This window comes from Mirounga angustirostris, unplaced genomic scaffold, assembly GCF_029215605.1.
Source record: "Mirounga angustirostris isolate CCGP_5_RB_7025 unplaced genomic scaffold, mMirAng1.0.hap1 SCAF_5, whole genome shotgun sequence".
In the NCBI taxonomy this organism is placed as follows: Eukaryota; Metazoa; Chordata; class Mammalia; order Carnivora; family Phocidae; genus Mirounga; species Mirounga angustirostris.
In genome coordinates this window covers 28,606,337-28,678,425 of record NW_026991713.1, presented here as the reverse complement: position 1 = coordinate 28,678,425, position 72,089 = coordinate 28,606,337, and the positions used below count along the sequence as shown (strand labels likewise).

The window sequence follows — 72,089 nt, the reverse complement described above, 5'->3', positions numbered from 1 at the left end:
TTAACACTGTATACCATTCCTCCCTTCCACCCTGACACTAAATCCCCTTTACCATGCTCTACCTTTATTATTCCCATAGCATTTATTATCTTCTCACTTGTCACCTAATGTATTTTATCATTATTATTCATTTTTTGTCATCCCCCCATCAGAATGTAAACTCCATGAGGGTAGTGATTATGACTTTGTTCACTGATTTATTCCAAGGTGTAGTCCCAATACATACTGACCAAATACATGACTGAATGGGCTTAAACTGCATTAACCCTTTATTCAAGTCAATAGTTTAGGCTTATTCCATATAGAAAAAGAACCCAAAAGGGTTAATTGAGTGTCTATCTTTATTTTCCAGCACACTGACTATTATTTATCTAGGTCTCATCTATGTTAGAAAACATTCTTGCCAAACAAAATTTATTTTGAGCATATTTAATATTCTGATTTTTTTCTGCATTTTAATGAAACCCAACTGTTAAATAAAACTAAACAGTGATATAATAGGCATAACAGTGACTAGTTCAGAGCCAACTTTGGGTTTCTGAACAATTGCCCAGCATTCAAGTATATTAAAAAGTTTTGAGCTGAAACTCAAATATATGCTTCATTATTTTATTATGATACCTACCATGGTTGAAACTTGAGTTTTTCTAGCAGAACACTGCTCCATAAGAGAATTTTATCTTTGATCACAGAATGGCAGATATCTTTATCTGAAGAACAGAAATTTCTAAAATCTTATGATCCTACATTTAAATTTATTTTTTTTTTAAAGTGCTAGCCAATAAATAATCTCTACTTTAGGGGAATCTTCCTTTTACAGACACTAATGCATATATGAAAGAGATAAGTTCTCCTTGGTATTTTTTTTTTCCTGATCTAAGTCTTTCTTCCTAAATGTTATTAATTGATACCTGTTACCAGTAATAGCCTCTTACTTGGAAAATAGTCACCTGTTCTCATGGATGATGACTGTCCCAGTCTGTTCAGGCTGCTATAACAAAAATACCATAAACTGGGTGGCTTATAAACATTTATGTCTCACAGTTTTAGAGGTTGGGGGTCCAAGATCATGGCACCTACACATTTTGGTGTCTGGTCCAAGCTGGCTTCCTCACTGATGGCCATCTTCTTTCTAGTACCATCACCTCAGGAATTAGAACTTCAACATATGGATTTTGAGGCATTGAGGGGACACAATGTTCAGTCTATAGCAGTGATTATTTGGCACTTTTTTTTTTATTAAGTTGATAGCAAAATTTAATGAAGTGGTTATTTGGCAATGTTTTGTTCTGCAGAGCTTAATTCCTTGAAGATGTTAATTTTGTTTTGTTTTAAATTTTTCAGAATTCTTGCTTCATTTATATCTGTTTACCATATGTTGAGAAAGAATAATGCTGAAATCTCAAATGTTGTAACTTTAAACTGTTTATATAACTTGATTATCTATAGACCAGGCCATATATTTTCCTTCCGTCAGGCTCTCTGACAGCCCTCTGTGTTCCCTATGATATTCTACATCTCTCAGAAATCCCTCACCTGAATTCATCCAAACTTTACAAAATTAGAAAATATTCGTTGTCTATGACAGCCCTCTATTTAATTCTTACCCTCTTTAATCAACCAAAATTTTTCTTATTCCTCATATAATTTATCCATTCCTTTACTCAATCATTTCAATACATTTTTTTAGCCCCTAATATAAACCAGGCACTGTTCTAGAGAAAGGAAATATAGCGGTGAACAATATAAACAAATTCCCTGCTCTTATGGAATTTGCTAGATGTGGCCTCTTTCTCCAATAAACCATGCCTCCCTATATTCCCATTCTTGTATAGTTCTTCTCCTAAAATCTTGGTTTTTCGGTGACCTGCTTTAATCATAAAATGCAGGGAAGTCATGGTATGCAAGTGTTGGTCTGAAGGTTAAAAAGGATGGGAGATTCTGCCATTGCACTCTGGGGAAAGCTACTTGCAATGTTAAGCCATAACTACCATGAATCCATCATGCTGTGAGAAAGACAACCTAGTTACATAAAGAGTCCATGTGAGTGAGGCCATCTTGGAAGTGGATATTCAGTTGGTGTCACCCAAATGAGCCACCCTAGCTGGTGTCACCTTGAGCAGAGACAAGCCCCACTGGCCCTGGCTCAAACTGCAGAACTGTGATCAAATAAACAAAGTAATTGATGTTTTAAGCCACTAATATTGGGATAGATTGTTATATAACAATAGATAACCAAAACACAAGATCTTTTCAGATAAGGGTTGTTTGTAAGAAGTTAAAACTCATCAAACATCCCCACCCCCACTGTCTTATTATGTATTTATAGATTTGGAGAAGAAAATGAATTTAACAGTAATCATACAATCAATGATGATATAATACAAAAATATCAAGTTCCATTGTATTTTATATATATAAAAACATACACACACATGCACACACATTTATTCTTTCATTTATTCAAGATTTTTTAAAATAATAATTGAATGATAAATATTTGTAGTGTTCAGCCACTATGTTTTGAGTAATTTGTTACGCTGCAATAAATAACTAATTCAGGAGCTCTACTTCAGACTATCATGATAAATCTTGTTTGTTTTTGTTTGTTTGTTTGTTTTTGGTACACTAGCACTTTTTAGAGTTGACATCATTGTAACAGTTGAACAGCTATGGTAGAAGTAGTCCATTGCTATTGCTATTTTTCTTTCTAGGTTGGTTGTAATTTTGTCTTTGTGGTAAAAGTAGATGACATCCAAGTGTCTATTTAGAAAGAGAAAGGTCATGGAAGATACAGGATGCATTCAGCACACTACACTGACCTAACATATACTTTTATAGCCTTGTGTGTAAAACAAGATTGGTAAGAGAGTTAAAAGAAATTTGGTTATATATGCTTCATGTTTTAAGTGAATTATGGGGAAACTCAGAGGTTCCCCCAGGGTTGGGCTAAAACTTAGATCTAGATTTTCTGCCTTCCATTCGGTGATGTTTCTACCTTATCACATTTAATGCTTATACTAGGAGTGTTTATACTGGGGCAGGTATAGATGAAACAAGATAGACTGTGTGTTGGTTCTGGGTTATAAGTTCATGGAGTGCGTTATGTTATTCTTAAATTTTATCTTTGAAAATTTCTATATAAAATTTTTAAAGTAGAAAGTTCATTTGTCCTTTAGTTTGTTATTATAATTTATAATATATTACATATATTGTATTGTATATGTAATTTATAATAACCAAGTATTATATAACTTTTGAGGAAAATAAGTACAGACTACAAAATATTTGCCAGTTTAAAACATCCACCCATAATCATTCTAGCAAGCAGAAATTAGAATCCATTTTAGGAAAATAAGCATGCTATAGAATCACCATTTTTCCTCTTTGTTTTTGTTTTTATGCTGACTGGATTTAAGTTGTGTTGATAAAGTGTTATTTTTAACAAGTCCAAAGTGTGAGCATTTGTGATGTCCGATGTACCATATTGGTTCATTTTATACTCAACCTAGTAAAACATTCATCCAACAGCTGGGACCCTATATTACCATCTTGTCCAGTTATCTGGGCAAGAGTAGAAAGAACACATATTGATTGAGAAGATGTAGTGATTGAAAACTAAATTCTGGGATATGTCTTGTGATTTCTACAGATTTGGTACAACCTCTTAGAAAAACCTACAAGAATTTATTGCAAGTCAGATGTTCTAAGATACATAAAGATACTACATCTCTAAAGGAAGATTGGACTGTTAGTTTCACTAACTGCACTCTGTCCACAAGATATGTTAACACATTTTAGAAAGTTGCTAGAGCAAGGATAAAAACAAAACAAAAGAAAAGAATCTTCCTTTGTACATTTTAACTAACTAGAAAATTCAGTAAACAGAACTGATCATTCTCTATGAATTAGGGTTATTCAATGAGTTTTAGGATAGTAATACGGTAGAATAAAATGTATGACTCAAAAAAATGCAGTACTGATAAAATTCCTGAGTGTTGATAATAGTCACAGAGTTTTCCTCATATCTTATCTGATGTTTATGGCACAGAATAAAGGAATGGAACATTTTTGCCAACAACTCTGAAGACAGTGGATTGCTAAACTGTCTTTTTTCCCAGAATCAGGACTATTCTTGTGATTTAAAACACCGCAATTCATATTATTTTAATTACTCATTTTTAAGAGCATGGTGTGTCACAAAACCTGTGGCTATAATTTTGAAGATTTATTTTTTTCCAGAGTTTACTAAATGAGACAAAATATTATAGTAAAGCCACAGAACGTTACTGACTTGGACTTTCCAGACTTCAGAACCACAAACTGCCAGCCCTTTGTATGTCATCTGCAATGATCCAAAGTTTGCTCACCCAGTACACATCCCCACGTTCCCAGTTTGAGCAAACACAGACATTTGATGAGGAGCCAAACCCAGAACAGCATGCCTGGGCCTTTTTTGAACATGGAATTGCCTCAAATTAAAACAAATTTATTCAAGAACCCCAGACCAGATAACAGTTCTTTCACTCTTTGAGCTCTGTAATATAGAGAACTATTGTATTCATCCATCCATCCATCCATCCATCCATTCATTTGTTTGTTCGTTCATTCATTCATTCACTTATCAAGTACTTATTGGCAGAAATCAAGGCTCCTATCCCCATGGGATCTATAGTCCGGTGGGTGTGACAGACAGTAAGTATGGGAACAAATAAATAGACAAGATGATTTCAATAGCATTGGATGAAAATTTAATCCCAGTTCCCTTCTGAATAGTTGTGTAAAGTTGATAATGTTTCTTAACCTTTTTGATATATTAATTTCTAAGATGTTAATGAAACAACAGTTTTCCTGGACTTTCTGTGAAGATTAAATTAGATTATGCAGCAAAGTGCTTAGAAAATAGTATCTGCCTCATTTGCATAGAATGTACGCTCGGATGTCTGCAGTACTATTTGTAATGTGGAAAAAATGGAAACAATCCAAATTTCCTCAGAGGGAAATGGATTGGTTAATAATAAATATTATATGTATATGGTATAATGCTGCCCAGCTATTAAAAGGCACATACTAGGTTTAAAAAGATAATAGACCTTAAAATATAATTTGAGTAAAAAAATGGGGCAGAATATATATGGTATGATGCTATTAACAATATACCATTCGTGAACATATATGCATGTGCGTGGCAATGCATATCAAGAATAGAGAAAATGCATATCGAATTCATGCTGATGAATGTTCCCTGAGGGAAGGAAAGGGCAATTTAAATAGGCATTTGATAGGAGAATTCAAAGACTCATGCACCTTTATCTAGTATGTATTATTTATTTCATCTTAAAAATAAAGCACATGATGAACTGAATTAAAAATACTAAGAGGGAAAGTGCTAGGGGAGATAATATCCATTGTATGGATAACTGAGATACTATATGAAAAAATGGTCCATTTGAAAGGAAAGTTCTTTGTATATTGGCGACCGTCCTTTTACATGGCAGTCACTTTGACAGTACATTTTCCCTCACTTAGCAAGGTTTTGTGGAAGGAATGTGCTATTGGTCTTCGGGTAGCTCCTGTGTTTGAGGTAAAACATATTTACTTAGGATAATCAAGTAGATTTTCTTCTCTCTCTTCCTCTCTCTTTCTTCTTCTTCTTCTTTTTTTTTACTTAATACTTAATGTTTTGTTTACACATTGTTTTCAGCCAGGGACTTCATCACATCTGGGATACAGCACAAGATTCCTGACTGCTGTTCTTGAGCTTAAATCAAAAAGTCAGGGTGTTCTAGTGCATTGTCATGGAATAGCTGACACATGATTTCTCCCTGCCCTACATATTACCAAGACTTGATTGACTTTTACAGATTCCAAGTGGCCATTCTTCGTGGGCTTTTTATATTACTAAATATACACATTTGTCTAATGCTGCCAGCTTAAATTCTTTCCAGCTCTGATGGTTTTTAACTTTCACTGAGCACTTATAATCCATGCACGTAGTCACTAAATGAGGTGGTTTAGTTTCCATTTTCCATCTCACATGAGTAGCTACTCAAGCAGATGTGGACTGAGATGGTTGTCCCCCAAACCAAGGCTATTTGGCAAAGATACGTCTTTCCTTACACAAGCAGGGGAAAGGGTTCTGGTGGCTAACATCTTCATTCACTGTACTTACTGCATGAAAACCAGAACATGCTTAAAATAGGAGTAGCTGCCATGGTAGCTGTTCAAAAGTTAAATGGAATGAAAAAAGCATTGTTAGTTTTATTGCAATAACTTTTCCTGGATGGATTCTGATCAGGAAACAATGGGACATATTTTTCTGTTTTTTTCTTTTGGGACACATTGCTCGTGAGATTTTTGGTACATCTCAGAAGACTTCAGGACAAATGAGAATATACCTAGAGTACACTCATTTAATGAAGTAAATCTATAAGAATGCAACTAAGGGGGGTGAAAACTCTAATCTTCTTTGTTATTTTCCAATGTCCAGATGTTGACTTCAAATCTCTGACTCTGTGCAATTCTCTACCAAAGACTAAGGTTCATGTTTAAAAAGTATTAGGTTGACTTGCTTACATGGTTTTTCACCTCTGTCTCACCAAGTCATACTATCCATGCTTCAACCAAGTTCTTAAGCTTATAACAATGTTGACAAAGCTGGCAGAGACTTCTGGGATGCCTACAATATGTTATCCATTGAAACAGGTGAATTAGTTATTAAAAAACATGAAGGACTCTCTCAAACTCCTAGAACTTGATCATAAAATCCTTCTATGGAATGCTCATTCCTATCCATCTGACCCCATATTTGTTAACTTGTAATGTGGCTTCTCTGATCATAACAAACCACTTTTTCCCATTCTTCCCTTTAATTTTCTTGATACTTCTTACCTTTGGGCTATTAACCTCAGGGATTCCCTCTTCATAGTTTTTCAGTAATCCTGATTGAAGAGAATGTTCCAACCTCACTTCCTTGCAGGAAATGTCCCTGATTTTTTCTCACTTCTCTAATTAGTTCTGTTTTACACTTCCTTAGCACTTAATATGTACAGGTTTCACCCTAGCATCTGGTATTTTTTCATCTTATCTTTAATACTTGCTCTGTAGCATAATGAAAGCATGTTTGATTTCACCCCTGAAACCCTCACCATTGCCATCACCATCACCATCAACCCAAGACCAATGCCATGTCTTTTTCTTTGTGTCTGGCCTTTCAAATCTCAATTAAACACTGACAATGTGTCAGGAGAGAAGATAACATTGGTTATAACCACCAAGAACTCAAAATCTTAAGGAGTAGTCGAGGAAACAATATTTATTTTTAAATGATGAAAAAAATTTAAATAATTTCTAACAAAGATAGAAGATATACACAATGTTTCCAAGCAAATCCCCTCAAAACTAAAATTTTGAAGGACCTGGGATAAGGAGAAATTACCTCTAGATGGGGATGAAGACATACTATATGAAGAAAGTACAATTTGACATTAAATAAATTTTAATTTATTCATTTAACATATTCACCAAGCACTGTGATAAACACTGGGCTAAATAGAATTTTACTAGGTGAAGAAAAGGGGATGAAAAATCTGTGAGCAGATGAATAGTTACAAGAATGCTTGAACAATAGTAATGGGGTCAATCTAGTGTTCATTCATCCATCAATATATTCAACAGATAGTTGTACTATTTCTGTGTACTTGGTATTATGTTCAGTTCTGGGAATTCAGGAGTGACACAGAACAATACCATCCTCTTCCAAGAATGCAAAACATAGTAAGACAGACAAGAAAACGATTGTCAGAAAAAAAGGTAATTGGTGTAACAGAGGTATATAAGCCAGAATTCAGCTCTCAGAACTAAGAGATACTAAAAAGTAAGACACAGCTCCTACTCTTAGTGAGAAATAGACAAGTATTATAATTGATGTAATAAATTTTGAGACTAAGAATGGACATAAGGTGCTTTGTGCTTTGGGAGATTTGCAAATATACTGGAAAAACTATAAGTGGAAGAGAGTGTGACTGGAGCCTGCATAAAAATAAAATGTGGGGTCCAGGTCAGCTAAGCTTTGTATGATATACTAGGGGATCTGATAGGTTATACCCAGTGGGAGTCTTTGAAGAATTTTAAATTGGTCAGAGACATGATCAGAATGGCCAAATTCAATAGTCAGTTTATTCCTTAAAGCATTAAAAATATGCTTTAGGATGGGACAGTTAGGAGTCCGGAATTCAAAAGGTTAGCTTCAAATGAGGCTAAAATATAATGGCGGGTACCATAAGCATCAAAATAAGTAAGGGAGTCAATAAAAACTTGCTGAGTAAATGATTCAATAATTCTTTCCTGGTTTCTTGCCTGAGAGAGAAAAGCATGAAACTTTGGTTAAAGATTGCAATTTTGTGTCTTGGTCCAAGTTCCACTGGGGAGGAGCATTGACTACACAGGAGGCAGGAAAGGCTCTGGGCCACACCACATGGGCCTCTGCTGTCTGCAGATCTGTGTCCATCTGGTCAAAGGGGAAATTGGTTGGCCTGAGGCAAATATAAATGGGCCAGAGGAGCATTTAGTCAGAGTTAAGTAACAATTCTCTTTTGGGAAATTTACCTGTTATTATAACTAAAAAGTAAAGTTCTGTATTCAATGGCTCATGGCTTCATAGCAGGAAGTTCTGGTCCCCATTCCAGAAAGTTCTGCATTACTTTTCCAGTACCTCAATTATCAAAAATGTTCAGAGGTAACAGAGAGTTGGGAACTCTGTCTTCTGACAGTCCCTCTTCCTATGACTTGCTCTGAAAACACTGGCATCTCAAACTCAGTGGCTCCCTTCTTCATCTGAAAACTTACCTCTGTGTCCCTTTTAGTTTTAGATTTTTATAAATCTCTTACAATAAGGTCATAACCATTTCATTTGAGAAATTTAGTAATCCCAAATGCTTTTTACATCTATTTTGAATTATTATTTTATCACCCTTGACTTTACTCAATTTAATCGGTCTTCTTATTATTAGACTCCTAACATTTGATATTGATTATCTTCCTGTTGTTTCTTTTGCCTTGCTTTGTTATTTAATACTGACTGCCCTTCACCACAGACAAACTCTTCTAATAACTGTTAATATCCTTTGTGTTGGACCTCAAATCATTCCTTTTTTTGTCCTTTAAACCTTAGTGAAATTTTATCCTGTTTAGTAGGTGGTCCTTAATTTTTGTATGAACAAACAGAACTACCTATCAAAACATTCCATCTGAATTCATTCAACTAGAATGAGTTAGTCAGTTACACTAAATGTATATTAATCATATAATCCAAGTTGCATGCACACACACATACACACACACACACTCCTGACATATTAGCACTCACTGGTCTTGTTTACTTGTTTCAGTATTAAGTGTCTGAGGATAAAGATCACACCCCATCTAACTCTATTAAAATAACATAGCACTAATATAGATCCACATTTCTTGTAGGTATGAATTAAATACGGAGCAATGAGGATGCCATACCTTGTTACAAGATTCGTGTCCCATTATCAGAGTTATTGAACTAGCTAAGGTTTTATCAAATTTCTTGTCTAAACATGAAGAGATGAGATTACTTTTTAGATGGAAAATATAGACCATAAAAAATAAATATAAATATACAAAAAAATCATTCTCACACAACTTACACCATTTTTAAAAATAAGAATAATGTAATTTTAAGGGAATATTTGAAGAAAACACAATGAATGAGATGAAAAAAACATACAATTTAGCATTTAAAAACAAATAGCACTAGAGGTATATGAAATTTCAATTCTAACATTCATCTGAAGAATCATCATTTTATTTTGCTGTTGTTCTGGTCAAACGTGTTTAGGGTTGATATATATGTATCTTCAGGATAGGGAATATTAAAATTTTGTGTCAAAAATAGACATTTTCACTAGCAATGGGTCAGTGGAACTCTTGACATGTTAGCAAGTACCCCCAACTACAGATTTATCCATTTTTTGGTCTTTTTTTTTTTTTTTTGTGGAATATGAGGCTGCCACTGGCTCTGGGATAAGTATACATTATTGGGGTTTGGTTTATCCAAAACCGCATATGGTAAACTATGCTAAGTAGAGGTTTAAACCTGAAAATGATGTTGAAATGCTACTTTGGTTGTAGACATGTGGGAGTAAACAGAAGAATTTGCCTCTCCACTGCCAATGTCTTCCACATCAAAAGGATTGGGTCAGAGATGTCACTAGTATGTTTCCTTTTTTATTTTGCACCTCAGAAGCCCTTTCCCTATCCATTTATCCCTTCCTTCCCCTCCATGCATAAGAAGGGTCAAAAAGCCCCAAACAGTCAGCCATTTTAGATTGAATAACTGCAAGGTTTTGTTTTTGGTTTTGTTTTCGTTTCTTTTTTTGTAGGTCAAAGGAGCCGTATGGTCTCTGGAAAGACACTCTGCTTAGGTCTGACTTACTAATGAGGATCATGGTAGAGTCATAGGTTAACTGGCTGACATAGCAATTTATATTTTTGTGTTCTATAGTCTCTTCATTTGAAGTAGGAAGGCAGACACTTGATACTCCTTTACCCTAGAAAAGTCTGTGTAGTGCATTCTGCCTCAAATTTTCCTTTCTTTCTTTTTTAGAAAATTTAAGCTACTTAAAAATAAGACTGGGGGATTGAAGAAAAGAGGGAGAAATAGCAAAGGGGAGACAATTTTGCCTCATTCCACAGTATAGGTTTTAGCTCTATTACTAATTATAAACTTGGCAGTTGGTTGATTTCTCCCAGGGTAGCCTAGTATACTATCTCATTTTCCAGTCTTGTCATAACTGTGTAAAAGAGTCCATGACCAATGAATGCATATTTGTAAATTAGAAATTATATATATCTACATATATATGTGTGTATATATATATATACACTTTAAATCATAGTAGTAATACCATTTTCTATATATTGAAAATCTTTAAAAATGCCTAGTATAATGGAGTAACAACCTAGGTACAGTGTGAAATTCATAGATAAAAATTTTTCATAGATACTCAGTTTCAAAATATCTGGGAAATGCAGGATCTGCAATGAATGAATGGATGAATGAATGAATCCACATATATACATGCATATAGAAATTGGGCAATTTTAAAATGTCTCAACATCTTCCAGCTTATTTTTTTATGTATTGCCTAGTTTTCACATAATTTTATATTATAGTAAGGCAAAGATGTTTGAAATTACCACAACTTACTTCAGGGCAAAGTAGATACTGCTTAATGACCAAGGAAAGAGATATATTTTAAGATCTAAAAAAATATATATACTGTTTTGTCATCATTTCCCTTGGAGGAAAAGAAACCATGTTAATTTCCATATGAATAAAATATCTTCTAGCCTGTCATTTCCACGTATTATTTTTTCTAACACTGGAGTCTTTAATTGGATAGATGAAAATATATCAGCTTGAAGAAATCTAAAATATTAGTCTCTTGTTAGCTTAGGCATAGAGCTAGGCAAAATACTTTTCACTTTTGGCAAAAACAACGGGAAAAAGCATTAGTCTCTCCGGGACGATTTTTGATACTTCCTACTCTAGGGAAGTCCAGAAACACAAAGTGAGATCAGAATTTTTCACTAATTTCTGGCCCTCTGTTTCTCCACATTCTGGCAATAAAATGTGGAAAATATATTTGTTCAAGGGCAACATGAACTTTTTCTGAACCTCTTAAGACAGCCACTCTTAGTCATAGAAAAATAGAACTTTCTGGTCCTTCCTTAACTTCAGTTAGTGAAGCAATGAATGAATCATGCAGTGGCTTCTCCCATTCGCCACCCAGTTGGCATTCATTTTCCTTTCTTTACGTATTACCTTATAAGTAATATTAGGCCAAGCTCTGGATTTATAGAACATTTGATTGAAGACATGAAATCAGTTTTGTTGCCAGAGTGAAATGGCCAGTATTCTTAAAAATGTCCCTTTACTCCTCCCAAGCTACTTAAGCCAAAAGTACTATTGAAATAGAATGATGATTGAGTAGGGCAAATTCTCTTTTAAAAGGCAAAGTCTATTATCATGCTTAATTTTATTATCCTCCAGAGTTATTTGGTCGTTTGAGAGTAGTCACGTGAAGAAGTTAGTTTAGAGATTGTTTATCTTATTTTATGAATGGAAAAAAAGACCATAAATGAAGACAAGAGGCAATATTTGTTTGAATAAGTTTGCTAGAGTCCCAAGAGTTTTTCAAAGATTAAATGCTTCTTCTAATACAATTATTCTCAAAGACTAATTTGGTTAATAAAAAGAGGAATCTGCACAATTTCTGATTGTAAAAGATTTTACCTACCTATAAACTAAACAGTAGGATCTCTTTAGGAAGAGGGACATATGCTGATGAGAAGTGAAGAAAAGAGCAAAAGAAGAGGAATTACCTTCCCATCCATCTGTCCCCAAACCCTCTTCTTTATTGCCTGAAGAAGTGTTGAGCAGCTTCCAGGAATTATCTCTTGCTGTGTCATTACTCAGCTGAGGATATTATTATGGGTTACAAAAAAGAGACTTTCGTATAAGAACTTTTATTTCCGGGGCGCCTGGGTGGATCAGTTGGTTAAGCATCTGCCTTTGGCTCAGGTCATGATCTCCAGGTCCTGGGATCCAGTCCTGTGTTGAGCACCCTGCTCTGTGGGGAGTCTGCTTCTCCCTTACTCTCTACCCTTCCCCCACCCCTTCTTGTGCTCTCTCTCTCTCAAATAAATAAATAAAATCTTAAAAAAAAAAGAAATTTTATTTCCTTCCAACTCTTTTGTAGAAAGCTTCAATTATATTGCTTTAAGAAAACAAGGAACTAATAGCATTACTGTTAATATATTTATTTATTTATTTAAATGTTGAATTTAGGGCTCAACATTATAAAACACAAAGGTGAGCTGCATGATTTGGGCATGCACTGATTTAGACCACATGCTCTACCAGCTGAAAGGAAAATGCATTGCTGACTGTTTCCATTGTGTGGTGGCCTCAGAAGCATCAGGTTCCCACTCCAATTTCCTTATATACTTTCCAATGCTTAGAAGTATCAAGAACAATTGCTTTAGAAATTCTTTGAAAAGCTATTTAGGTTGCTTTCCAATCTTCAAGAAATCTCTAAATTCATCTGTTCTTCACATGGACGCACATAACCTGAATTACAATCTATCAGAGAAAATTCCTCTACTTCCTGGAATAGAACATTACAAGGTAGAGATTTTCTGTATGCAGATTCATTCTACATGGATGCCCTAGTGCAGGAGCCAGGAAACATTTTCTGTAAAAATATGGTAAGTTTTGTTGTCCTTACAGTCTGTTTCAACTAGTTGACCACTTGCATTTCATACAGTTTTCACACGCCATGAACTACAGGCTTTTGGGGCTTCTTAAGCCTTTAAATGGTTAAATATATAAAAACAGTTCTTAGCTCATGGGCCATACAAAACAGGCTAAACGTGGATTTGCCCTTGAGTTGTAGTTTGCCAACCTCTGACCTGGTGCATTGGTTAGAAACCTGAAAGCTGAAATTAGCCATTCTTGACTAGAACTCAAATCCCACCATTTCTTGTGCAACCTTACACAAAATACAAACCCCTCAGTGTCTCCTGTTTTCTAGGCACAACAATGTCTATTTAATAATGTAAGGATTAAATAAACTTGAACTCTTATAGTGTACTCATTTAAGTAGCTTCATTTGAGGCTATAACTTTTTCAGGTAGAGAAGTAAACCTCCGTCACCTTGCTTCATCTTCTGTATAAACAAACAATAGCCAACTACTATTTTTGGCAAGTATCTTTTTGCAAAACCTGAAGCCTCTTTGGGTCATTCCCTTTCCTCCCTCAAATGATGCTGACTCCTCCAGCTTTAACTTAGAGATAGTTGTTGTTGTTTTTTTTTTTTTTTCCCAACTCTTTAATCATGTTCTGAAAGTCTTTTAAACTCTCCCAAATGTTTCATAATCCTCTGAAATTGGGATGCCAAGAGTGGACTGAATTTTATGACCAAGTGTGCAGCCATGATCTTTGCAAAACCACACGAAGCACTCCCAGAATTGCTGGTTGGTATTTTCTGAAAATATCAGTATTAGATCTAATGCTTATTCTTTCAGCAAGAGTAAGGTGTCTTACAGATTGTTAAATATTCACTTTGCTCTTTATATTGTAGTCATATTTGCTGTTTTTACTTGAATTCAAATTCCTATTGATGCTTTAAAGGATATCTTGTTTGATTTAATATTTTTCAACTCATTACCTCGGCAGTGCTCTTTTAAGAATTGCCTTTTTAGGGCGCCTGGGTGGCTCAGTCGGTTAAGCGACTGCCTTCGGCTCGGGTCGTGGTCCCGGGGTCCTGGGATCGAGTCCCTCATCGGGCTCCCTGCTCTGTGGGGAGCCTGCTTCTCCCTTGCTTGTGTTCCCTCTCTCTCTGTGTCTCTCTCTGTCACATAAATAAATAAAAAATCTTTAAAAAAAAAAAGAATTGCCTTTTTACCTTTATTTTCTCTTTTTTTTAATACAGATATATTTATAAATCCTCAATCACTGCCAGGACACTGCTGGGTGCACTTCTATAACAATACCTACCTTCCTCTACCCTTCCCCATTCATAACACCTGACAAACACTAATCTTCTCTCTGTCTGTATACTTTTTTAAAAGATTTTATTTATTTATTTATTTGTTTGTTTGTTTATTTATTTGAGAGCGAGAGGGAGAGAGTTGGGGGGAGGGGAGGGGAGGAGGGAGAGGGACAAGCAGACTCTGTGCTGAGTGGGGAGCCCAACTGAGGGCTCCAATCCCATGACCCTGAGATCATGACCTAAGTCAAAATCAAGAGTCAGACTCTTAACTGACTGAGCCACCCAGGCACCCCCTTTGTCTGTATACTTGTGTCAGTTCAATAGAGTTATATAAATAGAATCATACAATATATAGCTTTTTGGCACTGGCTGTTTTTACTGAGCATAATTCCTTGAAGATTTATCTGAGTTTTGTGTATCAGTAGTACAGCTTGCTCCTTCTTGACTGAGTCGTGTTCTATAGTATGGATGTACCACTGTTTATCCATTCATTGGTTGAAGAACATCTGAATTGCTTCCAGTTTGGGGCTATTATGAATAAAACTATTGTGAACATTCCTATAGTGTGTGTGTGTGCGTGCGCGTGCGTGTGCTTGCGCACACACACAAACATTGCTTCTCATTTCTCTAGAATATATACCGAAGAATTCAATTGCTGAGTCATAAAATAACTACATGTTTAGTTTTATAAGAAACTGCTAAACTGTTTTCCAGAGTAACTGTGCCATTTCACATTTTCACAGTGTCTGAGTGACCCCCTTTCTTCCCACCCTCACTAGCATTTGGTTCTACTATTATTTTTAAATTTTGGCCATTCTGATGGTTGTGTAGTAATATATCATTATAATTTAAATTTGAATTTCTTAAATAGCTAATGATGTTGAATATCTTTTCATATGCTTATTTGCTATCTGTAGATCCTCATCATTAAAATTTCTATTCGTGTATTTTGCTCACTTTCCTTTCTAATGTTGAGTTTTGAAAGTTCATTGTAAGTCCTGGATAATAGACCTTTTTCAGATACATGGCTTGCAAATAAATGTTTCCTCCAAGTCTGTAGATTGTCTTTTCATCATTTAAGCAGGGTCTTTCATAGGGCAAAAGTTTTTAATTTGATGAAGTCCAAGTTATCAATATGTTATGTTTTATATTTAAGTCTGCAATCCATTTTGAGTTCATTTTTTGGTATAATATGTGAGGCTTAGGCCAAGGTTATCGTATGCCATAGATCTACTACAGTTCCTCCAGCACCGTTTGTCAAAGAGGAAATCTTTCTTCCCTTGAGTTCCCTTTAAAACTTGGTAAAAATCAGTTGGCCATATCTGTGTGGGTCTATTTCTGAATTTTCTTTACATTTCCATTTATCTGTATTTGTATCTCTATAACACTTTTTTTTTGTTTACTATAGCTAAATAGTAAGCCTTAGGTAGAGTAATTTTATTGTATTATTTGTCAAGATCATTTCAGCTATTTTGGGGTCTGTGTGTTTTTATATAAATTTTAGAATAAGCTTGACCAAAAACTTTGAGAATTGCACTAAATGCAAAGATGGATTTGAAGATAAATGACATTTTCAGTCTTTCAGTTCATGAATGCAGTGTATTTCTCTGTTCATTCTGTGAGGGGGTTGCTGAATTCCTCAACTATAATTGTGATTTTGTCATTTTTTTAAAGATTGTTCAGATATAGCTTTAATCACTTCATAATTCTTAGACCATTGATGGAATATGATTTCTTTGAGGTATAATTGACATATAACATTGTGTAAGCATAAGGTGTACAATGTGTTGTTCGATGCATTTATATATCATAACATTTTTTCATGTTCAGTTAACCAATCATAGAGTTAACTAACACCTTTATCACATCACATAATTATCATTTCCTTTTGTGGCAAGAACATTTAAGATCTAGTCTCTTGGCAACTTTGAAGTATATAATATAGTATCTTTGATTATAATGACTATGCTGTGCATTGGATCGCCAGAAGAATGTGATCTTGAAAGTTCTTCTTTCACCATTGCAAATATTTTCCTCAAAGAGTAGAGCGACAAAGTAACAGGAATTTGATCTATTTCATGGGAGATAAAAACTCGTGACAAAACACACAAATTTGGAGTTGAAAAAAGTAGCAAATTTCCAAAGGGGGCAAAATATTTGGCAGTCTCCAGGAGTCCAAGTGGATGCTGAAGAATTAAGTTCTATGCTGTTCTGGTCCCCTGTAATACACACATAGTATGTGAAGATTGCACCGCATTCATTCCATAACAGACTACAATTGACTTGACTTTTCGTGCTATTAAATACTGACTTACGTAGCAGTCCCCATGGTAGGACATAAAGGGAAGCAATTGTTAACAAAGTTGTGACTAGAACCCAGTTTATCTAACATTTACACTCCATTTAATAGACTCACTGGCCATACATACATATGTAAGTCTACCCTTACCATCTCATGACAGAGACTTTTGTTAAATTTAAAATGAGAAGTCTCTTTTCTTAGTTTGGGCCTTTCTATTCCATAGCCACCAAAGACCTATAACTAAGGGCAAACTGAGGAACATTCTTTCTGGTAGTGTTACTATCTAATGAATCACAGCTGATTTTCTTGGCTGAGTAGTCTCAGAAGAAAGTTTTATAATGTGTCCAGAGTTTAATAATTGCTGAATCAGTATATCTTTATAGAACAGGAAAATAAGAAAACTCTGCAGGAAGCATGTTGAACAAGGTTTTAATTAAAAGCAGCTCTACAGCTGGCAGCAGCAGACCCTGTCCCAACTCTGTTTTTACAAAATTATCCAAAATATTTTATAGTAATCTCTACCGCCAATTATTATAAAGGCAGATGCATTCTCCTAACTGATATGGGTAAGAGTCATTTTCGGCACATATAATTAGTAGGGTAACAAATGTACTTATATGTTATAGTCAGCCAACAATGGGTGTGTGTGCAATAAAAAGTCCACCCCTATCTCCCTAGTGTATGACCTCAACTTTGGAAAAGATAATAGAAATGGTTTATGGAAGAGATTAGTTCCTGATGTTTATGCACTTACATTCCGCAGAATGTGCTGTTTGTTCCAAAACAGAAATGAGCTTGCTCTTGTAGTCAGTGTCTTATTTACATGTACACATGTGTCATGTTTCTAAAATATGTCCTCAAATATAAGCTCTACTCGTAGCTTCCAACGTCCATCTCTGTGTTGTCTTACGACATTTTCCTTCTTTTCCTCCCTTACTCCTATTTATGGCGAGTGGCAGTCTGACATTATAAAGAAAAGGCTAATCAAAAAAGCCTGCAGCTTTTTCAATTTTCAAAAAGAGAGCACTATGTTTGAGGTTTTATAAGCCATGCTAAATGTCTTCAGTTCTCTGGTGACTTTGATAAATTACTTTAAAGGAGTTTTGTTATAAAGAAACAAATCCCCAGGATATATAGTTCTCTCATTGCCTCATCTCCTTATTTCTCACATGATTGCCCTGGGACTCTCTGGGAACATCTGGGAGAGCTCTGATTACAAAATCCAAACTGTTTTTAGCACAGAGCAGTTTGTAATTCTGATTTCCTTTCATGCTGAATCTTGTGTTCTCATCCCTTCTTCACTCCTTTCAGATAGAAGCCATGTTCCAAGATCTCTTTTAAATAGGCTGAGTAAACTTGAGTTCCATGGACTTAGTTTTTCTCATCACTTAAGGGAGATCTGATATAACAGTTTTCATTACATCTCAATTGATATCATATAGGGTGAGGCAATTTAATATAAAGAGAGATGAGGGATATACTATAGGGATCTTGGTTTGCAAAGCCAATTTCTTAATTTCAGTGGTGGAGCAACAGATATAGTTCCTGTAGGAATTGGTTCACACACTTATTAGGACCTTGTACTCCAAATGTCAGCTTGGAATTCACTGAAGTTCGAGACTGCATGACGCTTTATTCCTGTGTGTATGCCTAATGCAGAGACGGGCATACAACACTCAATCATTGTTTCTTGAAATGAATTTATAGGCATTGATAAATAGGTAAGTAGATAAATTGGTAAATAATTATATTTTAGATTGTGCATCCTATTCTCATTTTTAAGATACTTGGTATTTTTTTTTTTTTTTGTTAGTGGTGATGATGGCACACTTCTGTGAATGTACTAAAAAAAAACCCCACCGAATTGTATACCTTAAGATGGTGAATTTTATGGTATGTGAACTGTATCTCAATATAATTTTTCAAAATGATCTTTATTTTTGTAAATACAATCTTTGTTTTTTAAGCCAATTTGAGGTAGATATTCTGTTTCTGGTAAACAAAAGCCTCCTCTCTGATACTTGGTGGGGCTGCCCTATCCTGATATCTGTTTCATTTCACTGCCAGAAAGGCAGTCTGGTGATGGTGATGAGGCCTGGCTGGCGATGCTTGGGCCTCTGGGACCAAGGATAGCCTGGAGAGCTGTGTGAAAGACCAGAGGTGCCCCCTCAACTTCTGAGAAAGACAGAGTCCCACGCTCTTGCCAAAATGTCCTGGGTCTTGCTGCCTCAGGGCTGCTCCTTCTGTGGCTTTGGAGGACCAGAGACTGCAGAGAGATCCCATCAGATTGGCTCATGAACTGCCATCTCCCCTTTGTAGTTCACTGGCCAGCCCATATTTTCAGATGCCCACATGGTAAAAGCAATGACCTCTCCTGGTTAGTAAAATTTAAAGAATCAAAAGCTAATGAGATAGGTATAATTTTTGAGAATCTGTTTTTGTCTGCTATATGGGATATTAAGGTAAAATGACAAGTTGTCTTAAGATGGTGCAGCCCTGTACAGAATCATAGCTATGGCTTATTTAGCTTTGCTGTATGTGCCTAGGATTTTATAACCATTATTTAATAATCTCAAAACAAGCTATGAGTTATGGCATTATTATTCCATCATGTAAAAAAGGAATTAAAAAATGGGAAATTTAAATAACTTCTCCAAAACTCCATGGTTGAGATTTGAATTCAGATATTGACTCCAAAACCTGGATCCTTAGCCATTATTGTTGGAACTAGCACTGAACTGAGAGAGGAAATTTTATACCACACCTTGATAATAGCTCTGTGTCACCTTGGGCAAATGATTTAAAATTCTTTGACATCTTTCCCATTTTGAAAATAAAAGTGGAACCAGTTAACATATAAAGTCCTTTTCGGTTTTAAGTGTCTTGATTCAGTAATCATAGATAGCTTTAGTTAATTTCAGTCACTGTTGTTTCTTTTCTACCAAATGCACAGTTGTGACAAAGGCAATGAAACCCCAGCCATACATGAGCACTCTTACCCATGAATACATAGGAAATAGGTGACTTATGTATTAAGTCACTTTTGACTATATGGGAAATACAAGAAAATAAAATAGATTTAAGGCAGGAAGAATACACCCAATTAAAGGCTCTGATTTTACAAGTAAGGAAAGTTTTGGCCTGAAGAATTTATGACTTGCCCAAGTTACATAATTATTTTGTTGTCAGAGATTGGACTACATCCAAAATCTTAGTGTATTTTTCTTTCTACTACCATGTGATATTGATTCCTTTCGTGAAGAACTTAAGGTTCAGAAGAAAGACTAGAAGCATAAAGAGTAGTACACATAATTGTGAGAAAAAAAAAAAAAAAAACCTGAGAAATCTGTGTCCAAAACAAATCATTTATGTGTGCATTCACTCAAAAAATATTCATTGACAACCTCTGTCTCATTGCTTACATAAGGCATCATTCCTGACAACAAAGAGCTTCTTGTTTAGTGGAGGAAGCAGATAAGTAAATAGGCTGTCACAAAAAAATCATAATAAATCCTATGATGAAAGGAAGCACAAGATACTCCAAGATGGAATATCTTATCCAGATTGTGTCGGTTAAAACACTGATCTCCAATTTTTTTCTTATTTACCTTCTAAAAAGACATATACAGATTTAAACCATGTACTCTCTTGCCTATTTTAAGTTATCTTTTCATCAGTAATGCATATGGTTCCAAGAAACTTCAATTTCTAGCATATTATAAATATTGATTTTTTAAAAATAAAATTATGTCTCTCATTTAAATATATCTAATAAAATTTAAATTGCAAGACAGTACGTCACCCGCTATCATTCACTAAAGTATACATGAGCAAGCTCTTCTTTGGAGGGCAGAATTTTTTAATCATTCCTTTTAATCCTTGAATTCATATGTATATTTTAATTCCTCTATTGGAGTTTTTCAAAGGTAATAGACTAACACATGAAAATATTTTCTTGATTTTCTTAATATTATTTCCTCAAGAAAAATATTTACATAGATTACATAAAACTAAATTATAATTTTAATGCATAATTTTATATATAATACATAATCAATTATAGATTATGTAATTAAATTTAATGAAATAAAATGATTTATATTAATAATGCAAATGTATTAAATAAATTTAATTTATATATAATTTTTCAATTTCCTGCATTTTATGGCTCTAACTGGTAAAATATTTTGTCTAGAGTTAGTATTGTAGTGTTTATCACTACTAACTAATAAAAACAAAAATATATGACTAATTTAATGACATGGATCAGAATTATTTTCAATTATTTCATGTATTTGTCCATGAATATTAATTATTGCTTGAGTAAAGCAGCTTACAACATTAATTTTATTACTTTTTTTAAAATCATTTTTATGGAGGCTAACACTTATAAAACCTTTTTAAATAAAACTGTATGTGTGAATGGAAGAAATTTTTTAGAGCAGAAGTACCAATTTAAAAAATTTCTTTCCATTTATATGCCAAAAATCACATAATAACCTATCATCAAATATGCTTAGTAAACCAAAAGCTCAAATAGGCATTCCTTTAATTTTATTGAAAGCAAAGAATTGAAAACCATCTGACATTAAATGGATTTGTTATCAAGAGTTACTCACTTTCTTAGTTGCTGAAAGATACTGCCATAAAGCTTAATTAAATTTGGTCAAAGCATTTTTAATTTTGCTTGTTACCCTTTCATTTAGAGGCACATTTATGAAGCCACAATTAGGTAAAGCTGGGGATAAAATTTCATAAAATTGGGAATTTTACATTGTAGTATTTTTTCCTTCTGTAATTTTAATGTTGATTGGGTCAAAATATCTTAAAAAGATATGAGAAGTGTACGGAAAAATAAATCGTCCATAATTATATTAGTAATTTCTCTTTATGGTTAAAAACAATGATTGCAATTATGTCTTTGACATAATTTATATACTTTATATCAACTGAGGGAGGAGGAACTTAATTTTAATTAAATTAAACTGATTCTTAAGGCACAAGATATATTTATACATGGATAACCTTTTGTCCTAATCCTCCATGTGGATATTAACATCAAAGAAAAAAAAGAGAAAGAGAGATTGGGCTCCAAGTAATTGTGCAGCTTGCAAAACGTATATTAATAATTATTACCAATTGTATTATTAATTATTGACATATTTGCAGAATCCACAATTTTCTATAAATAATTAGTAGGAATAAATAATGAACACATGTATATAGGACTGCAAGGAATTTGGGAAATATGGAGAATTGCCTCTATTTGAAAAATGGATATATTAAGTATATGTTTAACTTTAAAAGAAATCACCAAATTTTTTTTTCAAGGGATTGTACCATTTTGCATTCCCAGTGAAGGTATATGAGAGTGCCAGTTCTTCCAGATCTTTGCCAATTCTTGTTATCACTAGCTTAAAAAAAAATTATTTATGTATTTGAGAGAGAGCGCGCAGAATAGAGAGCATGAGCACGGGGAGGGGCAGAGGAGAGGGAAAGGCAAATTCCCTGCTGAGCAAGGAGCCCGACACTTAAGACTGAGCCACCTAGAAGCCCCTATCACTAGCTTTCTAAATTAGCCTCTCCAATAGGTGTGCAGTGTTTTATATCATTGTGTTTTAATTTGCAGTTCCCTGACAACTTATGATGTGGAGGATACTTCCATGGTTTATTTGCCATTCATATGTCTCATTTGGTTAAAGAGCTGTTCAATTCTTTTGCCTTAAAAAAAAAAAAAATCAGGTTGTTTGTCTTGAGTCATAAGAGTTCTTCATATATATATATATATATATATATATATATATATATATATATTTTAAAGATTTTATTTTTTATTTGACAGAGAGAGAGATAGCGAGAGAGGGAACACAAGCAGGGGGAGTGGGAGAGGGAGAAAAAGGCTCTCCGCGGAGCAGGGAGCCCGATGCGGGCCTCCATCCCAGGACCCTGGGATCATGACCTGAGCGGAAGGCAGACGCTTAACGACTGAGCCACCCAGGCGCCCCTCTTCATATATTTTGGACAGAAGTTTGTTTTTGTTTTTGTTTTAATCAGAAGAATGTTTTGCTAACATTTTCTCCCAGTTAGTGGTATGTCTTTTCATTTTCTTAAGAGTATCTTTTGAAGAGTAAAAGATTTTTAATTTTTAAGAAGTCAAATTTTTCAGTTTTTTAGTAGTTTACTCCTAGATGTTTAGCCAAGAATTATGAGAATATATGCCCTAGCAATGACTTGTACTTAAATGTTTATAGCATTTTATTCATACTAGCTCCAAGTTGGAAACAACCCAGATACCTATCAACTAGTAAATGGATAAATGAAATGTTTTATATCCATACAATGGAATACTACCTAGCAATAAAAATAAATGAACTACTGATACACATAATAACATCAATGAATCTCAAATGTATTATGCTAAATGAAAATGCCCAACAGGAAAGACTATATGCCATATGCTTTCATTTATATGCAATCTTACAAAAGACAAAACTATTCAGCAGAAAGCAGATCACAGTTCCTAAAGGCTGGAGAGAGGGGGAAAGGGCTTTTTATGCCTACTGAGCAAGGACTCAGGTGAAGGTACAAGTAATTCATTTTGGCTAAAGGACAGAGGGCATTGGCTTGGGATGAGGGTGGACCATGAGCTCTGATGGAATTGATCACTTAAGCATATGTTGTATGGACTGAGGGGAGAAGGCCACCTGACAGCTACGATGTTATAAAATCCAACTGTGAGGGAAGAAATGTCATAACTAGCATTAAGAGAGTAACAATGAAGTAACAACATATGGTTAGGAAAGTAATTGGTTATTTCCTTTTTTAACTAGAAGGGATCTCTAATAATAAATTCAAAATAACAAGTTGAAATTCATGATCTCAGAAGACCATGAGTGTAAGGGAAAGAAAAAAAAAATACATATCCAATCACAGTTTAAGTATCAGGATTCACTCTTTAATGTTGCATCAGAAATATACTCTGAATATTCCAGCATTGTAATGAGTTGGAATAATCAGTAACTTCAAAAGAAACATTAATTTCCTAAGCCAGGTCTAAAATCCTTTTATTAATAATTCAAAATAGATAGAAATTATATTCATGTCTTCTGGATCCTGATACTCATTTAAACAGGTTACCTCAAAAGATGAAAGAAATTTAATTAATACTGAGTTTAGGGATCTAAATATATTATTTTAAGAGGTTGAAGATTTTTAAGTCAGAGGCAGTTGTTAGTGGATATATTCTTCGTTCATGCTTTGGCCAAAACTACATGAAGGGTTTTGTTTGAGGGGAAATTAAAAGAGGATTTTGCTCAAGAATTTAATTTCCTAAATCTGACTTTTTTTTTTCTTTTTTCCCCCCACAGCAAGTCAGCACAAAATTTCAGAATTAGATTCATCTGGCATTATTCTTCTACAGAAAGACTCGAAGCTAAAGGATTTGTTGTGTAGCTGAAAGCGTATTTGTTTATTGATCTTTAAATTCATGCCTTTGGGATGGTACCTTGATAGGCTATCCAATATTTCCAGTGAGATTAAGAAGTCAGGGGAAATCATAAGGTTGGAATCAGTATCTCCAATGTTCCTTAAATTCATGGATTATTTTCAACTCTTCTGAAAAATCAGAAAACTTGGTACAATTTCCAGTTGCTCTAAGGTTAGACTGACATTAGTCATCCCTTCCAATGTTTTATCAGGCCATCTGCTTTCACATGGTGTATGTAGCATGTGATCCAACTCCTGCCGTGTGCATCCCATGGTCACTCCAGCACCTACTTCACTGTGAAGTGGGCCCCTTGGTCAAACGGTATTCTGTGTGAGACTCCCTGTTTGTAGATCTTGCACTATATAAGCCCCTGAATAGTCACACCTGGAATATGTATGGATTGTTGTGAAAACAAACACTAGCCCTTCTAGAATGAAGGGGGTAGATGACTTGCCACAAACGCCCAGTTAGTCCTCTTGAGCAATAGTGCCATACCAAGATCTCAGTATTGGTCTCTGTGACTGGCAGGGTAGACATTCTGGACATTCTGAATTGCCTGTAATCTTAGTAAATGGGAGCCCATGGAGCCGATGCCCATTTCCATCTCTGCCACCATGGCTACCCTGGTCCTGTGCCCATTGTGTCAGTTCTGGGATAACTAAGTACAAAGACTAGCTGAAGTATTTTGTCTACTTGGTTGTGCAGTGCCTCCTCCACAGTGGATGTTTTCTGGTGGATGTTAATACACAATGGCAAGTTTTCACACTTCATGCCCATTTCCTTATGTTCATTCACATGCTTCTGCTCCAAACATCCTTGTTTCTGATCTTCTAGTTCTTTCCCTTCCAGTATGGTTATAATGCATCCCTTGTTCATTTTTGGTTTTTACCTTCCATAAACCAAACTTAAGCTTTTGTTCTTTTTTATCTGGATGTACAAGACCTTCCTGTGGCCATAGGTGAAATGATAACTGAAGGAAGGTCACTGGAGCAACTCTGGTGGGTGCTTTGGGGATCTGGGCCACATGGGTTTCTCAGGTCCTCGAAAACTGCTCAGACTCAATTCCATTTTCTTCTTAGGATGGACTGTCTTGGGCCCTTTGATACTGGTAGGTTTGATATTGCTTGGTAGGTCTGACAGAACCCAGCTTATACTAAGCAGTTTCAGAGACATGGTCACTGGGTGCCCTGTGGTAAATTGTTCTACACCTTCCAGGGCCCTGTTAACTGACCAGGAGCTATTTATCAAAAGGAGTAAAATTGCCCTCTGCTGATGGCATGACCACAGGCCAGAATCACAGGAGCTTGTCATATTCTCTCTCTGGGGCTTATCATAACGCCACACTGCATCTCTTTTAACCATTTACTCTTCAAACACACCTGGGCTCCATCATGTGGCCCAAGTGGCAGGGCTTTTTGCACTATAGCCTAAATTTTCTGCAGATCCATTTATTGCTTCTGGCTTTACTCAGAGCTGGCAGCCTTCTGTGTCACTTAGTATATTAGCCAGAGAAGTAGACCTAGATGTAAAATCTGTTGCCTCAGATCCTAAAAGCCCCTCCAAGCACTATGCTTCCTTCTCAGTAGTAAGGGATTAAAATACAGAAATTTATCTTTTACTCTGTAGGTGTTGTATCGGCATGCCCATCACCATTCGTCCCTGTAAATTGTACTGAATTGTCATGTCCTTGAATCTTCATAAGTTTTTTTCTCACTCTCTCTGGAGTGCATGTATTTTACCTAAGCTTCAGAATCTTAATAAACCCTTGCTCATTCTAATTAAACTACAAAATGTCATCAGTATAACGGACCAAGGTAGTATTCTGTAGAATATTTCTCTCACATGATATTTGTATCTCTTTGGACTACATTATGACAAAGGTTGAGAGAGTTAACATATTTCCAGACTGAAACTGTATATGAATATTGTCATTCATTTCAATGAAAGTGTATGATCTCTGTGGTTCTTATTTTTAGGATTTATTTATTTTTTATTTTTTTTGAAGATTTTATTTATTTGTTTGAGAGAGAGAGAGTGATCGAGAGTGAGAGAGCATGAGGAGGGGGAGAGGCAGAGGGAGAGGGAGAAGCAGGCTCTCCGCTGAGCAGGGATCCCGATGCGGGGCTCAATCCCAGGACCCTGGGATCATGACCTGAGCCAAAGGCAGATGCTTATCTGACTGAGCCAAGCAATGCCCCTTATTTATTTTTAGAAAAAGAGAGTGAGAGAGAGAGTGCACACACATGTGGGAGGGTCCGACGGAGAGGGAGTGAGAATCTTAAGAAGACTCTGCACAGAGTGCGGAACCTGACTTGGGGCTCAATCTCAGGACCCTGAGATCACGACCTGAGCTGAAAACAGGAATCCAAGGCTTAACTGACTGTGCCACATAGGTGCCCCATACAATCTCTGTGGTTCTTTATTCATTGGATAGAAAAGAAGCATTTGTCAAATAAATAGCTACATACCATGTCCCTTAGATTTTATCAGTTGGCTCTTAAAGGATACCAAGTCCAGCAGAGCAGTTTTGATCAGGATACCTACTGTGTTGGGCTTTGAGTAGACTATGGTCTTTCTGAGATCTATAGTTTGCACAGGAATCAAGAGTAACATATTAAGTGAATACAGGATAAGAACCATCACCACTGCATCTTTTAGATCTTCATGGATGGCATAATCTTCTTCTCATCTCACCCTGAGATTTGGTACTTTTGAAAATTTAATATCTTGATGTGAAGTGGAGAGAGGTTGGGGAGGTGTCATTGATCTTCACATGGCTTTCCTTGCTGTCATTGTTCTCATTCCACAGGTCTGAGACCCAATGTGGGGTTACCCCAATTGCCAAGTATGATAATCCCAACTATACATTCAATGGCCAGGAAAATGAACCCAATGGTCCTACTGAAAAATAGATTTTATCAGGACTTTACCATTTATTATCTGGCCCTTGTATATCACCCCTCTGATGGTGGGTCACAATAATGTTTCGGGTTTCCAGGTATCATATCCATTCATACCCAATGCCTAATAGTCTATGAAATGTCCGGATATTATCCTTACTCCAATGTACAGTCACCCTGAGTAAATGTTCATAGTTTCCCTTTTAAAAAATAAGAAATGGAAATCAGACATCAAAAAAAGAGATAACTATCCCGCTATAAATGGAATCATAACTCATGTTACTTACGCTGTTTACCTTAGTGATTCTTACATGCATGCAAAAAACATTAAGGTGTTATTTGGGGACAGACCCTGTGCTGGAACTTATATTAAAAGAGTTCAGACACAAAGCTAGGAGGTTCTGAAATTTGTCAAATTTCTCTTTGACAGAGCATATACATTTAAGAAATGATTTTTAAAAATGGTTCTTGGTAATTTAAAAGGATATAACCGTATTTTATTTACGATAGCAGTTACATTCTTTTAAGGAGTTCTAAGCTCCCTGTAATTACTGTTCTTTTTCTTTAAAAATGTATTGGTTCTAGACCTTTTAAAAAGGTTGAGACAAAGACATTTAAATAAATGTATTAAAATAATATTGATATTGACTTGCGGCTCTCACATATGTCCCCGCACAACTACATGAGGCGCCATTCACAGGGACTATGATGTGATTGGCAGCCCCTATTGTGTGCGATTATAGGTAAAAGCCCTTCAGTCCTGTTACTGAAACCACAGTGTAATTGTCGCCTACTGTTCAGGAATTGGTAGGAATGTTTTTGCCTCATTCGCACATTTGAAAACCTTAAACTTAAACTTTTGATAAATTCAAATGAGGTTATATAACCCATTTTATTATGCTTATGCATGATAAAGTTTTAATTTGGCAAATGTAAATATTTAAATACACAATGAGTTTTTAAAACATTGCTATTTCATTCTTTAACAACTAGAGCATTAAAAAGCAATTAAACAAGCAACAAGAAACAAACAAAACCAAAAGGGGTCCAGGTTCTAGGGCATGTCAGTGAGGTAGAGCAATTGTTACTATTATCATTTGCATCTATCGTTAAAGAAAGTAAGTGAATTGCACGAGACCATATGCTGGATCACAAACACAGCTTCTTTAATGTTAGTTGGAGGTCAAACTCCATCTCTGTGGGAAGATGAGGAAAGAAAACAAAAGAATTTTCTATCCTGGCAAGGTGGGTGCTAGCACTTTGTACCCTTGGGAAGATACTTGTGTCTCATAAACATTCATTGTGTTCAGCCCTAGGGATATAGGAAGGAATGTGATATCTCCTTTCTCATGCTGATTAGACTTGTAAAGGAAGACCAAAAATGTGGTAATTAATTGCAATTATTTCTATGTATTCTACCCATAATAGGCCATGTGTTACATACTCTGTGCAACTACAGTAGTCACTTGCCCATGAAACAGGCCCTGCTTAGGGGATTATTTCTGGAGACAGAGGGAGAAACCTAGAGTAGTATTTATTGACTCCTTAGCATCCATTCGGTCCCATCCCATTTGACTTTGTAAGCTTGATTGGATTAAGGTGGAAATAACCTCATCTTCAGAGCCAAGTGGAGCCTAACTAAAATAAACCAATTATTGTAATCTTATCCCTTTTACCTCCGTGAGACTTGCAATAACACAGGCCTACACAAACAGGCTAGAGCTGTTTCTAGATCCAAGTGATCCATTTGGCCTGGTCCAATCAGATTGGAATACAAGACTATTTTGACTGTTTGGGAAAAAAGGTCTTCCTCTAGGTGGTATGATATTCAGAGATGAGGGTTGGAACTTCTGTATGCCATTTTTCTACCATGAAGGAAGCCAGCCTAAAAACTTAGCTCTCAGGTAGTTACAGGCCTACTTCCTTCAAGTCTTTATTTTAAGCCAGTAGAAATCCCTCATGGCTGCTAGGCATGGGAAAAGAAATTGAAGTGTAGACTGGAATACAACATGAGGCCTTAAAGCAGCATTTCAAAATTCCAAATAAAAGAAATAAAAAAGGAGACAACTATTTGATCAATGTAGGCACAAGCCAGGCAGATACAACAATAGAAAAAGAAAATGCCACAAGAACAAAATGTTGTTGAAAACTGACCTCCGTGCTTCGGAGCCAAAATATAACTCCAAGACAGAGTTTGGGATAAAGAGGAACAAAACCTTTATTGCTTTGCCATCGCCAAGGAGGCTGCAGCAGGCTGTGGCCTTCTGAATCTGCAAGCCTTTCTGGAGGAAGGGCCCGGGAGATTTTTGTAGGGAAATACAGGATCTAGCCAGTTTCAACAGGAATTGTGTACATGCTGCCAGGCTCGTTAGTCATTTTCAGGGTGGTACTGGGTTCCTGAAATCAAAGGCTAGGAAGGGAGGACGGGAGGCTTGCAGAAGAGAGGAAAAAGGTTACTTTAACATCAAGCTTTGCTGAAGCATCAGTGCAGCCATTTTGATTTTTGTACAACTTTGTGCTTTTAAGTGGTTTCGAAACAGGAAGTGTAAACTGTCATCTGGTTGTTCTCAAGCCTGAATGTTCCCCTTTGGCCCCTCCTGGGGCCTTGATATGTCAATTGCAGCTGCAAGTAGGAGTTTTGAAGAGGGAAAATGGGGAATCCTAAGAATTGGGGGCAGTGTGGAAAAGGCAGGAGGAAAAAGAAGAAAGAATAAAAGTAAGAAAGAAAATGATACACAAAAGATTACTGAGTTATTTAATTATATTTCTGTCATACACAGAGATGGAAGATGACATAAGAAATAAAGACAGAGGGGCGCCTGGATGGCTCAGTCGTTAAGCGTCTGCCTTCCGCTCAGGTCATGGTCCCAGGGTCCTGGGATCGAGCCCCACATTGAGCTCCCTGCTCAGCGGGAAGCCTGCTTCTCCCTCTCCCACTCATGCTTGTATTCCCTCTCTCCTGCCTCTCTCTGTCAAATAAATAAATAAAATCTTAAAAAAAAAAAAAGAAATAAAGACAGAAAAATTTATAATGAATATGGAAAGAACACTTGCTCTGCTCCTCTTTGGTAAACTTCCTTTTATATCCCTCCATTAGGTATTCCAAATCTGTTCCACTTCCCAAAAAGTCCCTTCCAATCCATGAGTGGCCCACTCTAAACAGATTATTTCTCTTATTACAGAAAAGTGACGTCATCAGGACCAAATGACTTAGCATTCTACCATTCTAATTACAATAGTTCCTCTCTCCACAGATGGTTTTTTCCTTCTCTCAAGTCTCCAGAGCCGGTTTCCCACATCTTTCTGGGCGCAAAAGCCCCCCCGCCCCGTACTCTTCATCTCCTCTCTAGACCTGGTTTATCTGTTTTCCCTTCAAACTTTTATTTTCTATAGACTCCTTCCTTTCAGCTTAGACATACACTTGATCTCTCTGTCTTTGAGAAGTTCTTCCAATATATTGTATTGCTTTCTTTCTAGCTTTTTTGGCAAAAAAACAAATATACACTTGCTTCTTCCACTCATGCAATATTCCTGGAGGGGCATTGGCAGGTAATAAATGATCTGACTACCAAATCCAAAGGACTGGGCCTTGCTATGACATTGTATTTTGTAATTATTCCTTCTCTGCAGGAACTCTATGCCCTTGGTTTCCCTGACATCTTCTCTTGGTTATCTTCTCATCTGTCACTCACTGGCCAGAATTTTTCCACTTGCTATTTGAACTTCTATGTTTCTGACTTCAGGTCTCTCAGTCGGTAGCTCTCCCCTAGAAAACCTGAATTCCCAGAACCTACACGCTGGTACCTTTGCATCTCTACTTTAGACTTTTGTGCAAGTACCCGACTCATCGAACCTATTGCCTACTAGATACTTGCACTAAAATATCTCACCGGAAGTTGTTTTCTCTACTCATGGCTGAGCTTCTGTCTCTTATTTCCTGTCCTCATGAGGGGCACACGTTTTCCCAGCAAGAACTGTGGGAATCCAATCCACATTCATCTGTCATTACCTTCTCTCGATTAGTCACTAAGGTTTTCCCATCCCTTGCAAGTGCTGCTGCAATAGCCTCCTGTCCAACTGTTCTTCTTGCTTCCAATTTCACCCTGCCCCATCTCTTCCTCCACATGCTGCCAGGAGGGATATCTCTAATAAAAGTGAAATATAAGTCTGATCATGTCATTTTCTTATTCAGAATTCTCTAACAACACCCCGTCACCTGCAGGATTAAAGCTAAGTTATTGCTCAATGTCTTTGGCAGACATACAAGAACATGCAGCTTTGGTGCTTATATACTTGTCCAGCCACATCTAGCTTATTAAGCAAACTGCTTAAAATTCTCCAAACACTTAATGCTGCTTTAAAATCTTGAATTTTTGTGCATGTTATTCCCTCTGACTAAACTGGCCTTTTCTTTATCTTTTCAACTTTAAAAAAGTCCCATGCATCTTTCAAAACCCTGACAAATGCCACCCACTCAAAAAAAGTGATCCCTATCCCCTGACAGAATCCATCCTCCATCCCCAGCGTATTGCCATTGTATCTTAAATCTACTTCTATTCTTGCACTTCTCACCTAATACTGCAATTTTGCTCACCATCTTTCTCCCTTGTTACTTATGGCCTCATTGAAGGTAGGGACTTTGTCTTATTTTGGTTTTTATTCCCAGAACCTAGAACAGTCTGATCCATAATTTATCACAACAAACGTTGGCTCAAATAAATTAAACTCCAATGCATGAGAGACTTTTATGGCCCACAGAATATTTTATACAAGCATCCAAAGGAGCTTCTATGTAAGCTTCAGATGGTGAGGGAACATGGATTTATTCTGAAGACTGTACTACTACAAAACAATTAGGGCTTTTTCCACACAGCAGATTAAGAATAAAGGCCTCTGTTCATCATTTTCAGTAGTACAGTAGTGGGTCAAGTCACAGCTGGGTCCTGATAAAAAGATCCCGGGATATATGAGTGGTTTCAGGAAAATTAGCAGATGGATTAAGAGCGTTAGCTAGAGAATAAGGAGTCTGTTGTGAGGGCAAGGTGATGCATACGGCATAGATACCAGGTGTTGTTTTAATCAATTGACAGCAATTTTGATGAAAACAGGGACTAACCAAAGACATTCTATAGATGTGGATAAAGAAGCATACCTAAGTGAGGCAACCACGGGGCACTGTTATTTTATACAACAAAAATTGGATTTGCGAGTGAATTCCAACCGAATCTTGGTAGACTTTTGATAGCACTGAAAATCACCAAATAACATACATGCAGGCAAATGGGAATTAAGAACTTTCTCTTAGAGTTGAAAGAGTGAGGATTTGGATATTTAAATGAACGTAAATTGTGAAATGTGGAATTAAAAATGACACCTATAATAACATTCATTTGCTACAGCCAGCCTCTTCCTATTTTAGGTCACTTTCTTTTCTGGTGAATCTTGGTGGGGGTGGAGGCTACCCCCCATAAAAGTGAAAACTCATTTTCCCAGATGCAGCCTCCCCAGTTTTTAACTCTTTGCCTCAAAGGCATTTAATGCGAAGAAGCAGGACTGATGGGAAATACATTTTTTAGCAAGAATAGGGCTGCAACTTTAGCTGCATCAAGTTCCAGAAAAGACAATAGCTGGGATTCTGTCAGCCTATCCAAGTTCTACACTTGTGGCTTCCGTGGTAGCACAGCCGTGCTTGTACTTAGTAGTGGTTGCATGGAGGTATTTATGGGGCCGATTCCCTGACATCACTTTAGAGGTTATTTTTGATGGTGTGGTCTCTAAACACAAGGTATTTATCTCTAAATATTCTTTCATAAATTCCTCTTCTACTTAAATTATCCCAAGTTGATTCAGGATATCTAAAATTAAACATCTTGACTGGCCATCTCCCTTTCTAACAAATCCAAAAGTGTAATCTCCTCTTGAGCATGTACTGCATGTGCGGAACTATATTACGTGCTAGGGCAAAAGGGTGAAGGTGGAAGTGAATAACAAAATATAAGACCCAGGCTTGCTCTCAGGGGAAAGCAGCCTCAAAGAATCATAAACTGAGCTAGGATGATATAAGCAGCTTTGCTGTTCAAAAGTAACAGTCATTTCTGATTATGGAAACACAGGGGGATTCATAAAAGAGATATATTTGTAATTAATTCTGGGAGAATGAGTAGGATTTTTGATAGGGCCATGGCTGGAGTGAAGGAAGTGGGGATTGCTATTGAGGGATGCGAGGTTGAAGGGACAATGTCATCAAAAGCAGATAAGAAAAGATAGACAATGTAAAATGCATAATGTTGGCTACTGTTTCAACTATAATCAAGTACTGAGGAACATGGTCCACTTTAAAGATGATGGTCTAATTATTTTTAGAAACAGGAGAGTTCCCAGGCACACACCTCAGAGGGCTCAAGCTTCTCTCACAGGTCTGAGTTCCAAGGGCCCCATTCCGACGCCTGTCAAAGTGCAGATAGTTCTGTAGACCCTCAGCCTTGTAGATTCCAGTCCCTTGGGCAGGAGCTGATGTGCTAAGCCCACCTCAGCCTGGTTCTTGTCTCCTGTTGTCCAGAGTTACACAAATCGTGGGTCAAATGATGACTTTCAGCTTTTTTTAGAGTGAAATATATTTTTTTTCAAAATAAAAAGTATTCAGAAGCCCAATATTTCAAACAGATAAAGAGAATTTTCTCTGGTGGATGGAGATATAGATCTCACCAAGTCATACACTTTGACACTTCCCCTTGGAACTTCTAAGAATATGAAGAATTAAGGTTTCTAAAGCAAGCTACCCCTTGCTTTAGAAACCTTAGCAAGCAAGTAATCGCTTTAGAGGAATCGTGATGAGGGAATCTCACTAACATATGTTTGATTTTTAAATGGGCTATATCAAAGCCTCTTGGACTCACCTAATCTATGTTGTGATTTAAAGGGGGAAAGGATGAACAAATAAGCTACACATATAAAGGTATTATGGAGACTCATTAAAATTAAGAAGGAAAGAAAGAAAATATATGTTATAACTTGGGGAATAAAGACTTTTTAGATATAAAATAATAATAATAATAGGTAAAGGTAAAAAAATGTTATGTTACTTAGTTTATTGTTAAAGATCAAGGTGCAACTGTGGAAAGTTTGTTGTCACTGGTTATAGAAGTAAAAGCATGGGCAAACATATGTGTCTATTGCTTTTTCAATAAAATAATCTGTGATAAGTGTAACTGAAGTTGTACTTTTCAGTGCCAACAGTGTGATAATATAAGTCAATCTTTGATTTTTGGGGGGAGGGAGGGGATTAAGACACTATGAAATGCACTGAGCTATAATGTCACAATTCAAGTACCAGACCACCCAAGAGCTAATTGGACTCAGAAAAGGGTGTGTTCTGTTTGGATGATGTGTGTGTGTTTTCTGGAAGAAAGAAGTTTTCAGAATGCAGTATGCTAATCTATACATATATGCCTTGAAGCGTGGAGTGAATTCAAGCATGTTTATTCAGTTGTCTATGCCAAACCAGGCAAGGCAAGATGTTTCTCAATCTCCTTTAAAGCAACAAATCAGAGTGTTTTCTTGGAAAGGATCATCTGAGGGGTGGTAATCTAGGGTCTTACATTGCCACCCAGGAACTACAAAAACCTAGGTAGGTATCAACCTATGTTTTCTTCCTTTTGCATCATCTCTTAGTTGTGCTTCTCTTCAATTCTGGAAGGAGACTAAAATATAAGAGTAAAAAAGAAAATGTACCTGGGTGTCATCAGTTGTAGATAGGAATAGAAGAAATTTGTTTTCTCATGATATTAGGAGAATTTCCACTAAAAAAAAATTGGTATGCATATATATATATATATATATATACACACACACACACACACACATATATACATATACATATATATATAAGTATATATATATATATATTTATATAAAGCTCTCACCATGTTGCCAAGCAATATTTTAGGCACAGTTAAGGTCCCTACCTTCCAGGAGGGTGAATAAAGAGGAAAATGAGACAACCTTAGACTGCAATAATTGGCATAGAGGAAAGAAACTGGGTAATACGGTAGTAACTAGGAGCAGGTTTTCTTTCTTTGTGTTTTCATGTAATTAACTTCATTTCGTCTTCATTATAAAGAGGGTTCCCAGGGAAAGCTTTTTAAAAAAATTTTTCTCTTTTTTGTTTATTCATTTGAGAGAGAGAGAACAGGAGCAGAACAGGGAGGAGGGTCAGAGGGATAGCGAGAAGCAGACTCCCTGCTGAGCAGGGAGCCCGAGGCAGGGCTCCATCCCAGGACCGCAGGACCCCAGGATCATGACCTAAACCAAAGGCAGACCCTTAACTGACAAAGCCATGCAGGCATCCCCAGGGAAGGCCTTTCTAAAGAGGTGTTATTAGATCACAGTGCTGACTAAAGTTAAGTTGCATGTCATGTGAAAGTTCTAAGGAAAGAATCCTTCAGGCAGAGGATCAGCATATATAAAATTCTGAGCAGGAAGCAATTGGGCCTGATGGGAAGAGGGGCACGGAGTGCACTGGGGAAGGTAGATAATGACGTCAGAGGGTAGAGAGCTGGGCAGCAGTCAGACCAGTTAGACCACTGAAGAGATTGAGCTCAACTCCAAGAACATTTGGAAGATACTCAAGGTTTTTAGTAGGGAAGATGACCTAGGGTGGGTGGCTTTGTAAAAGAACACTTGGGTTCTCTGCGTGGAGAATGGCATGTGTTAGCAGAACCAATGGCAGCTGAGGGACGAACTGGAGGCTGCTTTGGAGGCCCACTGGGAGGGGATGGTGGCTTACACTGGGAATGGCAGTGGAAACTGAGAAGAAAGCATATTCCAAAAGGGCTCTGGAGGTGAGATTGATGGACTTCCTGCCACTTTACATGTGACAAAAGGGATGGGGGTTCACAAGGAGATGGAAAAAGCTCTAGAATGACCTCAACGGTGGTTTAAACAACAGTGTCTTTTTGCCTCCCATTTACTGAAATGGGGAAGGATATGGAGGAGAAACAGGTTTGTGGAAAGAATCAAGAGATCTCTGTTAAGCCTGAGGTGTTTCTGGAACATCTAAGTCAAGATGCCAAGCATACAGACAGATAAATGAGCAGGGCTCCCTCGTATACTTGTGCAGATGACATTTTACACGACCGCACCCGGTAGCATCTCCCCAGAGGTGGCGCCTCTTAAAAACTCTACACAAAGACTTAAGATAACGCTAGATGCAACCCTGCTGTGATGTGGGTCCATATTTTAAGCCTCCATACCCAAAGTGCCTTCCAAATCTAAATTCCATTTAGAGTATGCAGGACTTATAAACCTCAGCATAAGCTAATTCTCTTCCCTTTAAGCATTCTAATCTATAACATGCAGTATATTTCCATTATGTCCAGTTGGACATATTTTATTACTTACCCCTCACCTCAGGTGGCCTGCCTTCTGTAGTTTTCAGAAGGTTAATCCTGGGAGTTACATTGCATAAGACTGTTCTTTATTTGACCTGAAACATTCCTTCACTCCTCAAAGACAGACAGGATGTGGCCTAATAGGAAAGGGTTCATGAAGCTCCAGCCCTAGTACAGCTGGTGTCCATTCTCTGCCTGTGGCTGCCAACAAGGCTGGGAGATGGCTGCTCTCCTAAGCATGTCAGACGCTGCAGCTGGGGAGGTGCAAGTCTCTGGAAATAGCCTCTAATAGGGCCCCCAAAGTGGGTGGCATGTTTATCTTTCTCCTTGAAAAACAAAAGGTCAACTAGGAACACATGTTTCTATGACAACAATAAATTCAAAGGAGACGCTAAATCCCAGCAAATGGAGACACGGGGGGGAAGAGGGAGAGATAAGTTGGCCCATTTGGAGAAGGTAGGTCTTGGTAGTACATTGAGTTTCTTTTCATTTCAACTTAGTCCCCACCTGAACTTACACAGGAGTAAAGGCTTTCCTGAAGAAAATGTGTGAGAAAATGAATAATGCCCCAAAGAATATAACCTGAACCTATAACGTATAACCACTTAAGAAGGAGGTGTTAATCTGGTACAACAAACTAGTGATCTTTTGTCAGTAAATGATGCTATTGATTTTCAAAATGGGTATTTTAATTGGTAGTATTAGAAATGACTTAACCTAGTCTGCCTTCTGCACTTATTGAAGAGCCACATTTATGGATATGTTATTTAAAAAATTATTTTGTCATTAGTATTTCAAATGACAATGGTCCAGCCTAGTTTATCCTGCCATGATTTTGCTAGTTTTCAGCACATGGGTAACCAATAGATGAAACGTGGCAGTACTTCCACAACATTACATGCTAAGATGGCAGGAGGAGGGAAACAAAAACAGTAAGACTCAAGTAGAAAGGAAAACCAAATGGAAGGAAAATCCTATTCAGAACACTTAATATCTAAAAGGAACAGAGAGAGTGAAAAGGATTGTGCAGAAGAATAATACCATCAGGACAGTATTTTGTGTCATTTCATTCAATGTATAAAAATGGAAGAAGAAATACTTTACAGAGTATTACAAAGATGTTCTCTAAACTATCTCAGAAAAAGCCAAAAAAAAAAAAAAGACATGGAATAGAACTTATTTTTATTTTTAAAGTCACAAATCTAATGTGTCTTTCAAAAATTTCACAAGAATATATAGGACAACAGTGGAATTCCCTACACTGCTGTATCCTCATCTCCACTGTAAAGGGAGTCTCTGGTAAAAGTTTGTTGCATAATTTTCCAGAGTTATTCTGATTGCACTTTAAGGAGGCTTGGAGAGGAGGCAGCATGAGGTAGTGGAAAAGCACCAAGATGGAAAGGTTACTTCCCAAGGTCTGCCACTCTGTGGCTTTTGGAGAATCGATTTATGTCCTTGACACTCTGGTTCCTGATGTGTAAAATGAAGTAGTACCTGGGAAAGGTGGGGTGAGATTTACCACTAGCCACAGGCTACTGGAAATCTGTAGGGATATTTTTGGCAATTTCGTTTGTCATAATAACTAGGAGAGCTACCTGATACTTGTGTCCCCAAGGACAGGGATGCTAAGCATTTCCAAAGCACAATAAAGAATTTTCCCAATCTAAATCCCAGTAGTACCTTCTACCCGAAGAAAATTAGGAGCATTACTGAGGTCTTGTCCGATAGACAAGGCCTGGCGTAGAACAGTTGCTGGTGATGTCTACCAACACCAACATTTGTTGGCTTACCAAGGGAATTTCCTTCTCAGAAACAAAAGTTTTGTATAGCCCATAAGTGTTTTGTTTACATTAAAATGGTTTCCTTTGTGTTCTAATTCAATAGAAAAGGTGGTTTTTAAGTCTAGAAATAGTCTATTATTTTGGTGATCTCTCAGCTTGCATTTTGCTTTTATTTAAGTTTTTAAGATGGTCTGCTAGGAAATCAGTTGTTTTGATTATTCTTTTCCTTTCTCTTTTTCTTTTGGTATTATGTACATCTCATTAGTTGTTCATTTGTATAGGAGTTTGCCTCTTTTATCACACATACAAATCCCAAAGAGAACACTACAATACATATAAATGTCCACCCCAGCCTAAAAGCCTCAAAGTGGTTGCTGCATCCAAGTGATTTCTAAATGAGTATTTAATATTCAACTGTTGTGTAAATCGCTCCACGTGCTCCACAGGGGCCCCATAGTCAAACCTTTTTCCTATTAATTTTATTTTAAGAAGCTGACCTAATAACAATAATGATAGTGATCAAGAGGTATAGAACACTATTTTACACCTGTATCAAGTAAGTGGAAACCTATAGCTTATTCTAATACTTTCACAAAAATTGCCTTATGGGATGCAACGAATTTGGGCGATGGGGTAGACCAAGTACTAGTATTTTCCTTTTGTAATTAAGAAAGGAAAGGAACACAGCAGAGTTAACTTGACATCCAAAGCATCTTCTTATAACAAACTCTTTTCTTCAAGGGTTTAAAAAACACCATTATGAACTTTACTTTTTTTTTCTTTCTTTTGCAAATACACTTAATCTGGCAAGGCTCTTTCACACAGCAATAAATAGCATTTGTTATCTTTGAGGGAAAGCCAGCTGGTCTCCGTCCTAGTCCTGAAGTAAACAGAAGGCTGCCTGCTTGCCTTGAGTCTGCTTTTGCTAATTAGAGAATTTGTGGTCTGTTTCACTTTAAGGACCTTCTGGAAAATAGTAGCTCCCTTTTACCCTCAAGTTTCTACGCAGCTCTGTGTTAGAAGCTTCTCCTTGAGTACCCTCCTCTCTTCCATAGGGATAACAGTGAAAAAATCCCTAAGACCCAAGGATCATAGGGAGCAGGAGCAAAAGAATATCTGGATAAGGAATTAATCCATATATGGAATGAGAACCATGAAGAGTTTTCATTTCTATCCTAATTTAAACTAAAATAAAAATCCAGCAAAATCCTTTGACTTTACAGGCTTAGTGTAAAGCACTAAAGCACTAAAGATGTCTTCCTTGTTTTTTAGTTGAAAATCTGGAAGATCAAGAAAAAAAAAAAATCCTCTTTCTCACCTACTGCCACTCAGCCCCCACTACAATTTATTTGGCCAAGAGTAAGATATTAAAGCTTGAGCTTCCACAAGCTGTTTCTTCCCCCACAACCCTCACAACCCTCACTTCAGCTAAAGAATATTCGGTCTGGCCAAGAGACTTACTTTGGATATCTGTATGTAAATCGAGGTTGCAGCAGTTGAGGGGGTAGGAAAAAGGCAATGAAGGGAAAATAGAAGATTACCATAAGCAAAAGTCAAGGTAGAATTCGGGATAGTTCACAAAAAAGAAACACTTGGGAGAGCTACTTCTTTGTGGGAGATACTTCCAAATAAGAGATAGGACACGTACTAGAAGTTTTCCCAAGTGTTAAGAGTATATTCTCCATCTCCTGCTCTTTGGTAATTTCAAGAGAGTCCCCAGTACAAATGCCACATGCTTTGAACTGCTTGGTTGACAGGTGTTGTGTGAGTGACAGGGATGTTGGCGCCGGACCGTGAGGAAACTAGTCTTTACGTGCATTACACTGAAAGGCTGAAATTTCCTTTGTGGACGACTCATCAGTGCACTCAATCCACATTCAAAAATGTTCACTGCCTACTCCCCAGAGTTGAATGTTTCTCACTATGAAGCAACAGTAAGTAGGAAAGGAAAGGACAAGGAGGTACACGTGCTCACAACAAACACGTCTATACTCTTTGCTGCTTCTCTTTACTTAACTCTCCTTGAATACTTTTTATGTCATTTTCTTTACATATTTTCTTTTCTTTTTGCCCTCTGAAACTTTCTTGGTACTGGTACTCACTCAGATACTGAAAAATGTAAAATTTGGAAAATAAGGACTCTTCATGTTTCTCAAATTGATTCAGTATTTGAATATCCACCCTGTTTCCAGAATATGAAGGATATAAAGATGAACATGAAACATTCTCCACCTTTAATAAAAGAGTATTATACAAACGTACTGGCCCACATCATATAAAGATGAGATAAGGTATGTGCCTCCTCCACACACACACTAATAATCTAATTCTGGACAGAGATGAGAACTAAAACACAAGCCCTCCTAAAATCATGTTGTTACTGCCATTTATTATTCACTGAGTCCAGGAAGAGTTTGGGAAAAGAAAGACATCTGTCCATTTCCTGCTTATCCTATGACTTTATTAAAGAGCCATCTTTAGATAATAAGGGTTTTTCTAAAATATAAATTATTTATTTCTCTCTAGAGTCACATATGCTGACCAGAAGTCTCTACTATCTCAGGAATGATGTGGTTTTCAGGCACCACCATTTCTCCTAAGAAAACTTCCTGGACCTTGGGAAAACTGGGTAAAAAAACTTTTCAAAGTCCTCTTATTATCATTTCTTGTCCTGTCCAAGGGGTTGTTTTTCATCCACATTTTTCACATCTTTCCCTTCAGGCAGTTTGATAAATTGTGGCTTTTATGCTCATGGCCCCTCTTCTGAAAAATGAAATTAAAATCAAAAGGAAATTCACAATAACGATTTCTATAATTGGAACAAAGCCAGGGCTCTGCAGGATTTTATATTCAGAATAGTTATAAAAATTTGGCATCACTTGTGCCCCTACCTCTAAATTTGTGTGCAAATATGATAAATGATTAGTGTTTATGGTTTTAAAAATAAAACCTTGGAGGCCAAACCACAAAACATCCTTTCTGAAGTTGACAGATCATTGGGTATTTTGTCACTGATTCTCTGCCGGTCATCAATAAAATCCATCCCCTCCCCATGACACACACACTTAACTTTGACCCTCTGCCTTCAGTTTGTTACTGAGTTGAATTATGTCTCACCCCTGAGGTTACTTGGCAGCCCTCTCCAGTGGGGACTGTTTCTTCCCCCACAACCCTCACACCCCCAGATGGGCTCTTTCCTCCAACTAGATTTCTCCCAATCTCTCCAACTAGGTGTCCTCTCTGCTCTTTCAGAAGCTGCTTGGTCCAGGTGACTGACTCTCCTTCCTTCTTTACGTAAGAACATCCCCCTTTTAATGCTGTGTTACCGGAATGCACCAATTTTTTTGTTGTCCTCATCTACCAAGCCCTGGGTCACCCCACTTATTTCTTAAAGAGTTTCCTGTCTCAGTCATTCTTCCCAGCATTGCTTGTGTGATCACTAATGAGGATTTCAATAGCCACATAAACATCCCTTCCAGTGTTTTGGCATCTCTGTTCCCTGATATCCTCTCTCTCCTCCATTGATTTTGTCCTTTATCCTTTCTCTGTCAACTACTCTCATGGTCATTCTTTAGAGTTTGTCATAACAATAAATGTTGCTCTATCTTAATTTCAATTAGCCCACTTGTAACCTCCACTTCCTTGATATCCCACCTCTAGCAATCCTACAATTATTGGTCCTATGAATGTTGCACAAACTTCCCTCCTCATTAGGTTAGATTCCATTGTCTACATTATAATCATTACATGGCCCATCTTTTCAATTCCTTTGCCTTCTCTCCCTTCATCTTACCTGGCTGCCAATACTTATAACTCTGGTTAAATATGCTTTTCCACCTGGATCCATGTGACTAAATGTGCTGGGGAAAATACAAAAACATCCATTGTCACTAACTTTAATTAATCCAGATCATGTCATTTTTCTTGCAAAACCCACAAATGACATACAATTTCATTAGAGTAAATGCTAGTCACAGGCCCTACAAAATTTTAGCTCCCTTCTCCCTCTCTTACCATATCTCCTAGAGTCCTGAACCTGCTCTGACAATACCAGCTTCCTTACCATTCAACAAACACGTTAGGCACAATCTCAACTCTGGGTCTTTGCACTTGCTCTTCTCTTCCTTCAGAGGTCTCACAGCAACATTCTCACCACCTTCAGGTCTTGTCCACCTTATCGGAAGCTGCCCTCACATTCTTTCTCAGACAACACTCCCCCACACCTCTCACTTCCTGCCCCTTCCCCAGTCCTACTTAGTTACTTTTCTTTTCATACCACTCAAAACTCTGACATATTATATGATTTATGTGTGTATTTTATTTTATTAATAATTTTATTAATTTTTCTACCTCTATTAGACTGGACTTGCAGAAAGGCAGAGATGTTCATCTGCTTTGTTCACTGCTATGTCCTCAGCCACTTAAATATACAGCATATGTATTATATGTAACATATATGTGCCCCATAGTAGACATGATGTATATATTTGATTATTGATTTCCCCTCCTTTGAAAAGTAAGGTATATTATATATTTATGATCAAATCAATTCAGTATTTTGAAACTGATCTAAAGTTATGATAATTGTAGAAGTAATCCCAACCTGGATTTGTGAGGGACTATCTAAGGTATTGTTTGCTCAGCTTTAATTGGGTATGTCTTTGTCCTTTGTGTAAATATTGATCCCATATTTTAAGTGAAGTGCTTTAATACTGTCAGATATACGGGAGAAAGACTTTAGCATTTTTTGCCAATTTATGCTGTTTATAAAATAACTAAAATTCTATTAGTTTTTGGGTTGTTTCTTTCAGGGCTTTGCCCTCCTAAAGAAAATAAAATTGATTGTCTCAGAAGAAAACCAAGCACATACCATTGTTTCTAAGTATATCTCTTGTCAAAGTCAATAAGACAGGATTTTGCTTTGAAGTCTTCCCCTCAAGTGAAGAAAAGCATAGGTTCTGGAATGAAGATACTCACTCTGTAATCAAGCCATCACTCTATGTGTAACTTACTTCCTCCTGCATCTGGGTGATCTCAAAGGAACACACCAGTGTCTTTCTTTCTGAGTACCAGGACATGTGCATCACTATGGGTCTTGCTAATCATTGCAAACTCCCAACAAACAATAAATCCCTGGTGTAATAACTGTTAATTGCCATTAAACAAATGAATACTTTAACATTAAATTTCTTAATTCAACTAAACAAATGTTCCTTGTATACTCTTAATAAGGAGTTGGATATAGCTTAAAATTAGTAGGAATTTGGTTAATGTAATATATTTTATCATTTTTTGTCCCACATTTGCTACTAAAATTCAACTGTAAAATCACAGATCAATAATAAATTCTAAGAGGAAACAAGACATATTTCCTTCATCTCTTTGAATATTATATAAAAACAAAAATAATCACCACAATAATAATAGTATTCATTATTTTAAAATTATTTATTTATTTGAGAGAGAGGGAGAGAAAGAGAGCATGAGTGGGGAGAGGAGGAGAGGGAGAGGGAGAGAAATCCTCAAGCAGACTCCCAGCTGAGCACAGAGCCTGAATGTAGGGCTCGATCCAAGGACCCTGAGATCATGACCTGAGCAGAAATCAAGAGTCAGACACTTAACAGACTGAGCCACCCAGGTGCCCCAATATTATTCACTGTTTAAAGAACTGACACTGGGTGCCAAGAGCAGTGTTAGGGTTTTTTTTTTATTTTTTTATTTTTTTAATTTCTATAATAATGATCTCACTAGAATAGTATAAGGAATGACTTTCAGAAGGAAACAAGATCTAAGCTGAGACATATGATTTAGTAGGAAATGCTTAAAAAAAATGATTTGGACTTTGGATAGGGAGGAATGATTTCAGCAGAAGGAATAGCAATTCAAAGCTCTAGTGGTCAGAGAAAATATAGCAAATAATTGCAGATTGTTTCATAGGGAACTAACGCATGTAGCTTTCTGGGCTATAGATGCACAAAGTGTTGGAGTGAATGTGGACAAATGGCTAGAAGAGAATTTCAACCTTAGTCAAGAGGTAAATCATTAAGGGATGTGTAAGCCATACCTACATTAAAGACTAAATTTTAACTGGGGGGGAAAAAAAAGGTAATTTTTCTTCCTTGCTTTTACTTATTTTTTTTCTACCATTGTGTTTATTCCTCTTCTCTGGTTTCCCCCTCTTTTCTTTCCCCTCAGGTCTCTGTTTCTCCCCTATATTTCATTTAAACACAAGAAATGTCATTGATTCATTCAATAAATCTGTGTTGGACCTGGCTACATATAAGACACTCTGTTAGACCCTGAGAACGGTTACTCAGCAAGACAGATTTGATTTCATCCTGATGAAACTTGGAGCCTAGTGGACAAGCTTGACATGTTCAGGGAACTAAAATAAACCAAGTGTTACTTAAACTTCAAAGTAGGGAAATGTCATGAGATGAGGTCAGAAAAGAAAGCAGCAACACATCAGCGAGAGTATTTTAAATTAGATAAGAAATTTTGGTCTTTATGCTAAGAGCAATAGGAAGCCATCAAAGTACTTTAAGCATGGAGATGATATGATTTGGGTTTATAAAAGATCACACTGGCTTTGTGTGAAGAATCAATCAATAAAGGGGAGGAATAGATAAGGAGACATTGGTAAGTATGCTATTGCATACAGGGAAAGATAGCTCACATTCATAAATTGGAAGATTTGAATTGTTAAGATGTCAATACTTACCAAAGTGATCTACAGGGTCAATGCAATCTCAATAAAAACTCCAATGACATTGTTTTTTCCAAAAGAGAAAAATTCGAATAAACTTATATAAAATCTCAAGGAACCCAAATAATCAAAACAATCTTGAAAAATAGCAAATTTGGAAGATTCATACTTCTGGATTTCAAAACCCATTATAAAGATACAGTAATTAAACAGCATGGTTCTGGCATAAAGATGGACATACAGACCAACAAAATAGAATAGAGTGCCCAGAAATAAACCCTTGAATATAAGAGTCCAAGATCATTCAGTGGGGAGAGTATGGTCTTTTCAAAAACCAGTGCTGAGAAAACTGGATATTCACATGCAAAACAATGAGGTTGGACCATTACCTAATACCATATGTAAAAATTAACTCAACATGGATCAAATGTAAGAACTCAAACAATAAAACTCATGGAAGACAACATAAAGCAAAAGCTTCATGACATTGGATTTGGCATTTTTTTTTTTTTTGATATGACATCAAAGGCAAGGCAAAAAAAGCAAAAATAGACAAGTTAAACTTCAAGAAAGTTACAAACTTTTGCACATCAAAGAATGCTATCAACAGAGTAAAAAGACAACCTATGAAATGGGAGAAAATATTTTCAAATCATATACCTGATAAGAGTTTAGTACCTAGAATATAGGGAGAACTTCTAAACTAAAACTAGAAAAAAAAAACTTATTCAAAAATGGGCAAAAGACTTGCATAGTCATTTCTTCAAAGAACATATATGAATGGCCAATAAGCACATAAAAAATGCTCAATAACTAATTATTAGATAAACACAAATCAAAATCACAGTAACTACATATGTAATAATCCTAAACTAAAAGCAATCTTTATGTCCATTAACAACTGAATGGATAAATAGAACAGTGAAAACAGAGAAACCAGATGTATGTAACATGAACCTGAAATACATAATTTTGCCCCTAAACAGATATAAAAGAATAGACATCATCTTACCCTTTTGTGCATAGTTCAATAAAAAAAGTAAAACACACAAAAAGGATGACTATATACTGTTCAAAGTTAAGAAAGGGATAGCAATGTGGAGATGGAATGGCAGGGCATATTTTGAGTGCTGGTGACATTTGCTGATCTGAAAGTGGTTACTTCGATGTGTGCTTGGGGTTAATTCATTGAAGTGTACATTTATATTTTCTTGCACTTTTTTGGGACATACTCTACTTCTCAGTTAAAAAGAAAACATCCTAATTGTCACAAAACTACAAATACCTAGAAACAAAATTAGTATCATAGGTAAGTTGTCTATATGAAATAATCTATAGAACAAAATCTGAATAAATAAGGAGATGATATAAGTTCTAGAATAAATAAAGGCATCCTACAAATTGATGAAAAACAACCAAAAAGGCAACAGTCAATAATAAGTGGCAAAAGAGATGGACAGGAAACACATAGGAGGGCAAGGCCATTATTGAAACAATGTCAAAGGTGTCAAATACACTTCAAAAGAAAACTCAGGAAAATGCAAGTTAAAACCACAATAACATTTTTACAAAATTTTTATAAAATACCCATGATATAAAGGTCCAATGGGGAAACATAGAAACTTTCTTTGCCACATTACTAGTGGGGGGAGAGTGTTAACTGAACTTTTCTTGAAAATAGTCTGGCAGTATCTATTATATTTAAAATCTCATAAGCCCTTTGTTTGGCTCTACCAAAATGATAGGGCCATAGACAAAACTATGTGCACAATATTTTTGTTTGTTTGTACCATCGCTTACAATGACAACATCGTGAACAATTTGAATACCCATCAATGATGGAATAAATCTGTTTGCTACATCTGAAGGGCTGTCCATAATCCATTGCAAAATAAAAAAAATAAATAAGAAAGTTGAAGAGAAATATGGTCTTTTCTTGATTCTGTAAAAACATTGTCACAAAAACCCATTTATCTGTATAATGGCTTGTAAAAGACATTTTTAATCTATTACTCTCAGAAGTATGGAAGTGGACAAGGCTAGGGGTCAGGCAAAGAGATTTTTAACTTGCTTTTTTCCCTCTTTTATTGTTTCAGTTGTTACAATGAGCATATATATATATTTTTTTAATTTAAGGGTATTTATAAAGAAGAAAGTTCTCTTCTCAGATCAAATATATGACACTTTCCGTTCTTTTTCATAAAACCTCATACTTTTAGCTTCACTCATTTCGAGCTTCAATGCCAGTTGCTTCTTGTCCACTTTCATTATCTTCCCTTGAAACTGGTCTAGCTATGCCAGCTTTTCTGTTATTATGAAGGTTATTTACATGCTACCAGTATTTACAGTGTGTTAAGATAGCTCTGCGGCCAAGTTGAAAAGGGGATTCTGGTAAATCGCTTCCGCTTACAATGCTTTTATCTATTACTACACTGTAGTTCATTGCTCTCCTTCTGTTTACTTAAAGATTTCATCTAGGTTCTTTATGCTTTGCCAGGACCCAAAGGCACACTTTTCTCTTGATGCATTCCAGTTTCCATAGTTCTATTTGCTGGCTTGATTCTCTAAGAGACGATTCATTTATTGAATCACAAAGACTCTAGATTTAACCCAAGATAAATGTTGAATATTGCTTGGGGTCCTGGAAAACACTAGATGCTCTGTGAAAAAGTGGCTCACTTCGAAGTTAAAAGCAGCCTGTTTTGAAGTTCCAAATGCACATTCTTCCTCAGTGTGCTCTGTCACCATAAGATTTTTGTGCCCTGGGCTCACCTTGACAACCCAAATCCTCTTCTTACTGGGTCAGTTTCTTTCCTCTGGGAATTCATGTAGAACACAGACTCTAAGATCCCTCATTGTTCTCACTCCAAAAGCATTATTATTTTGAATTCCAGGCTTTCAAAGTCACAATGGCCCAAATGTCCTAATGGTCAAGCACAAACTCTTTTTATGGCTCTCCAGATGCTACAGTGATGGTTTAAGCTAGAAATTTGCCTCATACCACTTCCTCCTCAACATTCAATGTTGAAGAGTCCTGTCTAAACCTGGCTCTCCTCCTTCCTGATGACTACTAGCTTACTTTGGCTTTTTTCATGTCTCTTCTGATGATTATAATAGCCTTCCCTTTGAGCTTTGTACCTCTAGTCTTCCTCAGTTTCCATCACACTTCTGCCAAAGTTATTTTTCGAAAAACAAAACCCAAGCTTCTCAATTTCCTCCAAAAAGAGCTTTGATGTTTCCCCAATACCTACAAGAAAAGGGCTGAAGGTCTTAATATGTTAAAAGTATCTCCCAATTAATTTTGGCCCATCTTCCTGACCTTGACACCAATATTCTACCAGCATTGCCCACCACCAAGGATTACAGGCTCTGCCATACCTTCTTGCATTTGGACATACCATTTCCTTTGTGCGAAGGCCCTTCTGACCCAGTCTTGTGTGGTGGATTCCAACTCATCCCTTTAGACCCTACTCAAGTGGCACAAGATCTGAAGCCTTCCTAACTCCTTTACATAAATAGCTGTTCTTCATTTTTGTCTCCATTTTATTGTTTGGAGTTCTACTATGGCATGTATCAGATTGTATTTTAACCACCTGACTACACACCTGACACCCTCCTTAAATCATGAGTTCTTGAAGGCCAGGGATAATAACCTTATACCCAAATGTTGGATTCAGTTTCTGACATGGGAAGGAGTCCAGTGTCTGCTTATTTGAGGACTTTAGGAATGACAGAATAAACACAGTTCTTCCACAGTAATCAGAAGTCTCAATATTCCATAAAGACTCTTGTTAAAACTTGACTGAGTAAGATCGGGAAATGAATCAGAGAGATGCCTCTGTTATTTTATTCAAAGAACATCCTCCCATAAACTGGTTAAGATTCAGTGGAAAGTGACATCTATTTCCCTCATTTCAATTGTGGACTAAATAGTATTACCAAACATTCTGCTCTTAAAAACTGAAAATTTGGTTTCCAGACGGCAAAATGTCTCAAACCTTTGACTCCTTTCACTATGACTAAATCAAGGTCGAATTTTGTTTTCCACTCAAATATTTGATTTTACTCCAGAAGTTCTTAGAGAAACCTCTTATGTCAGTGAATTTGTGCTCAGAGTGCAAATTCTGTTGCTCAATTTGTGATGTTTTTTCTCCTACACTGTAACTATGATTTATTTATTATCATCATGGTATATAGCCTGCTAAATAAAAAAAAAAAAAACTTTTATAGGTACTATGGTAGAATATATGTATATATGAAGAGAAAGAAAGATTTGAATATCACCTCATACACGTACATTTCAGGTAGGGACTATGACACTTAGAAAGCCTAAGTCATTTATTAGCATCACTCTACCACTTATCCAAGTTCACAAAATAAGTGGCACATACAGAATTCAAACTCAATCCTTTGTAAGCTCCCAAATTTTACATTGATTCTGCATGTTGCCTCTGTGATTTGGATTTCATCCATAACATTTATTTCCATATTGTTGGGGTGCCTGGGTGACTCAGTCATGTCTGACTTCAGCTCAGGTCATGATCTCGGGGTCCTGGGATCAAGCCCTACTTTGGGCTCCCTGCTCAGCAGGGAGTCTGCTCCTCTCTCTCCCTCTCTGCCTGGCCCTCCTTCTGCTTGTGCTCTCTCTCTTTTTCAAATAAACAGATACAAATCTTTTAAAAACATTTATTTCCACATTGTAAGTCATATGGTGTCAATAATTAAGGTTTTAAGATTAATGGAGAAATGAAAAAATTATAATATTTTAACTGAATTTTAAATTATGTCTCAGCATAATTTGATTTCAGCTATAATGTTCACCTTCTAATTACATGCCCAAACTACTAGCTAATAGATTTATTTTGCATTTGGCTATATTATAAAATTCATTTAATTGTTTAGAGACTAATCATTGAGACTCTCAAGTTAGACTATCACTCCCCTTTCACTATGAAAATAAGTAGTTCTTAATTTTTTGTGACCATTCAAAAAGCTTTTAATGTCCCTCAGGGTGCTTCCATTACTTCCCCCAAACCATGCCCCTCCAAAATCAATACCAGAGAGATTTACAATAGATGAAGAGGAGAATGATAACATTTGCAGGTGGGTTAAGAGGAAGAGTGTTAAGACAAATGGATGAGGGGACAGAAAAGGTTTACAGAGGATGGCATGTACCACTAAATAGTTGTAGTAACCTTTTCCAAAAGATATGTAAGTGTAATATATTTTGTCTTGTGAAATTTCATCACCAACCTCTGTGCATTTCTAAAGACATACTGAACCCTTTTTTGCATATAATTTCTAAAACTTCAAATTCTTTTGATTATTCTCTCCCGAGATATACTAGATGGAATGTTATAGATATAATTATATTTCCAAATGTGTCTCAAACAATAATTTGGAACTTAAGTGTCTTAATTATTACAAACAACAGCATGGTAATGGTACAGATTTTAGACCAAGGGTTAACGATTTTGAGTACATGTTTTCAATCTACTTGTGCTTAGCCAGGTAACCCTAAGAATATCAGGTAATTTCTTTTTTCAATTGTCTATTAATAAAGTGAGAAATAGAATAATTGTCTTACCTTGACCATGGGCATGGAAAGTTTATCTGTGTGACCATGATGCATGCTGGAAAGGAGACTGGTGAATTTGAATAAGGAAAAAGAACACAGTAACTTCGATAGCTATTTGTGAACTCCAAGAGAAGCTAGGATGCTTTGAGGCAATATTATGTGGGGTCAAATCACAAAATACTTGAGTTCACTCAAGTGATTCTCATGTACCATTAAGTTTATGAATATTATAGCACACTGTGCTTCTTATACTTTACTGTGAATACATATTACCTAGAAATTTGTTAAGATGTAGATTATAATTCAGAAAGTCTGCTGTTAGGTTCAAGCATTTACATTTCTAACCAGCTCCAGGTGATAGCACTGCTCAAGGTACCACACTTGGAGTAGCAAAGTAGAAGGCTATTGGTTTTCACAGTTATCAGAGAAATAATGAAGAGAAGTGCACTGTGATATATAGTTAAGAGTCATTCTTTTTTTTTTTTTTAAGATTTTATTTATTTATTTGAGACAGAGAGGATAAGAGACAGAGAGCATGAGAGGGAGGAGGGTCAGAGGGAGAAGCAGACTCCCCGCCCAGCAGGGAGCCCGATGCGGGACTCGATCCCGGGACTCCAGGATCATAACCTGAGCCGAAGGCAGTCGCTTAACCAACTGAGCCACCCAGGTGCCCCAAGAGTCATTCTAACATACTAGACATTACAACAAGACACTAATTTGGAATTTGGATAAGGGATATGAATTTGGGGAAGTAATATGACAGGGTAGCCCCCTGAAAAGGGTAAAAGGTGCCCAAGAACAGATTGGAAAAATTACTTTAGGTAATATGTGTTGAGAAAAATCTTAAGTATATAGATAACAGAGGCAACTTGCTTTAATAAAGAAAAAGAAGAAGAAGAAGAAGGCAAAGACTGTGGTGCACCAAATGTGTGTACAGAAGAACAAATTTGAGCAAACTTCTCAGTAATAAATCAAAATGAATGGAGACAGATGCAGCTGGTTCAGCTTCAGTGACTGGGAATGAAAGGGGAACTTAAAAACTTTGAGTGTTAACATCTGCACAATGTAGGGATGACCCAAAAGCCATTAAGAGAAAGGGACACAGGATGAAGAGGCTTTTGAAGAGAAAAGGAAAATTAAGATGTTTTTCAGGTGGTGGCAAACAGAAAGGCAAAGGAAAGTCTTTATGGATGTTATAGGTCATCTCTTTGGGGAATGTAACCATTGCTGAGGATCACGGACAGAAGGAAGGCCATCTGAGTCCACTGGGAAGGAAAAGGAAATGGGAGAAGTTATCTAGAGAAGCAATTAGGGGGAGGGGCCAGAGAAAATGAGGTGATTCCTGCTGGGTTTTGAACTAAAGTGACCAGAAAAATCAATGCAGGAGCTGAGAAGGAATAGATCTTAAAGCCAAGGAGAAATGTAGGAAGAGAAAAGGCACAAGGGAAACAAAACTCACATTGAAAGGGTGCCTTTACAAATTAAAATCACAAAGTTTATTATTTTTATGACTCACTATTAAAAAGGAAAAAGATGACTTCTGTTCAAATTTTAACAAATTCTAACTGACTGTGTTAGAGATTGATGGAAAGGGATGGCATCATAAGGACAGAAATTAGTTTTAAAAGTTGGAAACAGCAAAATAAGTGCAAAAACATGGTAAAATAAAGTGGCAGGGCAAAGAATAACGACCAACGACCAAATGGTTGGAAAGCATGATACAGAGAACAGAGCAAAGGAAAAGAGTCTGCAAATGTAAAACTAAGAACTCCATTCATGTGGAGGAAGTTGGGGAGATTTCACTCATTTCCGGCACAGACACACTAGAGTATATTTGACCCTTGGCCTGGTGAATAGCAACAGATCTTCCTCTCCCTTTTAGTTCTTCTCCCACCCTCTCACTCTTACTCATTCATACCAATATATTGTCCCACATTCTTTTGAAAGATACTTGACACTTTCAGAAAATACAGAGCCAGATAGTAGTTGAAAGTGATAAAAACAGATTTTTTTTTTTTTTTTTTTTTTTTTTTTTTTTTTTAGGAACCATTGCAATAGCAGAAGAGAGACCTCGGTATAGAACTGGGCTCAATTCCAAGTACAGCAAGAACAGTGGGTATTTATAGTCAACATGTAGATTAGAGGGATTGGTGGATGAAAAATTACTAAGAGAAGACATCAAGGGTAGGGGGGATTCTTGCTGAAGGCAGACCAGGATAATCAGTTGTCACCTCAGGGATGGAAGGGGATGAGGAATGTGATTAGATATCAAGAGTGATCAGATCCCAGGGTTGGGATTCTCACTAAATTGACCTAGCAGGATTCTTGCTAAAACTGTCTGAGGACAAGGTCCAAAGATGAGGCCTAGTTGAGAAAGAGCCTTAAAGGAGCCCGACTAAAGTTTGGTGAAGGAAAGAGTCTTTGTCAGTCAGAGGATCAACTCTCCTCAACTCAAAATGGAAACACTCTCTCAGGGTCCCTGGGTGGCTCAGTTGGTTAAGTGTCTGCCTTGGCTCAGGTCATGATCTCAGGGTCCTGCGATCAAGCCCCTTGTCTGGCTCCCTGCTCAGATTAAAAAAATGGAAATACTCTGCTTTGACTCTGCTGCCCTTCTCAGTGTTGGGCCTCACCATTTCCCTAAGATCTGTGTTTCTTTTTTCTTTTTTCTCTTTTCTTTTTTTTTTAGTCACTGCCCATAAAATACTAAGGCCCTTTCCTTTTCCCTTTTTCCTTCAGGTCCTGGTAGATGACAGTTTGAACATCTGATAAATGAATCTGAGTTATGAAAGTCATGCTTAATAGTAGTTTCTATCTCGTTCCTTACATATACATTGGCAAGACTTAAGTAATGTTAACACAGGAATTACAGGGACAAAAAGGAGGTAACTTCATTTTGAGGGTATTTTCAGCTGCATATACTCCCAGGAAAGAAGAGCAATCCTATATGATAGGCAGCACTATAATTTTTAAACATCTAATTGGTCTTGGTCCATATCCAATTGTGCCATTATTCAACGTTCTCAAATCTATTTCAGAGTTTATCAGAGGAAGGAGAGGAAATTGTCCAAAAGTGAATAACCACATGAATCATTACTGATTGTGATGTATCTCATTAAAAAAACATTTGAGAAGTGCAGAAAAGTAGGGCAGAGGAAAATGGCTGTCATGTTAAGGACAAAGGGAAAAATGATCAAGCATTGGATATAATTAAAAAAAAATAATTTAAGCAGAATACACACATAGAACTAGCTGGTATCTTTCATAATAGTCATCGGAGGAGATAGCATACAATGATGTTTCTGTTGCTCAAGACATTTTTGAAACACTTCCTGGGAATTTCCATCAGGATCACTTCATAAGTCATATAAGAAAATCATTCCCTAAAATTAAGGTCATTGCCTGCATATTTGCACATTTCCACCATAGCATCTGGATCTTTATTTTTTTAAAACAGATAAAAATACTTGTTATTGAAAAGTGTACCTGAGTGAATGTAGATGAAGCAATCAACTTAGCATGTTGGAAGTAAACTTAGTAAGATTGAACATGGTTTTCAATTTGAATAGTTTTAAGCACCAAATTTCTTGACTTCTTACTGGTAGTAATTTCTTTTGGTAATAGTTTTACAAGAAAGAAAATAAAGCTTGACTCATGACTTATTTGGAATAAACAGGATCAGATATTCCCTTTGTGATTTTTTGGGGCATAAAAAGGAAATAGTTCTACCAAATATTAACTTGGAACAACATATTAATACACTCACCATTGTCAAAGCAGCAAGTTGTGTAGTAAACTAAATCTCTGGCAATTTCAGAGTCATTATTCAAAGTGGAAATTACAATGCATTTCTCTCTCACCATGAACAAGATGGAATCCCTATAGAGGTGTATCACTCAGATATCTGGTTTAATAAAATTTGTGTATTGTGTTGCATGTTCATCATTGTGTTGAGTATTAACACAAATCTTTGTGTTTTTTCCTTCCAGTATGAATCAAAACCACTTGATAGGATATTATTTTTTATAAGGAGAGTATTGATCATAGCCACATGTGTCAATGATTCAATTTCTTTGGTATGGATTTTTTAAATTATAAATTCCTTGACTGACCAGAAATTATGCATAACAACATTGAATTAAGAAGATGCCAATAAAAAAGTATTTCTTCAACAAATTCCTTTTAAACATTGGTATAAAATGTCTTCTTTCCTTTCATTTTACACTTAAAGAGCTTTTTGGTAACTGTTTGGGGACAAGCCAAGGAGAAAGCGTCACTAGGTTTTGAACAAAACTGCTGTCTTTGCCTTCCACCTATAAACACAGTTTATGACAATATCCAGTCCTGACCAAGATGTTTATATTCCTTGAAAAAGAAAACAAAATTGGTGTGTGTACAATTTGTAGGAATAAGAAAATGAATGCACCATCTTTTCAAGGAGATAGAATAGCTAATAGGATCCATTCATTCATAACAGCTTACATAAGGTTTTGATCCTATGCAAGGAGAAGCCAGATTGCATTGGCAACCAATAAAGGGTTTTAAGCAGTAAAGTGGCAAGGCATGGCTAAAATCGTCATTTTGGCGGCCATGAGTAAACGACCTTGAAGGAGAGCAAGATCAGTTAGGAAACAATCACAATGACTAGGACAAAAGATGATGGTGGTGAGCAGGGAGAGACTTGGATCTCTGCCCACGGAGCTCACGGAAGTATTGATAATTAGATATCGGGGGAAGGAAAGCATGAATATTCTAGGATAATTCCCCATTGTTTAACTTGACTAACTGGAATAGATAATGTTGTTGTTTCAGGAAATGGCGATGACAAAGAGAGAAGTGGGTTGAAAAAACGAACCAAGCATTCTCGGTTGACTGTGTTAGTTTGTGATGCTTACTGGACACCCAAAGGGAGATGTCCAGGAGGCGGTTGAAAAGACATGTATGACACTGAGGAGAGGAGACAAATTACAAATGAAAACATCAAAGTCATCTGCATATCAGGGGCATTTTAAAGCCACTTAATTAGATGAGTTCAACCAGGAAGAATAAAAGCAAGGAGGAAACTCAAAACATTCATACAGGTAAAGGTTGAATAGACAGGAAAAAGCAAGCAAAGGAAAAGGAGAGAATAGTCAGAAAAAAAAGGAGGAAAACCAGAGTACTGTGTGGTGTCCTGAAAACTTAGAAAAGAGAGTCTTTGTCAAACAGAGAACACTTGACAGTGGCAAATACAGCTGAAAGGGGAGCTATGGGATAGTACACATGAAAGCATCTAGTGCACTTCCTGGAACACAGTAGGTACTCAATAAACGCCATTTCCTTTCATTTCCTCATTCCAGTCCTAGAAGTACTAGTGTTTAGTGATGAAGAACAAAGGCTTAAGAACCAGTCTGCCTCAGTTCAAATTCTTCCTCAGCCATTCCATAGCTGTATAACCTTATAGGGGTCATTTCACCTTTCAATGGTTTGATTCCTGTATTTTAAAATGGGGGCAATAAGAGTGCCGACTTCATGGGGATGCAGCTAACACTCTGCAGTCAGTCAGTAAGGTTAATTATTCCTACCTTTTCTATTTAAAAATGATGCATTTTTAAAAAATTACCTGGTAATGAATATTAATTCATTTTTAATTTTCATAAGCCTACCCTTCCTTCTCACATTGTGCCCGTATCTGCTTTTAAGGACTACAGTTCTTTTTATTGACTGGGGTTCTGATCATGTGTGGACACATGCAAAAGGAACAAACAAGGGACAGTGGGACGCCTGGAGACTAGCAACAGTGCAAAGCTGTTTCCACCAAGAGGACCAAAGGGACAAGAGGACAAAATGGGTGTTATCAGCATGCATTGAGGACTAGAACTGCAAAAGAGTGGTTTCCTGATGGGAAAGAAAAATATGCTTATTACCAGGGACTGGTGCTGATAAATGGAGGGAGGGAGAAGGGCGCCACTTATTCTCTTTTTACCTTCATTTCTCAGTCTACTGGGACCTCTGGCTGATTCTAAGCATAAGCTGGCTGGCAACGGAGCCACAGTGAGGCAGTTTTCAAAAATTAGCCTTCTAAGACCCAGATGGGGTAGAGAAGGGTGGAACATAGACTAAGCGAACAAAGAGACAACAACCAAGCATGGTCTGCTGTTCTCTAGTGTTATGTTCCTAGCCAAGTCCCAGTAAATGGTACCCAGATAAAGGTGATTCTGCCCCATTTCAATACCTCCTCTCACACTGGTGGCCAATCCACAGCCAATATCCTCAGCTTCTAAATTGTCTTTCATGTCATCCAAGTTTTCACAACTATTAAATAATATGGAATCTCCTTAGTACCTTGCTTCTCTCTCTCTCTCGGTCTCTCTATCTCTATATATACATACACACACACACATACATATGTATAGATCAGTTAAAAGGGTGTTTGTAATTTATATTGTATTTTATATATTTTAAATTATAAAAATGAAAAGCTTGATCCAAACTTTTCTGGAAAATAGGCCAAAATTTTTGTCTGTTTCCAAGATTTGGATAGAATTCCTTGATTTGACTACATCCCACAAGAATGCCTTCATTCCTGTTTTTTACTGGAAACTTTTAAACTGTTGACACCACAGATTTTAAAAAATAAACAGATGGGCATGTCTCCATGACTTCATTTTATGTTAAGGATATAAATATTCATCCAGATAAAAAACAATGTCTCTATTTTTTTAATTTCTGTAAGTAAAACAATTTGCCAAAGTCATTTTATCCATTCATTCATTGCTTGCTTGTTGACATTAAATAGATCTATGGCTATGGTGGAAAATTCTTCGATCATCAGTCATTCTCAGTAATGCAGAGGATTTTTTTCAATAAAAATGAAAGCGAATTTTTATAAAAAGGTTTAGAGTTCAAAATGGCTAAAAATGTGAGATTAGAGAAACTTGTCATAATCATGACAAGATGAATGAAAATCCTTTTCAATGAAAATAACAACATTTTTTATAAAGAATTCCTTTTTTTCATTTTACAGACAAAAATAAAAAAAGAAAGAAAGAAAGAAAAGAAAAGTATTTGGCATAGAGTGGTACTGAACTTTAGCCAGAGGAAAGTTTGTTCAGAAGTTCGTCCCTCCTTTAATCTGGGCAAGTTTAAACTACAGCAAAATTATAGTTTCCAGTATCCCTTGAATTTCCAATGAGTTCTGTTGAGAAGGAACCTCAAAAGATAGTGACTCCACACTCTTAAATTCAGGACAAGACAGCATAAAACTCTTTACTATTTAAATAATATCAGAAAAGTAGTTTGCTACTTTTTGGTATCAAATTTGTAACTATCAGACCTTAACCTGTAGATGCAAAAATCCACCATCTCCCGAGTTAAAGTCTTTTCATAAAATAATGGAAGCCATTTACTTTCAAATAATGAGCTAGCAAATACTATTTTGTCATTTCTAAATGAGTTAAATTCTTATATAGTTCTTTGTATGACTAGGAGTATCACAAAATGGATGGTAATTATAAATTGCATTTTGGCAAACACAGAATCAGAAAGAAGCAAAGGTCTTTCGTGGCAAATCAATAAGTAGTTATTACATACCAACTGAGTACAAAGTTATGTGGTCAAATTAATAAAAGCAAATTGTTCCTTTTCTCCATTTATCAGTTTTTGTTGTTGCTCAAGAGTCATTTATCCAAAGTAATTTTTGTGTGATGTAATTTTATTAAATTTATATGTTGAAGAGAGGTAGTACAGTCTGGCTGGTGCTTTGCTCATGTCAAGGACATATTATAAACAGGTTATGTACTTCAGGATCTGTCATTTTCTCTATGGAGAGTAGAGCCATACTAGAGGGACTATGACAATGACCAACATGTGCTTTCTGTATTCAGAGTGTGAGCCCAAACAACAGCCAAGTCTCGTGGGATACCTGAGATATGAGCTGATGTCCCAGCAAGATTGACTTAGCCAGTATATAGACCACATAAGTAACTTTTATTTAAAAGAAAGGTCTAGAAAGTGATGGTCTATTTTGGTTTCTCAAGTATTTTTCAAGTAATAACTTTGATTTAGAATTTGTCTGTTGTACACAAAAGGTCCTTGTAATGGTAAGTGCCATGTATCTCAATGTGATCAAGATACATACTTAGGGGAAAACAAAACAAGTCATCTAGTTAAAATGTGCTGTGGCTGTGAGACAGAGGGGTGTGTATTGCAGGAATGACCAGGAGAAAGTCAGCTCTGTGCTCCTTCACTCGATGGAGAAATTTCCAAGCCACAGAACAAATACAAATGATTCCAACTGAAATCAGTGCAAATGTCATTTTAAGTATGCAGCCAATTTTCAAGTGTGGATTATTCAAGAATATTATGGATTTTTCTAATGCTACATAATACTAACTGGGATACATTTTAATGACATAAATCTACTCTTCAGCTCAACATCTAAAGATTTTTTTTCTTATTTTTGTAGCAAGTATCAAGATTTATTTATTTTGCAAAATATCCAGCTCTAGTCTTACTAGCAGAGAGTTGTAAAAATCCTCAAGAAAATGACAAATTTTATCTTTGACCAAAATTTTTTTTCAAATTACTTTCACTAGTGATAACACATTCTAGAAAAGGATATTTTGAGTTATTCTCTGTCACACAGCTCTTAGGGAATAAAATTACTAAGTCCTATGTTATTCTTACTAGATTCTTTTAAAAGAAAAGTGACTGAGAGAAACAGAATACCAGCAATATTTTTATTTCTTTTTATTATAAATATAATTCTTTTATTGTATTTTTTTATTCTATTTTTATTATAATTTATATTTAATTCTTTTTATTATTTTTTTTTTACTTAATTTTTCAGATGAGAACATTAGAGTCCAGAATTGTAGTCATTTCCCCAAATCCATGTAGCTAAGGAGTGTTCTGCCATGAAAAAGTTAATTTATTTCTTTATGCTTGGCAGTATATGTGATTCAATGTGTGAATATACTTTCGTTATGCAAGAAGAGTGTATTTAAAACATATGAATGGAATTTTTGATTATGAGAATCTTTGAATTCTAAGACACTAGAGGAAAACCTTGGAAGAGAGGAACAAATCAATTGTAGATAAGAAAGGGAAAATTCGGGCGCCTGGGTGGCTCAGTTGGTTAAGCGACTGCTTTCGGCTCAGGTCATGATCCTGGAGTCCCGGGATCGAGTCCCGCATTGGGCTCCCTGCTCGGCAGGGAGTCTGCTTCTCCCTCTGACCCTCCCCCCTCTCATGTGTTCTCTCTCAAATAAATAAATAAAATCTTAAAAAAAAAAAAAAAAGGGAAAATTATTTGAATCGATGGATTGGACAGAAAAAGTTGTGAGGCACTAAAAAGTGGAAAAGTCATCGTAGAGGGATGTTTGTTAGTTTGTCTTGTTTTATTTGTTTGTTTTGGCAGGAGAGTATGACAGAGTGAAAAAGAGGATGGAATCATGATAGCGCTCTATGAAAGATTAGGAACAAGTTCTAGTCAATTAAATCCTGTGTGGCAAATTTGATGGATAGGATTATTGAAAGTTTCTATTGATGAAGGTAAGGACAATCTCTAGCTAGGTTCATTTTATAAATAAATGCAGTACCATCCCACTATAATACAATTTGTGATTAATTGCAAGTGACACAGGATATCTGAAACCTAACGAAAACATAAAAATTAACACTTGGCTGATAATGTATGTGGGAGGGGAAAGTCTCTATCATACCAACCTTCATACTAAGTAGCATGTGGTGTGGGTGAAGCACTTCCAAATAATATGGTACAGAGACAGTAACGGGCCCAGTTAAAGACACTTGACTGATGGGGTGGTGGCGTTAAATTTCCACGCAAGTGCTGCTCAAAGAGAAAATCTATATAAGACCTAGAGTTCAAAAAACATCTGGATTGAAGTGTGCCTGAATGAATACACTGTTGTTCAGATGGTCATGGGAAGTACCGAAACTGACAAGTTGCATGCTACTGATGTTCTCCCGATTGCCTGCAAACGATGTGATTCTTATTTATCTGCCAATTGATAAAAATTCTATCTATCCTTTTGTTTTATATGAAGAACGTTTGTTTTATTGACATTTGAACTCTGTTAACCCCTAAGAGTTCAAAGTATTGACAGAACATCAAGCATTGATCGATTCAACACGAGGATCTTTTACAAGCACTTAGCTAAGAGATTTGAAGAAAAGCCCATGCAAATGTAATTCTGTCTTTATTCAGAGAAATTCAAAAAATTGGGCTTAAAGAAAAGAATGTCGATATGTGCAAGACACAAGTTACTTGATGATTCATTGGCAGATACGAAAAGAAATTATGAAGCTGGTATAAACCAATCCCTACTCTGGGTTGTTAATGGATTAGAAAAAAAACACTGGACTTGATGTAATAAAAAGACATGGATTCCAGTCTGAGGACACTTTTTGTTTTTTACCATCTGTATTATTTTGAGCAAGTCACTAAACCCCTCAGAATAAACTTCCATCTATTAATCTACATAGTTATGCTAATAATTCTTGTTTTTACTAATTCAAATGGCCTGAGAAGTTCATTCTCTGTCTTAATTGTGCTCTGAACCCAGGTTTTCCTCCCATCCCGTTCATCATCACTGAGCATCCAATGCTTCCTTTTTAGTCATAAGTGCAACGTCTGTCTCGTGCTACGGATTTACTGGACATTGTGAAATGGAAACGAATGATGCACACAGGAAGGAATAAATAAGATACCCACAAGATTTATTAAACACTCAAAGAAAAGGAATATTCGAGAAGGCGTAAGTAGGAGGAGAAAGGGGGCAGGAGAGAATATAAAAAGACATAAAGCGGCGAGTTTTCCATAGCTGGCTGTATAGTTGCTTAGGAACCCATGTAGCTTACGAAACTATGGATAGATACTACACCCTGGATTAGCCCATCACAGTAGTTACCTGACTTTGTGTTGTACTCTGCTCATACTCTCTACAGTTAGTGATCCATAACAGTGCTGCCTAAGAAAACTTTGAGCAGTGATGGAGAGTTCTACGTGCGCCCTGTCCAACATAGGCAGCCACTAGTCACAGGTAGCTGTCCAGTACTTGAAATGTGGCTAGAGTAACTGAGGAACTAAATTTTTATTTTTATTTAATTTTAACTCAAAATGCAATTACATAGTCACATGTGGCTGATGGCTACCGTATGGGACAGCATGGATCTGTAACTTATATGGTTAATGAAAGACCATATTCCCGTGTGGAGCAGAGGAGAGCTTTTTTATTTATTTATTTATTATTTTATTTTATTTTTTTCAGAGGAGCGCTACTAAGACAGCATCATAGCTCCAAGTAATATGTGTCTAGCAAAAAGAATCCTTGTTATAGAGGCTCCAATTTTCAAAGCTATCCGAGATTTTGTTTTCTACAACTTGTGACTTGTAAATACATCTCTTCAACCGATCATTGCCTTCGGTCACCAAAGTAGAAACAGAATTGAGTTTGCTCCAAGGAACGCAATCCTGTATGCTTCTGGGACTCAGTTTTGTCATCTGTAAAATGAAGTGTTGGACTTCATCAGATCATGTTTAAAATTCTTTTCAGCTTTGGGGACTGGAAGCAAATTTACATGAACGGCTGGGAAGAGCTTGCATGTTTGATTTTAAGTCTCATCTGTGAATTCCTGTCTCATCATCAGAATCTCTCCAACATGTTTCCCCTTTTCCTCTGTGCCTCTCACTCTTCTTGTCTGTCCACAGTTCAAAAGATTTCTCCTGTCTGAATGATGTATCCTTCTTGATTTACGCTGTCAGAAAGGTCTGTTTAGAAAGAGTCCAGACATACTTATGTGTTGTTTATGTATTCTAACTAAGAAAGACAACTTCAAATGGATCAAGGTTATCTAAAAGAAAAACTTAGAACTTTAGTCAGAGATCAGAAGGAAAGAAAAAGGTTATAAAATAAACTTGGGATAAAGAATTCTAAAGTTTAAAGCAAACCAAGACAGGAAGCATGTTTTTCTTTCCCCCGAATCAGACTAATTCTTCTGTGAAGGGTTCTTTGAGCATAAAGGAGCTATAGTTGAAGACATGCAGATTTTTGACGTGGCTGCTTGGAGTTTGTCAAAGAAAAACAAATCTGAAAATTCACTCTGGTCCCTCTGGCTCCCCCGGTTCTCTGCACCCTGAAAAAGAAAAAGATTACGCAAGTGCCACCTTTTGGAGAAAATAGCAATAGCAATAAAGAGGCCAGCTTTAAAGAGCATTAATTCTCGTTCATTCTCAAAGGAAAAGTAAAATGAAGTGCTAAATCATTTTAATCTTATCATAATGCTTAGAAGTTATATTCCACAGAGGTCTATAAATCTTTCCACTTAAAAATATAAGTAAAGGCTGAATTAAAATCTGGATTTGGTGTTCCTCATTTTTTAAACTATATGTTTAAAGTAATTGTATCTGACTCTGTTTTAAAACAACATGAAATGATCACAAAAAATAAAATGCTACGCAAAATACAGATGTCATGATTTTCTTTTAGTCTTGGTCCATGAATGTAGATCTACTGGGAATGTTAATTATTTGCTCCCAGGTACTCTGCCCTAGAGAAGACAATCCTTAACTTTAAGTAGTGTCCTTCTTTTTTTTTTTTTTTTTTTTGTATTTAGAATGGAAAACTGGACAGGCAAATACCTTTATTTTACTAGAGAAGGAAATTCTTGTTTTATCTAAAACCAGGGGGAAAATGGTGCCAGGAATCTGCTAAGTTTCTCAGATTTGTAGAATCAAAGGCTTTAGAGGTACAACAAAACATGGTAGAGAATGTAAGCATAATTATCATTTAATATGTGCTAACACCCTTCACGTGTCCCAGGCATCATGGGCTTGCCCTCCACTGTCATAATGACCTCTGAGCAAAAGATGCTGCAGCTGAACCATAGACAAGGCTGACCTTTAAAATGCTTCAGGGATGGAGGTAGAAGGATGTTGGAATTTATCTGAAGCCACATGGAGTTATCCACAAATCTGACTTAGAAATAGTTCTCACTGGACTGACACATTGAAGTCATAAGTATAAAATAACCCTCTTTATTTAATGTCTAATTCTCTCTCTGATGAACCTTTCAAACATAATCCATTAAAGGCATAGAGGCAACTCTGATAAATGGCTGATTGCTTCCATGAGTCCCTGAATTCATTCTCTCCAATTTATTTTGTTTGTGCAACCACCTACACATCCAAAAATTAAATTTTTTTTTGTTTCACTTAAGTTGCATCCTAACTCAGATTCCGCCTTTTTCCCTAAATGAAGTGTCATAAAGGTTGCTATGATTTTAAAGTATGAAGTGAAAGCTGCCCTTGCTAATCACAGCCATGATATTCTGAAGAACCATCTTCACTGAACATAGATGTACTATCCTGACTTTTTGTATATCACTCCCTTCCCCACCCCACCCCGTAAATTTTAACAAAATTATTTGCCCTCAAATTAAATATGTGAGAGGCAGATCGCTGACGCAGCTTTTTGTGTCTTATGCTCTGCCAACATGGGGATGTTAGATTTGGAGTTAAAATTGCTCAGCACGCCCAGCTGTGGTTGTCACTTGGCTCTCCCTTTCCCCAAATGTCAAAATAGCTTATAATGCCACGTACCCTATGTGGAGTAATAATTAGGCTTACCAGGGTTCTTTCTGTTGGACAATCTCTTTGGCATAGATGAAGCCATAAAATTCAGATAACTTTTACACAAAGTTATCCAGTTTTTTTGCAAATGCTTTAAAGATCATAACTGTAATATCGCTCGACAACTTGGCATGCTCAGAGATGGTTAATGGGCAATTTTGGGTCTAGAGTTTTATGCATTTTTTTTCTTTTGGGACATATGCCAGAATTTGGGAATCAAATCAATAGCACACATCTACAATCCTTGAACCCTGAAAACAAAGTGAGGGCATATACTTTAATAACATCACTCATAACTGATTTTGCAAAAATAATTTGAAACTTCAAATGAAAAGTAAATACGAAGACCTTCCAACGAAGTTTAACATTTTGAATGAGTTTTTGGGAGCCCGGAGACAGTATCATATTATTTTCTTAATTAGAATTCCTATATCCGGTCTCTCCTTATGGATGCATAAACCTCTTTAATTTGGCCACACACATTCTGTTTGGGATTGCCCTCTTGCATTTAATTTGCACCCCAAACAGACACAAGCCAGAAACTTATGTCCTTTTACATGTCTTCAGATTCTGCCACATTGTTGGTATAAAGCAGAGGCATTTTCAGAAATGACTGTGGGGCGCCTGGGTGGCTCAGTTGGTTAAGCGACTGCCTTCGGCTCAGGTCATGATCCTGGAGTCCCGGGATCGAGTCCCGCATCGGGCTCCCTGCTCGGCAGGGAGTCTGCTTCTCCCTCTGACCCTCCTCCCTCTCATGCTCTCTGTCTCTCATTCGCTCTGTCTCAAATAAATAAATAAGATCTTTAAAAAAAAAAAAAGAAATGACTGTGAAAAATAAAATATTTAAATATGTATAGCGTAAGATCGGGATGGCTTAAACTTGGTTTTACAGGTCAACTAAAGGAGATTGCTTAAAAGTCTCCCTTTAGGGGCGCTTGGGTGGCTCAGTTGGTTAAGCGACTGCCTTCAGCTCAGGTCATGATCCTGGAGTCCCGGGATCGAGTCCCGCATCGGGCTCCCTGCTCAGCAGGGAGTCTGCTTCTCTCTCTGACCCTCCTCCCTCTCATGCTCTCTGTCTCTCATTCTCTCTCTCTCAAATAAATAAATAAATAAATCTTAAAAAAAAAAAAAGTCTCCCTTTAGACACACACAACACAACAAGCCATATTTGTTTATATAAACAAGTCTAAGGCAGGCTCCTATAGAACTGCAAGACTGATAAAAGGAGAAAAAATTAGAAAAAGCTACTTGTGATTATTTGATAAATTTATTTTCTTTAAACTGTAGCGTCCACCAAACTCTTATTTCTTCTGATATGTGTTTATTTATTTATTTATTTATTTATTTAAAGATTTGATTTATTTATTTGAGAGAGAAAAAGAAAGAGAGCAAGAGAGCATGAGTGGGTGGGGAGGGGTAGAGGGCTAGGAAGAAGCAGACTCACCTCTGAGCAAAGAACAGGGCATGGGGCTGGATCCCAGGACCCTGAGATCATGACCTGAGCTGAAGACAGATGCTTAACTGACTGAACCACCCAGGCACCCCTCTTCTGATATGTGTTTAATTGAAATTCATAGAGGATATAGAAAAAAAAACCCAGAAGCATAAATTTCACATTGCACCTATATATCCAGAAGGTTCCCAGTAGTTTTACAGTTTACAAACTAGTCTATTTTGTAGTTACTTTTATATGCTTTAGCCTACATATGTTTCAGCATCAGAGTAAGCAAGTATCCAAACATCATGTTTAAAGTCTTTTTGAAACTCCTTTTTCTGTTTTCAAAATATAAAAAGTATTAGATATAAGTACATACACATACATACATATGTATTAGATACATGTACATACCCATAATACGTTTTGTGTGTGTGTAATTTGGGTTCCTCCTATTTCAGCACACTGTGTGTGAGAAGGGTGGGATTTATAAATTTTTTTTTTTTTTTTTTTATTCATGAAAGTCAAAGAGAGAGAGAGGCAGAGGGAGAGAAGCAGGCTCCCCGCCTAGCAGGGAGCCCGATGCGGGACTTGATCCCAGGACCCTGGGATCATGACCTGAGCCGAAGGCAAATGCTTAACCATCTGAGCCACCCAGGCGCCCCATGAAGGGTGGGATTTAGACACAGTGTGGTGCCATCACCGGAAAATGTATAGCCCTTTTTGACCCCATTAGAGAATGTTATAAAATTAATGCAAATAATTAAAAGTCATTTATATTCTCAACAGGGAAATTATTACAACACAGAAAAGTCCTTTGTCTGCTTATACTTTCACAAAATGCAAAAAATAATATTTTGTTACTTAAAATGATACAGTAGAAGATCATGGATATTAAATCAGAGTGTAGGCTCTGAATCTTATTTCCACTCTCTTATAATATCTAAGTTCTTGTGATCCTGGGAAGTCATGAAGCTCCTGAAGCCCTAGTTTTCTAGAGAAAAACCTGACTTTATGGGTTGCGGTGAGGATCTAGTGTGGTTACAAAGACATATCTTTCAGATGCCTTGTAATTTCCTGTGCTTTTCCACAAGGGACACTTAGTAAATACTTATTTTGCTTATTTTGAAAGCCTAAATACTTTTCACTGAAACCACCCTGTTGCACAAGGTGAATGAGCACTCTGGGTACCCTAATGTCGAAATGGAAATGAAGAAATGGCCTTTAGAATGACATTCTTATTTTTTTGTAAACAAGCTCCTTCTGAGGCTTTGCAAAAAGGCCCTTCCTTCAGGAGGCCCACCCAGCACAATAAACCACTATTACCCCAGGATGCATTTAATCAGTTTAAATTCCTCAAAAGAACAAATCACTTCTAAAGTTTGGCCCAACTATATTTTATGATAGCAGCGCATGGGCCATAAGCCTTTCTTCTCCTTTCATTCATTCATTCATTCATTCATTCACTCATTCATCCACTCATCCATTCATTTATTTGTCATTTAATCAGTCATTTATTCAACAAATGCTCACTAAGGTTTGAGTGTGTAAGAGTGTTGGATTTCTCTGGAAAAACAGGAGAAGAGCAGGGAATGCAAGTGTGTATAATTGTCTTACTGAGTATCTCAGAATCTTGAACAGTTTTCTCTGCTCACTTCACACTCTTGCCTATGAAGTGGGCAATCAGGGATGAAGAGGATGACCCCCTTCATAGCTGTTGGGTGTTTCACTGTCCATGAATGGCTATGAGCTCTTTTGAGCTTGACGACCCCATGAGGCCATTTTTCTCAACTCAGAAGGGCCCAGAAACATGTCCAGGCTGATAAGAAGTGAAGCTGGCCTCAATGTTTATGCCTCAGAAATGGCTTTACTCTGAAGACATTGTATCTAATCTTGCATTTGTAATTTTTAAATCTTATTCCATAAAGAGAGCTCCAAATGTTTATGAGTTTCAAGCCACATCAACCTGGTTTGTTTCTACTATACCTGTACTGCTTCTTTTTATTTATTTATTTTTTTTGCTTCATTATATTATGAAGCTATTGCCTGTAGCAATAGTTTTTAAAATATCCAAACCAGTGGTTCACAACGATATCGTGCAGGATAGTTATATGGAGAAATTTTTCACAATGTAATTCCCAAGTTCCTACCCTACAGAACTTTGGTTTTAGTAGGGTTTGCAATCTTAAGATTATGTATACACACATATATAGTATATAATATATACTGCATTTATAGATCATGTGTGTGATATAATATATATGAATATATAATACATGAATATATGTGATCATATGTACATAATATATATACACAATATATATTACATATGATAAATATGTGTGTATGTATTTGATATATATATATATATATATATATATGTATGTATGTATTAGAACTTGTTAGCCTTCTATTTGGAAATGATGACAACTGCAAAGGATGAGGGAGGGCGTAGAAGGTTCAGTTTGGTTAAGAGCTCTTTTTCCAAGTAGGCTTTGAGTGGACATTTGAAGATACTGACTGCACTCAGATCAACCTGCCATGGATGTAGCTGTTCATTCACACCTGCTTGGCAGTGACCTCGCCACTACACTTCAGCTCCAGTTTCACAGTGGCAACAATAAAAATGTTGAAGTCATATGCATTGGCCCTAAAACAAAATGTAAGGGGTCTCCACATTTCTACTTTGTAGACTCTGATATACTGCACTTTTAGTCCTTTTGCTAACTCACCTTATTTCTCTACCACCTGCCTCAGTTTGAACCTCTGTTCCTTCCACAGGACCCTTAGTTTCCTACCAGCCACCTGGTTCTACCTCATTCCCACAGTTTCCAGCCACCTACCTTTCCACTCCTCCAGTCCACCTGCCATAAAGTAGACACTGCAAACAGTAATGGAAATCTTTAGAGATACCATCTGCTGCCTATTATTGTCTATGATCAGTCAAGTTTATAGGCGTTACCTTTACATGATGTAACCTGGGACCTCAAAGAGACTGGCTCAAATAATACAACATCATCACTATCACCATGGCCTAGAGAACTACAACATTCAAATAGTATTTCACTAATAAGGACAATGGCTTTCGAAAGAGTACAATACGCTCCTTTTTTCTTGTTCCTTCCCACCATTCAACCAAATCCAGTCCCGGATCAAAGATTCTGGAAAACACCTCCCCCTTTAAGTTTTAACCAATTGAGAACTGAAATGTAGCCAAGACTCAAAATAAATTATTCAGAGATCTTGAATATAGTGGAATAGGAAAGTAGACTGATGAGTAATAGGTAATATATAGTATGTTAAAGGGTTAGTCGAAAGAGTTTAAAGGTAATCATTACTCAATAAGGAATTAATTGAAGGAGTGAAAATAAATCAATTTTCCCACCCATTCTTTTACTAAATGACAAAGATTTTTTTAGTCTTTACCATATACTACTATTTTTATAATAATTATAAATTTAGAGTATATTTGATATAAATATTTAATCCCACATACTAAATCATATTTATTACTGAAAATACATATTACAACCATTTAAATAATTGTGTGAAGCACTAAACTGATTAAATGACTTAAATGATATGTTTTGCATATATACAATCATCTTCTTCTGAAAGATTTATACACATGCAGTATTTTTCAAATAAGACCTCATCATATGTATTATTTTATAAAATAAATCTTAACAAGATGATATGAATGGTTCTGAAACCAAAATATATGCGATATATTGCTTTCAGCAACACAGCAGTATCTACAAGTACTTAAACTTGATAGAATAACCCACCACCACCACCTGCTGTTTGAAACAGAAAATTCAATCGAGTGAGTTCAATTTACAGGAATGGAAACTCAAAGCTTGTTTTAGTTATAAATTATCATGGGGATAAAGTACCATCATTATCATTATCTCCTAGATTTTAAGGTTTCTAAATAATATATTTTTTGAGCATGTGTGCAGATTTTTAAATATACCGATATTATAAAGAAGGAAAGAGATCAATGGAACAAAAAAAGGAAAGCCAAGTCAGATAAATAAACACTTTGAACTTGCTCTCCTTTGTGCTCTAAAGATAAGAGAATTTGAGTTTTTCTGCCAACGAATCAAATAAGCTTTTATTCTTACAGATATCATAGACTATACATATTTATTCTTCTGTATATTTATTACTGGTAACAGGTATATTGTCAATGTAAGGGAGAAGGAAAACATGACTTTTTCTTAAGACAAACTTGGATTTGAATTCTAGCCTTTCTACCCATAAGCTCTGAGCTCAGTCCAGTTACGTAGTCTCCCTAAAGCTCCTGCTGCAGATTTAAAAAACTGGGATATCAACATGGACCTAGGGTTTTATGAGACTTTGAAATAGTAAAATGTGAAGCCCCGGGGACACATATTAGGCACTAAATAAATGGCATTTCTAAATGTATTATTTTATCCACAATTGACATATATAAGAAAAATTTAAAAACCTAAGCTTCTATATTTTTGAATGAAAGTTTATTAGCACTCTGTTTCTGCAATGTCTTGCTGTGTGCTTAGGTTAAATTGACTTAATTGGTTTCCTTTGTAATCTTTTGAGTTCCCTATATACCCTTGGCAACAGAGTAGAACAATATCACTAAAATCCCAAATTTGGGAAGTTCAAATCAGCCCAGACCATGGACAAATGTGAGGGTTATCATGAGAACAAAAGAAGTTTTGTCTTTCAAATAAACATTAAGTGTGGAACTTGAGTCAGTCAACCTGATAGAAATATCAGATTTACTGTAGACAAGCATTACAATTTCAGCCTACAATCCAGTTGGAGATTATCTTTTGACAAGAAGACTATGGGAGGAGTACAGGCAGGCCAAACACATGTTCATGAATATATTTGGATTCATCTGGTGATGCAAGATCACCTTGGAAAGCACAAATCTCTCCCTCATGGACAAGCTTCCAACAGATTTTAAAGAATGGACTTTTATCCTGTTTTTTGCTGTAATCCCATGGAAAGTAGCAATTTTTTAAAACCTCATTATTGGGGCGCCTGGGTGGCTCAGTCGTTAAGCATCTGCCTTCGGCTCAGGTCGTGAACCCAGGGTCCTGGGATCGAGCCCTGCATTGGGCTCCCTGCTCGGCGGGAAGCCTGCTTCTCCCTCTCCCACTCCCCCTGCTTGTGTTCCTTCTCTGGCTGTCTCTCTGTCAAATAAATAAATAAAATCTTAAAAATAAATAAATAAATAAAACCTCATTATTATCCTTAGAGAAGTAATACTGTGAGTAAGGCCATCACTATAAGCATTCTGTACAAATTCAGTTAGATGAGAAGAATGAAATAGGTTCTATATCATGGAGCTCTTTGGTTCTACGTAGAATTATGTAATGCATGGACGAAAAAATAAATATAGAGATGGATGGATGGATAGATACATGGACAGACAGATGGAGAGGCTTCAGAAAAGAAGTTTACCGGGGGAAAAGGAAAGCTGTTCCTTACAGTGGAATTCCAACTAATAAAGATAAAAGGAATGATAGAAAGAGAAAATCACTATTTGGAAACCACCTAGTAATAACAGTTTCAGGTAAGAAATATCAATGGATTTGTGGGTAAAAGTATAATGAAAAGCAGGATGATTATATAATCTCAAAGCAGCTTTCAACACAATATTTATTAATTACAAAGGGAAAATAATAACTTTACGTTAGAGAAAATTGGCAGATAACACCTTTACCAAGTGGACAGTTGAAATCACCATCCCATTAGTATAGCACATCAGGATGCACTGAGAAAGACACATTATTCTTGTGGTATTCCTGCTCAAAGTGCATAACTCGAATCTAATAATAACGAAACATTAGACAAACCCAAACTGAGAAACATTTTTTAAGATAACTGGCCTGTATTCTTTAAAAAAAAAAAATCTGTCATTAAAAGACAAAAGCTGAATATCTGTTTCAGATTAAAGGAAGATAAGGGGACAGGACAACTCTATGCAGCAGTGATCCTATATTAGGTAAGAACTTTAGTGGCACAAATGGTTGACTTTGAACATATGCCTTCTAGATTAGATACTGTTCCTATTAATGTTAGTTTATTTTATTCGTTGTAATGTGGTTAAGTAACAGAAGATGTATAGTAATGTATTTAGATGTAAAGGGTATTATGTCTGCAAATTACTCTCAAATATTTTAGAAATAGAATATATACCTATAAGTACATTTTTATCTATATTTATATTCATAGCCATAGCCACGGAGAGAGGGAGAGAGCGAATGGTAATGCAAACAGAGCTGTGGTAAAAGCTGGGGA

The 72,089-nt window shown here is 36.4% G+C and overlaps 1 long non-coding RNA gene across 1 annotated transcript; it reads left to right on the top strand.

The window, feature by feature from the left end:
* The first annotated feature begins 18,335 nt into the window (after positions 1-18,335).
* LOC123843440 (uncharacterized) lies at positions 18,336-41,731 on the top strand. Its single transcript, XR_006790585.3, has 3 exons — positions 18,336-18,608; positions 40,970-41,072; positions 41,696-41,731. It is a non-coding gene; the product is annotated as an uncharacterized LOC123843440 (long non-coding RNA).
* The last annotated feature ends 30,358 nt before the right edge of the window (positions 41,732-72,089 follow it).